General features: G+C 42.7%; 2 protein-coding genes, 1 long non-coding RNA gene and 1 pseudogene across 3 annotated transcripts; 2 read left to right on the forward strand and 2 right to left on the reverse strand.

Moving 5' to 3' along the window:
- Positions 1 to 12,025: 12,025 nt before the first annotated feature.
- On the reverse strand, positions 12,026 to 22,566 carry LOC125487837. Its single transcript, XR_007266127.1, has 3 exons — positions 22,082 to 22,566; positions 19,895 to 20,011; positions 12,026 to 12,954 (listed from the first exon to the last, which is right to left on the reverse strand). It is a non-coding gene; the product is annotated as an uncharacterized LOC125487837 (long non-coding RNA).
- A 195-nt stretch (positions 22,567 to 22,761) lies between these two features.
- Positions 22,762 to 26,425, forward strand: LOC125487836 (zinc finger protein 239-like). The gene is made up of 2 exons (XM_048620272.1): positions 22,762 to 22,976; positions 23,771 to 26,425. Exon 2 carries the CDS (start codon positions 24,124 to 24,126, stop codon positions 24,907 to 24,909), a length of 786 nt encoding a protein of 261 aa, XP_048476229.1. The 5' UTR covers positions 22,762 to 22,976; positions 23,771 to 24,123; the 3' UTR covers positions 24,910 to 26,425.
- A 6,723-nt stretch (positions 26,426 to 33,148) lies between these two features.
- LOC109919139 (probable G-protein coupled receptor 139) lies at positions 33,149 to 38,155 on the reverse strand. The gene is made up of 2 exons (XM_020519114.2): positions 38,038 to 38,155; positions 33,149 to 34,050 (listed from the first exon to the last, which is right to left on the reverse strand). Exons 1-2 carry the CDS (start codon positions 38,153 to 38,155, stop codon positions 33,149 to 33,151), a joined length of 1,020 nt encoding a protein of 339 aa, XP_020374703.2.
- Positions 38,156 to 45,872: 7,717 nt separating this feature from the next.
- On the forward strand, positions 45,873 to 48,713 carry LOC125487794 (annotated as a pseudogene).
- The last annotated feature ends 10,791 nt before the right edge of the window (positions 48,714 to 59,504 follow it).

A 59,504-nucleotide genomic window follows, 5' to 3' on the forward strand; every position in this document is an offset into this window, starting at 1 on the left:
TGGCTAGCACGAGGGGACATAGCTTTAAATTGAGGGGTGATAGATATAGGACAGATGTCAGAGGTAGTTTCTTTACTCAGAGAGTAGTAAGGGCGTGGAATGCCCTGCCTGCAAAAGTAGTAGACTCGCCAACTTTAAGGGCATTTAAATGGTCATTGGATAAACATATGGATGATAATGGAATAGTTTAGGTTAGATGGGCTTCAGATTGGTTTCACAGGTCGGCGCAACATCGAGGGCCAAAGGGCCTGTACTGCGCTGTAATGTTCTACGTTCTATGTTCTATGTTCAACCATTTCTTGATATCACATGGAGTGAACCGAATGGCTGAAGACTGGCATCTGTGTTGTTGGGGCTCTCTCACTGAGACTGATAAATTACACACTGAACGTGTCTTGCTGTAGATTATTCTGAATGCTACAGCCTTTTCATTTGCACTGATATGTTGGTCTCTCCCAACATTGAGGATGGGGTTATTTGTGGACCCTCCTCTTCCAGTGAGTTGTTTTATTGTCCACAACCATCCCCGACTGGGGTGGCAGGACTGCAGAGCTTAGATCATTGGTTTTGGGATCACTTAGCTGCTTATGCTGTTTGGCACGCATATTATGGTTTGTAGCTTCACCAGGTTATTGATTAGTAGCAAGCCCTTACTATTCATGGGCTAGTCAGGGACAGTCAGCATGGTTTAGATAATGGAATGTCAAGCTGTACAAATTTGGTTGAATTGTTTGAAAGCATGACAAAGAGATTGACGAGGATAGCGCAACGGATGTTGCCTGGTTTTAGTAAGGCAGTTGACAAGGCCGCACATGGAAGACTGATTTTAAAAAATGACCATGGGATACAGGGTAAGATGATAGATTGGGTACGAACTTGACTCAGTAACAGGAAACAAAAGTAATGGACAATGGCTGTCCTTATGAATGGAAAGCTGACAGCAAAGTGTTCCGCAGGGCTCAGTGTTGGGTTTCAAGCAGAGTTTTGGAGTGTCTTGAATATTTTTATAGTACTCCCCTGGAAGCAAAAACACTTGTATCGTTAAATATGTTGCGAGAGAGCGAGGATGTGTGGCTTTTTATCATGTGATTTCATGCCACACCATGGGTTTGGGTTCAAGAGAAAAGGAGGAGAAGGCAAAGTCAAAAACTGCTTAGGATGTAGCCCTCAAAGTAACACTATATGCAGTAATACAATTAAATAGAGCTCAGGAACAGGCATTTTAGCCCACCAAGCCTACACTAATTCCTAAGCCTTATTTGAACCCATTATATATTGCCCATACATGGTTTCAATCCCTCTGTTCACATGCTGTTCATGTGTCTATCAAGATTTTCCTTAAAAGTTCCTAATGTGCTTGCTTCCACCACCTCCATAGGCAGTGCATTCCAGGCACCCACCACCCTCTTTGTGAAAAACTTCCACCGCACTTCTCCCCTAAACTTTCGTCCTCTCACCTTGAAACTGTATCCTCTTGTAGTTGACCTTTCTAGTGTGGGAAAAGTACCTTTGACTATCCACCCTATCTATCCCTCTCAAAATTTTGTAGACCTCCATCAGGCTGCCCTTCAGCCTCCATCTTTCCAATGAAAACAATCCAAGTATATCCAACCTCTCTTCATAACAAAATCCTCCAGACCAGGCAACATCCTGGTAAACCTGAGATAGTAGGAACTGCAGATGCTGGAGAATCCGAGACAACAAGGTGCAGGGCTGGATGAACACAGCAGGCCAAGCAGCATCATAGGAGCAGAGAGGCTGCCGTTTCGGGCCTAGACCCTTCATCAGAAAAGGGGGAGGGGAAGGGGGTTTTGAAATAAATAGGGAGAGAGTGGGAGGTGCAGTTGTTTGTTGCGAACGCGACTGGGAGGTGCAGTTGTTTGTTGCGAACGCGACTGGGAGGTGCAGTTGTTTGTTCCGAACGCGACTGGGAGGTGCAGTTGTTTGTTGCGAACGCGACTGGGAGGTGCAGTTGTTTGTTCGCAACAACAGTCGCGAACCATTTCAACTCCCCCTCCCATTCCTCAGACGACATGTCCATCCTGGGCCTCCTGCAGTGCCACAACGATGCCACCCGAAGGTTGCAGGAACAGCAACTCATATTCCGCTTGGGAACCCTGCAGCCCAATGGTATCAATGTGGATTTCACAAGTTTCAAAATCTCCCCTCCCCCCACCGCATCCCAAAACCAGTCCAGCTCGTCCCTGCCTCCCTAACCTGTTCTTCCTCCCACCTATCCCCTCCTCCCACCTCAAGCCGCACCTCCATCTCCTACCGACCAGCTTTTCTGATGAAGGGTCTAGGCCCGAAACGTCAGCCTCTCTGCTCCTATGATGCTGCTTGGCCTGCTGTGTTCATCCAGCCCTGCACCTTGTTATCCTGGTAAACCTTCTCTGCACACCCTCCAAAAGCATCCAAGTCCTTCTGATAGTGTGGCAACCAGAATTGCATGTAATATTCCATATGTGGTCTAACTACAGCTGTAACATAACTTGCCAACTTTTATATTCAATGCCCTGGCCAACAAGCCTACTGTATGCCTTCTTGACCATTTTATCCACCTGTGTCGCCACCGTCACGGATCCGTGGACCTGTACACCTAGATTCCGCTGTATGTCAATACTCCTAAGTGTTCTGCCATTTCTCGTATAATTCATACCTGAATTTGATCTTCCAAAATGCATCACCTCGCATTTGTCCAGATTAAACTCCATCTGCTTTTCTCTGCCCAAATCTGCATTCTATCTATATCACTTGCAGCTTTGGAAAGAGCTGTTATGCTAATATGAGTCACTTATAAACCAGAGTGGAGGCATTGAAACATATGCACCAAGCAAGATTTGAGAGGAAGAAATGCCTTCACTTAATGTGAGGGATGCTGAAGCTGTGGTCATAACTTGAATAGGCAAAAAAAGGTCATTTTTTCACTTTAAAAGAATTACAGGACAGAGACAAAACCCAACAAGAAAGATTTACTGCCAAAATCTACAAGGATGGGGATCATGAAGAGATAACAAAGTATGAAGCTGGAGGAACACAGCAGGCCAGGCAGCATCAGAGGAGCAGGAAAGCTGACGTTTTGAGTTGGGACCCTTTTCTGAAGAAGAGAGGAGATCTGCCATTGCCATGGCCACCAGATAGTAAGTGGTGCAGGTTGAGAGGCTACATGTTCCCTAAGACAGGATCACAATTGCCATTAAATTAACTGCAAGGGAGAGAAGGAAAAAGAGACTGGAAATTAATTAATTAAACATTCAGCTGAGCCAGACAGGGGTTTAGCACCAAAACAAAATAGTATGTGCCAAGTTCAGAGCATGAAATAAAAATAAAAATGTACAAACCTGATCACAATCCCAGCTCTATCTCACTGACATAACAAGGTGTAGAAAGCAGCATCAGAGGAGCAGGAAGGCTGACATTTCGTGCCTTGACCCGAAACGTCAGCCTTCCTGCTCCTCTGATGCTGCTTGGCCTGCTGTGTTCATCCAGCTGTACACCTTGTTATCTTAGATTCTCCAGCATCTGCAGTTCCTACTATCTCTATCTCACTGACAGTTATGTTTAATAGATTCAGGACACAGGATAGTAGGCAACATCTCCCAGTGAAGTAGGTTATCAATTAAATTGTCTTAATGGGGTTGGATGTCTCTGACTTAATATTTTTTACAGTTCTCACAGGGGTCTGCTGTGTTTCAAGACCTTTGTAAAAGGTTGGCTGAACAGAGATGATGACAGCTCCCTGGAGAAGATAAGCCACTTCAGATTAATGCATGTCATCCAGGAAAATCTCTCCACTGTTCCCCCATTCTCGGCGGAGGCAATGGCCTAATGGTATTAGTGGACTGTTAATCCAGAGACCCAGATAACATTCTGGGGACCCGGGTTCAAATCCTGCCATGGCAGATGGTGGAATTTGAATTTAATAAAATATCTGGAATTAAGAATCTAATGATGACCATGAACCCATTGTCAATTGTCAGGAAAACCCATCTGTTCACCAGTGTCCTTTAGGGAAGGAAACTGCCATCCTTACCTGGTCTGGCCTACACATTACTCCAGACACAGCAATGTGGTTGACTCTGAACTGCCCTCTGAGCAATTAAGCATGGGCAATAAATGTTGCCTAGCCAGTGATGCCCTCATCCTGTTAATGAATTTTTAAAAAACTATCCCTGTGGACTGTCAGACACTCTGATACGGAGTACACAGATGTTGGGTATGAGGCACTCACGGATCAGATAATTACCCTCCCTCACCCTCATAAAATTCAGATAACTCAGAATCTGGAAGTTGCAAAATAGAGATATATTTTCAGTTAAGACAATTATGTTTAAAAATGGAAGGGAAAATTAGTGTCTTTCAACCTAATGGACTCATTGTGCACCTGTAGAGTGGCAAGCATTAAATGTGTACACATTGACATGAGTCAGAGTAATACCAAAGCACAGCTCACAGATCAATTTAAACAACCTCCACAGTTGCAGTCACTCACCAGGAACTCAATGACAGCAAGGATCAGGTAATATACTTTTACAACTCTGGAAAATGTTCCAAGTATTTTCAGTGTGAAGTTTAGTGTCTGCAGGTAACCTCACTTATTACTTCTGAGATGATAGGCTCCCATTAATTTAGTTTACACCCCGTGGAAATATCATGCGAATGTTGGGGTTGAAACATTGGTCTAATTGAATTTTCTTTTTATTTGAACAAACACATTACGACATCGGGTTAAGTCAATGTTATTGTTGAACAGACGCATTTCTGAGAGTCTGCAATTGGAAAACTCCAAATGCTGGACAATTGTGAATCATATTAATAAAATAATGATTCGAGCTTGTTCATTCTGACACCAACAGTTCCACCCCTCACTCTTATGTTGTTACAGTGATGTCCCATTACTGCCTGATAGGGTCACGAGTATTAGGTTCAATGGGGTTCTTTAAATATGATTTGAATTCACAATTGATAGAGACAAAATTACAGGATTGTGTGCCCGTATTTTGGGTTTTGTTGGATGGGTGGAGAAAGGAGCTATCAACAACGTGCTTTGCAGCAACTGTCCCAGGCTCTTGCCAAAGCAGCTTCAAAACTCACAACTTCTGCAATTTAGAAGAACAAGGGCAGCAGATACACGGGAATGCCACCCCCTGCAAGTTCCCCTCCAAACCACATACTGTCCTGATTTGGGAATATGTTGCCTTTCCCTTACTGTCACTGGGACAACATTCTAAAACTGCACTCCCACACCGCACCCTCCCCACCCCAACTCCCTCTCGTAGCTAAATGAGATGAAAGCAAATAAGGCAGCTCACTACAATCTTCTCAAGGTCAATTCGGGATGGACAACTGCTGTCTTGCCAGCATTACTCACATCTTCTTTTCTTCCAGACTAGCCCTTGCAGTCAGCACATGTCTATCCCAATCACTCTCTGTCACTTCCACTCAGCCCCCTCTCTCCTGCTCAGCCCAAATGTGTTCCACTCAGCCCTTGTCCTTTCCACTCACCTTCTGTCTCTTACACTCATTCTCTGCCTCTCTCCCACTCAGCCTCCATCTCTCCCATTCACTCTCTCACTCCTACTCTCCTCGTCTCTTCCACTCAACACACCCTCTCTCCCACTCACTCTCTTGCTCACACTTACCTCCTGTCTTTCACTCAGGCTCTGTCTCTACCACTCAGCCCCTGTCTCTCTATGACTTATATTTTTCCATCTGCTATAGAGTCAGAGTCATAGAGATCTATAGCACAGAGAAAGGCCCTTCATGTATCACATCACACCCATCAGAAACAACCACGTCAGTATTCTAAGATAACAAGGTGTAGAGCTGGATGAACACAGCAGGCCAAGCAGCATCAGAGGAGCAGGAAAGCTGATGTTTCAGGTCTGGACCCTTCTTCAGAATTTTCTCTGACGCTGCTTGGCCTGCTGTGTTCATCCAGCTCTACACCTTGTTATCTCAGATTCTCCAGCATCAGCAGTTCCTACTATCTCGATGTCAGTATTCTAGTCCCATTTTCCAGTACTTAGCCCATAGTCTTGTATGCCTTGGCTTCGCAAGTGTATATCTAAATATTTCTTAATAACATGATAGTCTCTGCCTCTGCCACCCTTACAGGCAAAGAGTTCCAGATTCCCATCACCCCCTGGGTGAAAATGTTTTTTCACACATCTCCTCTAAACCAACTGCCCCTTACCTTAATCAATGCCCCCAGTCATTGATCCCTCCATCAAGTGGAAACATTTCTTTCTGTCTTCCCTGTCTAAGTCCCTTATACTTCTACAGATCTCAATCCAGTTACCTCTCAATCTCTTCTGCTCCAAGGAAAACAACCCTAATATGATGCCTTAAGCAACCGGTGGACTTATACATCAAGGTCCCTTTCATCCTCATTGCTTCCCAGGGCCTTACCATTCATCATGTATTCCCTTGCCTTGTTTGTCCTGTCCAAGGCATCACCTCACGTTTATCTCAACAGAATTCCATTTACCGTTGATCAGATCATCTGACCAGCCTGTCTATGTGCTCTAGTCATCTTAGGTTATCCTCTTCACTTTTTACCACCTCACCAAGTTCTGTATCATCTGCAAACTTACGGAACAACCTTTCGACATTCAAGTCCGAATTGTTTATACAAACCAGAAACAGAAAGGGCCCAAATACTGATCCTACTGGACACAGACCTCCAGTTGGAAAAATACCCCAACACCATCACTCTGTGTCCTGCCAATTCTGAGTCCAATTTGCCAAATTTCCTTGGATCCCATGAGCTCTTACATTTCCTATCAGTCTCCCATGCGGGATCTTATTGCTGATTCCAAGTAGGCTACATCAAAAGCACTGCCCTCATCTACACATCTGCTCATCTCTTTGAAAAATTCAATCAAGTTGGTCAGGCATGACTTCGCTTAACAAAACCATTCTGAATGTTCTTGATTTATCCCTGCCTCTCCAAATGTAGATTAATTCCGTCCCTCAGAATTGCTTCCAATAGTTTCCCCAACACCAAAGTTAGACAGACTGGCCTGTAATGTCTTGGTTTATCCCTTGCTCCCTTCTTGAATAGCAGTAACATATTGGCTGTCTTCCAGTCCTTCGGCACCTTTTCTGTGACCAGAGAAGAATTCAAAATATTTACAAGTGCCCATGTTATTTCCTCCCTTACCTCATTGACATCATTTGACAGTGTGGGATAAATTTTATCTTGAAATTTATCTACTTTTAATCCTGCCAGACCACTCACAACCTCCTCTCTGACTATGCTAATTTCTTTAATTGTATCACGGACCTTCTCCCTGATATCTATGCCCATATCATCCCTCTCACTAGTGAACATTTGAACCCTACATAGATCCTCTGGCTGAGGCACAAATTACTACTGTGGTCAGTAATGATCTCTGGTCTTTCTCTTGTTAGCCTCTTATCCTTAATACACCTGTAAAACAACTTAGGATGTTCCTTTATTTTTACCTGACAGTATGATTTCTTCAGCTCTTCTAATTTCCATATAAGTTCCCTCTTGCACATTTTATATTTCTCTGGGGCTTCTGCTGTTTTAAGTTCAAAGTTCTTTAATAGGTGAATGGAGATTCCCCTTTTAGGTCCTCTATCTCGCTCACAACACTATTGGAGTTGCAAACACAAACAGACACAGTTAGATAATTGCATCTGGATAGACACGTACAAATGAATACACATATGAATACACTTAGTACTACCTATAAGCACAGAAATTCACACTGACATTAAGAGAGAGAGAGAGAGAGAACCACACTGAGGCACCTCACATTCACAAATCTTAATGAATAAACCCAAATACTTTCTGTTGTTTATACGTTGTGTTTTTATAAAGCTCCTTCACCCCAGATGCCTCACTCATTCTCAACACAGAATCCTTAATCCCAGCCTCCTGATAGCCTTCACTCCTGGCCTCCCCAGACCCTCACTCCCAGCCTCCTCAGAGCCTTCACTCCCAACCTCCCCAGAGCCCCCAGCCCTACGTTGGTTCTATAAATAAACACTTTAATTCCTGTCTCCTTTTCTGCCCTATCTACAGGTTAGGTGTCAGCTCACCCATACTCCCAACACTACATGGTGAAGTTCCAGCTCTCCCCCTGTGCTCTTCCTAACCCATCACTGGCTCTGTTTGATCACACTACAATGGTCGGTGCTCCACATGCTAGAATATCATCAATCGGGGTCAGGGGTAAGGGTTGGTCATGGGTGAAATGATGTTGTCTGACTTTGATGTGGTCTGACTTTTGATACTGTATTGCTAACTGTTATGAACAGTCTTTGGGAAAGATTTCCCATTTGTCATGATTACAGAGCTCAAGCCCAGTTAAACTCCTGGGTGAGATGGAGTGAACTGGTTCCTTTCGGTTATAAGCCTGCCTGCTTGAATGGTTGCAAAACGTTTAATTTAGAAGGATCCCTTTCTCCCAAACCCAAAATGACCTTAGGATTTAAAAGGCGCTAATCTTAGCAGGATTTCTTGAATCTACAAAAAGAATGAGTTTATTCATTACTAAACAGAAGAATGTGTAACATGGCATTGCGAACAAGCACAGATTAGAAATAAGACGTAAGTGAACGCAAAACAAAATTTATAACTAACGGTAATATGGATTGGGTCTGAATGCTCATGAAGGACAGGTAGTTAAATCTCATGACTCTTGCAGTGGAGATTATCAGTAGAAATGACACTGGTAGGTGCACTGTCAATTTTGAGATTCTTGGTTTTGTAAGTTAATTCCAATTCTTTTCTCCTGTTTGCTTTCAACAGTGACTGACAGGCAGCACTCATAGTGAGCAAAGGCCTTTCTTGTTTTCTAACCTGCAGCATAGGGGTGTTTAAATCACTGTTTTCAGAACTGTGACCCTTGCAGTACACACAAGTCCACACACAAGGATCTAAGGCCAGGAATGCGCACAGAGTAGTGTTGCAGCCAGTCTTTAGCTGCATTTTTCTTATACTTCTGGAAGACTAAAGCACAAAAGTTCTGCAAGAGATAGCTCTCTCACCGAAAGCTATCTCTTCCTGTTACAATTCTGCCTCTGCTTCAGGTTTCCCTGATGCTCCGCTGTTGCAAAAAAAAGACTTTGTCGGACAGAGACTGAATTTACATCGGCAGTCACCTTTTGCGGTTCAGTAGACTTCTTTTCAGAAGTTAAAATACGTGTAAAAGTTAACAATGTCCGTGGTACTTTGTGCTAGTGATCCATCACCATGACATTGCTCAATGCTGACAAAAGCACAGGTCCACATTACCTGTCCCAAACACATGACACTTGAGCATCCAAAACATTTCTCACCTCCGCCCTGACTCAGGTCCTCAGGCATGGAAACCCTCAATTAAACATCTGTCATCTCTGATCTGGGTATCCTTTGAATGGTCCAACAGCTCTCCATTCTCCTGAAATGAACATATGAACAAGGAACAGAGTAGGCCACTTGGCACTTCCAGTTTGATCTGCCATTCAATGAGATCATGGCTGATATTAACCTGAACTCTGCTCCAAGAAGACCACAATCATCCTTGTGCCAAAGAAAACTCATGCAGCATTACTCAATGACTACCACCTGGTGGCTATGACATCTATAATTATGAAGTGCTTCGAGAGGTTAGCCATGGCTCATATCAACTCTAGCCTCCAAGTCCGCCTTGATCCCTTGCAATTTGACTACTGTCACAACAGGACGATGGCTGGTGTCATCTCCATGGCGTTATACTTATCCCCGGAACATTTGGATCACAAGGATACCTACATCAAGCTTCTAATTACTAACTACAGCTCCACCTTCAACATCATTATTCCAATGAAACTAATCCCCAAACTCTGACACCTAGTTCTCTGTTCCACCCTCTGCAACTGGATCCTTGACTTCCTGACCCACAGACCACAATCAGTGAGAATAGGTAACAACACCTCCTCCATAATAATCCTCAACACCACACTCCTCAAAGCTGCATAGTCAGGCCCTTACTGTACTCCCTATACGCTCATGACTGCGCGCCCAAATTTCACTCTAACTCCATTTACACCACCATTGTAGGTGGGATCTCAAACAATGTTGATACAGAATACAGGAAAAACTGGAGTGCTTGATGACATGGTGTAAAGATAACAATCTCTCCCGCAACATCTGCAAAATGAATGAGCTGGTCATTGACTTCAGGAAGCAAGGTGAGGGCATGCCTCTGTCCACAACAATGGTGCTGAGGTGGAGATGGTTGAAAGCATCAAGTTACTAGGAGTAATGATCAACAACAATCTGTCCTGGTCCACCCATGGTTGATGTTATGGTCAAGAAAGTACAACAATGCTTCTTCTTCCTCAGGAGGCTAAGGAAATTTGGCATGTCCATAAAGATTCTTACCATTTTTTTATTGATGCATCATTTGGAAGTATTCTATCTGGATACATCACAGTTTAGTGTGGCAACTGTTCTGCCTAGATTCAAAAGAATCAACAGAGAGTTGTGCGCACAACACAGTCTATCATGTAAGCCAAGCTGCCACCTATTGATTCCATGCATAATTATTGCTGCCTTGGGAAGGCATCCAACATAACCTCTTCCATCGGGCAGAAGATACTAAAGCTTAAACACACGTACCAACAGATTCAAAAAACAGCTGTCTCCCTGCTACTATCAAACTTCTGAATGGAACTCTCAAATTTTAAATACAAATGTTGATCTCGCTCTTTGCGCACCTGCTCTGCAGCTGTAACATTGAATTCTTCGTTTGGTTCTATTACCATAAGGCACTTTGTAGGTATGATCTGCCTGTACTGCATGCAAAACAAAACTTTTCAATGTACCCAGGTACTTTTTTAACGTATTCATTTTGTGGAATGTGGGCAGCGCTGGCTAGATAGCATTTATTGCCCATCCCTAGTTGCCCATGAGAAGGTGGTGGTGAGCTGCCTTCCTGAACTGTTGCAATCCATCTGCTGTGGGTTGACCCACAATGCCATTAGGGAGGGAATTTTCAACTTTTGATCCAGCAACAGTGAAGGAACGGCAATATATTTTCAAGTCAGGATGGTGAGTGGTTTGAGGATCAACTTGACAGTGGTGGTATTCCAATATATCTGCTACTCTTGTTATTCTACATGGAAGTGGTCATGGATTTGGAAGGTGCTATGTGAGGATCTTTGGTGAATTTCTGCCAGTGCATTTTGTAGATGGTACATACTGCTGCTACTGAACGCCGGTGGTGGAGGGAGTGGATGCTTGTGGATGAAGCGCCAATCAAGCAGCTGTCAGTGCCCCGCTCAGCTACCTAAATGTAGGGTCAATATGGTAAATAATATATGAAATTGCCATCTTAAAGCTTGCACTCTGTAAAATTAACCCGTTAGCAGCAACATTACATTGATCTCATTCATATAGTTCAAATGTTTTTCAAGTATCAGTACACAACTGGCAAGGTGAATAGTTCAGATAAAATGATAAGACATCACTTTGGAAATTATTGATAAATACATTGGATGATCAATACTTACACAGGCCACAATAACTCATATAGATGGTATAAAATAGAAGAAATACTATTTTTGAGTTCCTTTATTGGCAAACAATCAAATTAATAATTGATCAAGAGGGAAGGCTTTAGCAAAGATTTTGAATGCTGAAATGCATTTAACTAGTCTCCTTTCCTGGGTTTGCAGCTCTTCTTGCTGAATCCTATTTCCGTGAGGGCACTCCTCTGCTCATGTGAAGCATTGCACTAAAGTTTGATCTCACCCATATTTCCTGCTCACTGCTTCATTCCCCAGCTGAGCTCCTGGGGTCTGGGAAAAATATATCGTATTTGCCACTGGTAACAAATGTTCAGCAGCACATAGGTCACCACTTACAGACCCATCTCAGGAGTGGGGTTGAGTTACGCCTGGGGGAAATGGATCATTGGTTAATTCACACAAGTTAATTCACCACCAAGGTTGATTTTCCAATACTCACACAAATGAAAGATAACAAGCAAGAGGATTCTAAAATATTTTATTTCTTTATCCAAGATATACTGAGGTCATTATTCGATCTAATAGTGGATTAGTTCTCGGGTTTCAACACTCAAACAATTTTCATAGTCACGTGTAATTGTTAGTTCAGCAGTGAACTTCATTTGATCTCTTATAAGCTGTTATTCCTCAGCTATCATTTCATTCCAAATATTACAATTATATGTTCAAATTTCAATAGAGCCTGCAAAATTTCAAAACGTCTGAGGTAGAATGTCCACCTTTATTCCCCTTCCTAACAGTTAATTTAGTGACAATTGTGATTCTTGTGCACAGTAAGTGTGGTCTCTCCAAATGTATCACCTACTATCTTGTGGCCATGGCAGCAGAAGAGCTGCTGGTCATTATCTTCGATCTGATACTGAGGTAGAGTCCAACTGCTTATCGGGAACTGTTCTTTTTACAATTTTCCATTAATGTGTGCAACATCCATGCCATCTTACTTCATACAGTCACAGACTGCTCTGTTTGGCTGACCATCACTTTCACCTTTGATCCATTTGTTGCCATAAGTTGAAAAGTAAATACTGCATTGAGAAAATGGTGGCTGTGGTTCTGGGAACAGTAACAGCTCTAAGCTGTTTAAAAAACATTTTTGGTATTTTATGCTAAAAAAAAATCATTGACTTCAGATTTTTCCCTGGTTTTGTTATATAGCATCCAATGTTATGGAATCAACCATTTGGACAATAATCCACTTCTTTCATCATATTATAACACCAGGCATTTCATTTGTTCTGATTATGCTGCTCAATACTTTAACTGTTAGACACATTTTGGTGAGCAGCAGAGCCCAAAAGAGACTCCAAAGTCACAGCAAAGGGAAGACTCGTCGAGATGCTGAGATGGAGAGTCGAAGGAAATCCATCATCTTATTCAAGAGGAAAAACAGAAGTTGCTGGAAAAGCTCAGCTGGTCTGTCAGCATCTGTGAAGAAAAAAAATCAGAGTTAACGTTTAGGGTCACCGGTCTGTGATATGAACTAATGATATCACACTAACTGATGTACATTAGTGTGTCATCATCTACTAATGAGTGCAAACTGGCAACTGTAAAATATGCACACTGACATCAAGAATGTGAAGGCTTTGAGAGTCAACAGACTAATAATAATCAAAGAGAGAACATACTCAACAGATACAGAAACGGAGGAATTCTGCAGTGAGTAACTACCCTCCTGAAGCCTCAAAGCCTGCCCATCATCTAAAAGGCGCAAGTTAGGCATGTGTCCCCAATTCCCTGGATTAGTGCAGCTGAATGTGGAAAATTGCCCAAGTATGTCCTGCCCACAAAAAGCAGGACAAATCCAACCCAGTCAATTACCGCCCCAACAGTCTACTCTCAATCATCAGTAAAGTGATGACAGCACTATTGAAGATACCTTCCAAGCAGCACCTGCTCGGCAATAACCTGCTTAGTGACGCCTAGTTTGGGTTCCCCCAGGGCTACTCAGCTCCTGACCTCATTACAGCCTTGGTTCAAACATAAGACAAAAAAGCTGAATTCCAGGAGGTGAGGTGACAGTGACAGCCCTTGACATCAACACTGCATTTGACCGAATGTGGCATCAAGGAGTCTGAGCAAAACTGTAATCAATCAGTATCAGAAGGCAAACTTTCTGGTTGTTAGTCATACCTGGCAGTAGAAAGATGGTTGTGGTTGTTGGAGGTCAGTCATCTCAGCTCTAGCACATCTCTGCAGGAGCTCCTCACAGCAGTGTTCTAGGCCCAACCATCTTCAGCTGCTTCATCAATGGATGAAGCAGGGTCTGCTTCAGAGGGTCAGAGGTTGGGAATGTTCGCCAATGACTGCACAATGTTCAGCTCCATTTGCGACTTCTCAGATGCTGAAACAGTCTGTGTTCAAATGCAACAAGATCTGGACAATATCCAGGCTTGAGCTGACAACTGGCAAGTAACATCTGCGCCATACAAATGCCAGATTATGTCTCATTGGTGATGGCAAATCTAACCACCATCCCTTGACATTCAATAGTGTTACCATCACTGAATCCCAGACTATCGACATCCTTGGGGTTACCATTGGCCGGAAACTCAACTGGACTCATGACAAACACAGTGGCTACAAGTGCAGGTCAGAGGCTAGAAACATTGGAGTAAGTAACTCACCTCCTTACTCCCCAAAACCTGCTCATCATCTACAAGGCAGAAATCACTCCCTCCACCACTGATGCTCAGAAAACAGCAGTGTGTACTTTCTACAAGATGCACTGCAGGAATTCACCAAAGATCCTCAGAAAGTATTTTCCAAACCTATGGCGACCTCTATCCAGAAGGACAAGGATGATATATTTCCAAGACAGGATTGAGAGTAGCTTGGAGGGGACTTGAAGGTTGTGGTGTTCTCAGTACGTGAGAACAGGGTCACACTCATGGAATTCCCTCTTTAATGGCATTGTGGGTCAACCCACAATAGGCGGGCTGCTGTGGTTCAAGAAAGTAGCTCACCACCACCACCTTCTCAAGATGAAATGGTGGCAGACAATCAATAGTGGCCAGTCACAGATGCCAAAATGTCCCACAAATGAATGAAAAAATAATTACAATTTCCTTCTGGAAAAGAAACATCCATTCCTACAATCCTATAACAGGATATTCAAACAAACCGTTAAGGTATCAATTACACAGACTTCAAATATTTCACACCTCTTAACCTTTTGGAAGTAAACACAACATCATTGGGTGGGGTGACAAGGAAGGGATCACAGGAAAAATAACTTATAACCACAACAATCAAAGTCAGAGGTTCTCTTCAGCTGTCAAAATCGATACCAAGACACTGTGAGGCATTCAGAAATGACTTAGCAGGATGATTACAAAAGTGTATGGTTTTACAATATCAGAAGAGGGACTGACAAGCTTCTCACGTTAAAAAAAAATTGTCCAGAGATCACCAGCACAAGATAGTCAGGAAGAAACCTAATTTGGGAATTCAAAAGAAACTTCTTCAGCCAGAGAGTCGTGAGAATCTAGAACACACCACCACAGGGAGTGGTTGAAGTAAATAGTATAAAGGAAATTTAAGAGGAAAGCAGGAAAGCATTTGAGAAGGAAGCAAGCAGAGGACCACATCGTACATTTAGATAACAGATGGGAGGACATTGGCTGGAGCACGAACATTGAGATAGACTGATTTAGCCAAGGAACTAGTTTCTCTTTGGATTATAGAGGATGCACAATGTGGTTCTATAAATCATGATGGAAAATCAAGGTAATCAGTTGCCATCTCTTATTCTTTGTTGGTCAGCTTGCACAAGGTATAAGCAATTGAGAATTAAACTAGAGCAGAAAATAGATTATTTTAATTTTTAAAGAAAATTGTTGAAAAATACTTCAACACTTATTTTACACAGCCATCAAAATGAGGGCAATGCAGAAAAGCGAGAAAAATTACTTCTGTTAAAATGCTACAACCCATGAATGGAACCTTTTGATATGATTCTGAGCTCTTAAGTCCTCATCGACTTGGATCACCTCCACCTGCAAATTTTCTTTCAATTCACTTCCCATCCTGATGTGAAACTATTTCACAATTGCATCAACATCACTGGACCAAAATCCTGGAACTCGCTCCCAAAGGGCAATTTGGGGGTCCCTGTACCACACAGACTGCAGCAGTTCACGAAGGCAGTTCACCACCATCTTCTCAGGGATAATTAAGGATGAGCAATAAATGATGGCCAATTCAGCATCATCTTTGTCCTATAAAATATAAATTAAACCTGATTCTCCTCCACTACCAAGATTTCCATATCATCTTGTTCTTTTCTTGGGAAATTTCAGTTCATGGAAATGAAACACTTTCATTGGAGGGATGTATCAAATGAAGCATGACTCATAAAATGAAGGGTTATGAATGTGAAAGGACTGTCAATTGAGTTAATCATGAAAAAGCCTGTCTAACAATTGGTCTCGGCCTCAGAAATGTTGACAGTCCACCTTCTCTTGAATATCCAATCTTTGTCTTTTCAGCTCACCCTTCATCTCTCTCCCACTGATCTTTGGAGGCTGCCATCTGGGCGTATCTATCTGGGTTAGCCATGGCATGCAGCTCCAAGTACTCAGCTTCTCGATACTTTGTGTTTCCATCTCCAGCTCTCATTTTCTTCATCCCCTCATGCCACAGCTACCAGAACCGGATATAAGCCTTAGTTCTGGTTTAATTGTGACCCCTTCTGATCTATATCTGATGTTTTGTAGTTCATGCTACTCCAACGGTACAGTTCATGTGTTGCACCCTGTCTGGCAGACACCATAGACATTTCTCACCACTGTCATTGGCAACACTATTCACTATGTTGAACTGCACTTAAAATCAACTCAGTTTAATGATTTTTGGCTTGCAGAAATATCAAAAAAAAGCTACGTCACTAAGGATCTGCTGTTACTTAATAGTCTCCATGAGCACATGGCATGAGGACTGTATGCCAATGTTTCAAAATTTTAGAAGTCAATAGCAACATGAGGAAGAAACAGAAAACCAGCAATATGGCATTACAAGTAGATTATTCAGTAACTTCAGCCTATTCCAGTATTCAATGAGATCTTGGCCGATCAGATCTTGGCCAATCTGTTCCTCTGTTGTGTTCAGCTGCCTTGATTCTCGGTCCTTAAATATCCTGGTCTAACAAAAATCCATCAGTCTCAAATTTCACATCATTCAATCATTGAAGATGTAATCACTATTTTATTTGTCGGAGCATGTTCCAAATCTCAAACACCCTTCCTGTTAAGAAGTATTTTCATATTTCTTTTCTGGTTGGCCCAGCTTTAATTCTAAGGTTACATCCCTTTGCGGTCGACCTGGATTTCCTACACTCTCCTACCCTACGTGGAACAGGAGCATCCATACAGGAACAGGTCAGTAATAAGACTAGTGTAGGGATACATTAGATGAAGACCCTGCAGTGAGGCTGTAAATCTCCAAGGTTACATCAATAGTTCCAAGATTTCAAAGTTCCATATCTGAAATTTTAGGACTTTTATGCCATTGATGGCAATGACGCCATTATGCATGCCATGCCTAATGATGCAACGCAGCAGCTAACAGGAAGCAGAGTACTAGGAATGAGTTTATCTGCAGGGCTGCCAATGTCAAAGTAACATTACAAAGAGTGTAAGATTCAAATACATGGCAATGACTGTCAAATGTCTAGTACATCAACAAGACATTGGTTGTTATTTTTAACTATGTTATTAGGTAAATGGTATTCAAAAATCCAATTGTCACACACAATGCCTGTCAATCTTTTTTCAATGTTCCCACTTATCTTCATAATGAATGACAATGGTATTTGTAACTCCACACACCCTCAGTTCTGCGGAGGCCCTGTCTGACTGTAAAGAATATATGGATATATTCAAAATGGGGACTGACTTACACCTACAATTGTCTTTGGACCTCTAAAGCTACTTCACCTGGAAATCTACACTTGGTGTTTAACTCTGTAATGTGTTTAGAGATTTTATCTATTACCGATCAAAGGAAAGTGCACAAATGTCAGGGATTTGAAATAAAGACATAACATAACAGACACACCTGGGTAGATCAGTCAATGAAACACGGAGAAACTCGATTTAGGTTCTCTCGTTCCTGCTCATAACAGGCAGCAAGTCTCTGTGGCTAGCTCATGTCCAAGCTCTCTCTCCAGCTCAGATGGTGTATGACTCCTGACAGTCCTCATTAAAAGTATTCGTCTGGATCTTCTTTAGCTGGCCCAGTCTTCTTCGTTGGCCATACAATGGTGCCCACTGTATTGCCATTAGCCCATGTCTGGGAGATGTTAGATGTGCCCTAACATGACATCCATGCCACTGAATCCCTGCAACACTTCCTCATTGGTGAAGCTGTCACATTACCAGTACACGCAGAGAGAAGAGAAAGGTTTGGGGGGGTGGTGGTGGTGCTTGTGGTGGTCAATATTTCATCTGAGCTGTCACAGCAGGAAAAATTTCTTATAAAATTTATCAAAACAAACAGAAGGATACAGCAGAAAGATGTCATTGGGAATGAAGTGTCATAAGTGCCTTCTTTTTAAGAAGAACTCTCATTTACAGAGTTAAACTAAGAGTGATCTTTCACTGGAATGGAGTCCTTGTAACAGACACTGCTGATAAACAACTCAATACTTTGTTTTAATACCTGTGTTCAGAGCTTTCTGTTTTCAATATACATGCAGCTTTGTTTAATTTTTTTTTTAAATAAACTTTGTTCTCTTGGTCAAAGAGAATCTGCAGCCTCACATGAAGTTTCAGTGACTAGCCACCATGTTAACCAACTGCAAAAATTAAACACATAATACATCAAGCCAGTTTCCATTCCAGAATCTGACATGTACAGTATTACCAGATGGGATCATAGGATAAGGACACCTGATGTATGGGAATACCACTGCTTGCAAGCTCCCCTCCAAGCCACATCCCATCCTGACTTAGAGCTATCTCACTGTGTCTTCATTATCACAGAGTCAAAATCCTGGAAATCCCTTCCTAACAGCGCTATGGATGTTCCTACACTGTGGATTGCAGTGGTTCAAGAAGGCAGCTCACCAACACCTTTTCAAAACCAGTTAGAGATGAGCAAGAACACTGGCCCAACTCACAATGATAATTTCCGATTAAGTAATAAGCTTTAAAAATCCCCTTCTCATACCTTAAATCTGTGCTTATTAATCCTTTCATATCTGTTAATGGGAACATCTTTTCTTTTATCTATCTGATCTAAACTGGTCACAATCTTGTACACCTCTTTCAAACCTGCCCTCAGCTTCCTTTACTCCAAACAGAACAAGCTCAGCTTCTCCAACCTTGTTGCTAAAATCCCTCACCGCTGAAATCATTCTAGTAAATCTCCCTCTGCACCATCTTAAAGACCCTCAATTCCCTCCTAAATTGTGATGACCACGACTGGATACAAGACTCAAGTTGAAGTCATACCAGTGCTTTATAAATGTGCAACATAAATTCCATGTTTTGTAGTCCATGCCTCTTTTTAGGAAGTCTATGATTCCACATGCTTTGCTAACCACTCTCTCACTCTGTCCTGCCTTCTTCAACTTTCTATACACATGAAGCTGAGCACTCTTTAGAATTGTGCCTCTAATTCCACATTGCCTCTCCCAATCCCTTCTGCCAAAATGCATCACCTCACACTTCTCAGTATTAAATTCCATCTGCCACTTGCTTGCCCATTATACTTGCTTATCTGTGTCCTGATGCAGCAAATTATTATCATCCTCGTTGCATACCATCGCTCCATGTTTGGCATCGTTGGCAAATATTAAAATGTTATGCTGCACTCCAATATTTAAGCTATTTAAATATCTCAAAAAAGCAGTGGATCTAACATGGACTATTGTAGAACACTCCTGAATACCATCTTCCAGTCTGGAAAAAAAACTGTCAAACTCGCTATTCTCTGTCCTTCAGCCATTTATTGTAATCAATTCTCTCCTATTTCATGAGCCACAATGTTTACACAAGGTCTGGACCCAGGAGGATTCAGGAAAAGGCAGGGAAGAAACACTGGAAATAAAAAAACGCAGTTCCAAGAGATAGAAACTATAAATGCAAACTATTTTTGTTGCATTTGTGGATTGCTTCAGAAAAAGGAAGGGAAAGAACACAAAAGCACTTTTGAAATAATTTCCGTTTTTTAAAAAACATCCTGCTCATTATAGATATTGAATTTGACAAATGTGTATTACAATTCTATTAGTTTATGCCAAAATGAGGAAATTGATGTCATTGTGCTCTATTTTGTGTGAAACAAAATATTGAGAAAACATTGTAAACGTGCAGAGAATACTAACAGCCCATCATGGCATTGTTATTTTAGAAGTATTTACCTCATAAAGTTCACTGTTATTCTTGTTAGCAGTGGAAGTTATTACTGTTTCAGATCTGTCGACTTTTGTCCTTGTTTGCTCCTGAAGAGGATATCAAAGTCATCTTCCATTGGTATCCTTTCAATTATTAAAGGAAAAATGTCATTTAGTATTTGATTATTATTCCATTTTTAAAAACATAGAATTCCACAGTGTGGGAGCAGGCCACGCGGTCCATGGAGTCCACACCAACCCTCCGTACAGCATCCCATGCAGACCCACCCTCCACCCTATTCCTGTAACCTTGCACAACCTATGGCCAATCTACCTAACCTGCACAGAGAATGGTGTATGTATGGAATGAGCTGTCAGAGGAAATGGTAGAGGCAGGTACAATTACAACATTTAAAAGGCGTTTGGACAGGTACATGAATGGGAAAGTTTTAGAGGGATATGGGCCAAACACAGGCAAATGGGACTAGCTCAGTTTAGGATACCTGGTCAGCATGAACAACCTGCACTGAAGGGTCCGTTTCTGTGCTGAATGACTCTATGAATCTATTGTGAATTTATCATTATGTGGCATGAGACACTACGGTACCGGGACACTAATCTCCTTGAGTACCATTCCAATAATGGTCTTGTACTGAACGGGGGGCTGTGGTGCCTTTGTTGACCAAGCATACTCTATTATCAGCTAACCAAAGGAATGGTACAACTTCCTATTTAAACAGATAATTTACGTAATCAACTTTGAAAAATGATTAGTCAACAAGTAAACTATTGTGAATGCTAGAAATCCGAAATTAAAAGAGAACATTAGATGCTGGAAATACTTAGCATGTGAAGGCCATATGTACGATGACAGAAATAACATTTCAAGTTAAAAACTTTTCATTAAAGGCAGGAAAAGTTGTGCTCTTCAGTATGTTTCGATAAGGCACTTTGCAGTCTTCTAGAAGCAACAATGATCTCAACAATTTCAGACATCTGTTCCCCTGTTTTATTTCCTCTTCTCGAAATGTTTTGTTTTTTCATGTATTTTTGTGTTCTGGTATCAGCACACCTGCTCTAGACACATCCGTTATTTTCTTTGGTTCTCCTGTTGCCTCATCTGCATTCCCTTTGGTCCTATAGGACTAACTCTTCTGTCCATTGGTCTCTCCTGTCTTCCACCCTATCATAGGCCTTCCTTTTGTCCTGATCCCACACATCCCTTCCTCAAACTCTATTATTTTTCTAACTTTTCACAATTCTTATGAAAGAACATTGCTGAGTGTTCCCATCATTCTCTGTCACAAGTAAGTAATTTGGTAAAATGTGAATGATTGGAGGATGTGGACAATGTAATCCATAATGTCTGCACCACCTACCAGGGCAACAGATTATTTAAATTCATCAAATGTTGCTGTTTAAATTGCTTATGAAGTTTATAGAGTTCCAAGTAATATACCATATTTGCAGTGATTCAACATTAACAGCACAGATTGAATAACAGCAAAAGACTTGATGTAACAAGAACAGAAATTGCTGGGGAAACACTCAGTAGGTCTAGCAGCATCTGCGAAGATAAATCAGAGTTAACATTCCGGGCCCAGTGACCCTTCCTCAGAAAACAAGTGCTGGAAAAGCTCAACAGAAATTTCTGATTTTGTTTAGGATATCCAACATCGACAGTTATTTCAGTTTTTAGTGAATGGACGGAATGAATAGAATAACCAGGAATTTAACTGAATTCTGAGAAATCCGTTTTTGGGTTTTTACAAAAGCTGTTGGTTTCCTTTTATCAACCAATGCAATAGATTCAGACACTGGTAGAATTTCTGGCCTAATCAGAGAAAGTGTCTGGTGACTATTGAGACAATGCAAGCACCTCTCTCCACGTGTCATGTCCCCAGGATTCATAAACCCTTCAATCAATATGAAAGGAACAGATTATCCGGCCAAAGAGACCTACAGCACAGAAAAGCGACCTTCAACCCATTGCATCATGTTGGTCAAAAACAACCACCTAATTATTCTAACTTTATTTTCCAGCACTGCCCATAGTCTTGTATGATTTGGCAACACAAGTGCACATCTAAATACTACTAAAAAGTTGTGAAAGCTTTTGCCTCTACAACTCATACAGCCAGTGAGTTCCAGATTCACACCAGACTCAGGGTGAAAATATTTCCTCACATCTTGGTTAAATCTTCTATCCCTTACCATAAATCTGGTTAGTGATCCTCCGCTCTTTGATTCCTCCAACCCTGGTCATTGCCACATAGATTTTCATGGGATCCAGTCAGGAGAATCACCTGCTATATTTGGGTGACCAGGTATCTGAGTTTTGCCAGGGGAGGCAGAGATGGAAATTCACAGGAGTGAAACGTCCAACGATTTTTAGCTTGCCACTTTTCCTCAAGGAAACTCGTGCATACCCTAATCCTGTCGAAGAAAGGCTCCTGACATTCCTTGTGTTCTTCTTTTTGATGAGAAATTGATTTTATATCAATCGGATAACAGAATATCGAATTTGCCTTTAAAGGTGGCGCGGTTACCCAGCATGCCGCGCGGCAATGACAGTGCCCTATTCGGAATGTGGGAGCAGAGGGACGCAGGCGCAGTGCTGGCAATCCGGAGCATGCGCAGTGTCACTTCGAAAAGGGTCGTGCAGTCACCGAAGACGGTTCGAAAGGCGAGCGGCGCGCGGCGCGCAGCGGACAAAGAGGATGCGTTTGGCGGTGTGTGCAGTCGGAAGGCCTCGGCTAAGGGTTTTTAAGGGCCTCAGTCGAAGCGGCGGGGCTTTCCCGTGTCTGCCTGGCTCGTAGTTACCGGCCTGTCGTCTTGGCGCCAGGTCGCTAGAGCCGGCCCACTAGCCGCCATCTTGGATCAGGCCGGCACCAGCAGGGGGCGCATGCGCGTTTGTGGCGGCGCTGACATCACAGGGTGGGCGGGGCCATCTTGGGAGCCAATAGGACCGACTGAATTTCACAGACTCCTAGAAACCATGCAGTGTAGAAGAGGCCCTTCGGCCCATCAAGTCTGTACCAGGTTCATAGCTTTTAATGTTATGTCTTGTCAAGGTGCTCAATCAGATAACTTCACAACCTTTAAAAAGGTATGAATCTCACCTATCCTCCCAAGCAGTGCATTCCACATCCCCACCATTCCTTCCCTTGCATCTTAAAATTATGCCCCCTTCTTCTTGACCTTTCGACTCAAGAGAATAGCTGCTGTCTGTTCATCCTGCTGATGCACCTTGTAATCTTATACACCTCTGCAGGCCTCAAGGCCTCACCTCAGCCGTCTCTGCTCTGAAAAAGCAAACTGAGCGAACACAGCATCTCTTCATAGCTAAAGCTTTGTGGTGACTTGCAGGTTAAACCACCACCTGTTGATTCTCTCAATGCTGAAAGAGCAGCCCCATGGTCCAATAGGACAATAGCAACTTTATCATTTAGCAAAAATTACTAATATGAAGCAGGAGGGATGCCCACACAAAGTCTTCTGCAGAAGAGAAAATTGGTCTTATTGAACAGAATGGGGTCTATTACATTGCTGCTTAATGACTAGTTACACTGCATCTGAGTTGCATGATAGTCTCGTGAGTTCTCATGCTAGGCTTAAGAGTGAGTGTGTATTACTGCATAGCTGCATGGATTTAACAGTACAGTAACTTAAACAGGTGAGTTCCTCCTAGGAACAGTCCTTTCTGTCATGATGGATGGAGCTTTTCTCATGATGTGAGTTAAACCATTCAACTGCCTTACACAACAGAGGGAAGGAACCTGTGTGGCACAGGATTTACATTGTTAGGGGATCAAGAACGAACCAATGTCCTATTAAAACCAGCACTGTCCTAAATTTCTACCCTGTGGTTACAATGATAACTTTTATAAACTTGCTTTCCAGGGCATTAAAACGGGATTTACAAATGAACACGTGCCAAATATGGAATGAGATCTGAAAGTCACCTGATTCATCAGGGCCTGAGTATCATTGGCCTTTTGGTGCAGAGAAAGTCTTTTTCTATTCTGCTTCCTTTTTCTGGTTTTAAACATTGTGTGGCTGGAAGAGTACCAAGACACAAGCACTTGAATGAGACTGCTCCCTTGTAATGACTGGTAAAAGCTTAAACCAGTGATGCAGCCTGAAAAAAGATCTTGCATCTGCCACAGCTGAAAGAATCTGTATGCATACTCTGTGCATGGACCCAGGTTTCAACTGATTGCCCTACCATAGAGAAACACAAGGATACTGGCATCATGGAGACACCAGAAAAAACTGGGGACGGTGGGAAGACAATATTTACCTCTTATGAGCTGGACATGTATCGACGTGGTCACAGTGGGGAGAAGCTGTTAACCTGTCCAGTGTGTGGCAAAGGATTTGCTCAGTCACCCAACCTGCTGTTACACCAGCGAGTTCACACTGGAGAGAGGCCATTCACCTGCTCTGTGTGCAGGAAGGGATTTTCACAATCTTCCAGCCTGCTGACACACCAGCGCGTTCACTCTGGGGAGAAGCCATTTACCTGCTCGGTGTGTGGGAAGGGATTCACTAATTCATCCAACTTGCTCTTACACCAGCGAGTTCACACTGGGGAGAGACCGTTCACCTGCCCCGTGTGCGGGAAGGGATTCACTCAGTCGTCCAGCCTGCTGACACACCAGCGCCTTCACACTGGGGAGAGGCCATTCACTTGCTCGATGTGTGGGAAGGGATTCACTAATTCGTCCAACCTACTGACTCACCAGCGAGTCCACACTGGGGAGAGGCCATTCACCTGCCCCATGTGTGGGAAGGGATTCACTCAGTCATCCAGCTTGATGACACACCAGCGCGTTCACACAGGGGAGAGGCCATTCTCCTGCTCTGTGTGTGGGAAGCAATTCAGAAATTCATCCAATCTGCTGACTCACCAGCGAGTTCACACTGGGGAGAAGCCATTCACCTGCCCCGTGTGTGGGAAAGGATTCACTCAATCATCCAGTCTGCTGACACATCAGCGTGTACACAATGGGCAGCGGCTGTTCAGATGCGCTGTGTGAAGGGGTTCACTCGGTCATTCAATTCTTATCTGCTGAAACATCAACTAGTTCACAAGTGACTGTAAGAGTTGGATTTGTTTGTTGCTGGTACTGTTAAACATATGTGGAATAATTAGCAATTACTCTGAAAGTTTGGATTTCTGCTGGTGTTAAGAATTCCTATGCCACGCAGCTTCTGCAGTCCTTGATGCTTTGGTTTTCTGGCTTTTAGAATTAACTGAATTATAGAATCACTTGTGGTTATGTGTTCCAAAGTTAATGGACCAGTAAATACTAGTATAAATGTTTACCTGAAACACAAAACAGGTAATACTTTATGAAGTAAATAATTATTTGAATAATGTTTCCACTCCCTAGATATTGTATGAAAAGATGCTGGAAATTGCGGATATAAATAATTCCACCTGATTGGTGTTTCTGAACATTAACCAGGAAGGTTATGGCATAATTGGGCTGAAATACAATACAAATTTTACATTTCTTTGAAATTTGACAACATGCCTATGTCTACCTTTGAAAGGGGGAATTAGATGAACAGTGGATGGAGAGAAATATCTGATGGGAGATTGGAAAAGAGTGTATATGTGTCAGTAACTGGATTTTGTAAAAGACTGTAAGGGAAGCAGTGGGATCATTAGTACTGTTGCCAGATGGGTAATTTCAATGTAATTATTAGACCTGGAATATAAAGATAATCTCTATAATGGGTGACCACAAAACTATAATCAGTTGTTGTAAAACTCCACCTGATTCATAAATGCTCTTTAGGAAAGGAAATCAGCCAATATTACCCAGTTTGGCCTACATGTGAATCCATACCCACAATGCAGCTGACTTAACTGTCCTCTGAAATTGCTCAGTGAGTTACTCAGTTCCAAGGCAATCAAAGGTGGGCAACAAATGCTGGCCCGTCAGTGCTGACCACATTCCATGAAAGGATAAAAAAATCTTGAATGTGACATTTGCAAGAAATTGCTGTAAAGTAAGTAAGAGTCATTTTATTTTCCTGAGAGCTGTCAAATCAAAGTCAAATCTATCTTGTTTAATTTTCCTGATAACTACAAGCTGTCCCCAGGTTACAAACAGGCTCCATTCTGGAGTTCACACGCAAGCTTATTTGTCCGCAAGTCAGACCACAATGTGGATGGTCACCTTCATTTCAGATGAATGGGCCAAGACCACTTATCTCACTCATAATGGTTTATTGATGGAGAGTTTTCTCCATGGTAACAAAAAGCATGAGCTTTGCAAACAATTTTTTTAGTGCCTTTTCAAGGCAAAGTTTTGAAAAACAGACTTGACAAGTAATTGCAGTGACATCTCTGATAACATATGCCAGCATTATAGGATTCCAGATGACCTGCAAGGGAGATACAGAACATGCGATTGAAAGAGCTGCATAGATATTGAGAGATTTACTTCTCTCTCTCACCATCTCTCTCTATCTGTCTCACTGTCTCACACTCTACCCATCTCTCCTGCTTTCTCTCTATCTTGCTCTCATTTTCCATCTCTCATACGCTATCTCACACTGTCTCTCCATCTCTCGTTCTCTCCATTTCTCACTGTCTGTCTGTCATCTCTCACACTCTCTCTTCATCTCTTGCTCTCTCTGTTGACTCTGTCTCACTATCCATCTCTCTCTATCTCATTCTCTCTCCATCTATCCTGTGACAGAAAGGCACAGAGAGCAAGCACAAGAGAAAGAATAGGAAATGGAGAGAGAGGGAAAGATGGAGAGAGAAAGAGACCAAAATACATCCGACGTGACACTCCGTGCCCTCAGTGACACAGACATTATCAGTGATTTGGTGGACATTGAAGGACTTGGAGATGGATCGCCAGCCAAGAAGCTCTCTCTCTCTCCATCTATCTCTCTCTCTCCATTTCTTATTCTTTCTCTCATGCTCTCTCTCTGTGCCTCTCCCTCTCTAGCTTTTGCTCCTGCTCTTTTGTTTCCATGTTGACAACAGGACAGCCCAGGCTCTGTTACCTAGCCAAGGACACTTTCCTGGCACAGGCACTGAAACTCATCCTTCCTCAACACAATAAAGGGGTGGAGTGGGAGAGGGTGGACTCAAGGAAACCAGCAGTTGGGTGAAGGACAGCCAGTGTGTACTAGCAAACGAGAAGTCATGGATTAACTTCATGGGCTTTCAGAGAATGTGATTACCTTGGATATCTGTCTCTGTTAATGGAAAATCAAAGAAGAGATTTCCTCCCACCTGTCATACTGATATAAGGTATACAGCCAATGTCTCAAGTGGCAATAAATCACTCCAGCCAGCAAATAGTTTTTTCACGTGAATGCAGCTGGCTGTGGCTTAACGCCTGTTTGGTTAAGGAGAATTTTGGCCAGAGTGCAGGCCTTTGAAGTGATCCATGCTGCTTTCATCCTAACAATTTGACAAGTTCCAAAAGACTAAAATAAACAGAATACTCTGCCACCTTCAATGTTATCTGTCCATCTCAGTTCTGAAAAAGAGTCATTACGAATTCGAAACATTAACTCTGTTTCTCCACAGATGCTGCCAGACCTGCTGAGTTTCTCCACCATACTTTGTGTTTGTTTCAGATTTACAGCATCGGTTATGTTTACCCCTTATTTTCCTGTCCAGCTGACTAACCTGGGACCAAGTAAAGATTCTGAGGTGACTGTGGCCACAGAGATCTGTTCTTTTGTTTATCTGTTTTATTTTATCCCTCTTCTGTTTATCTACTCTGGGATCAATTATCTGTTCTAACTTGTTCTGATCATATGTCTGTTAGCTTTATAACATGTCTAAACTGTTGGCTCTTAATAAAATGTCTTGAAATCACCTATGTCTTACACTTTTTGTTTTGGATATTCTGTGACCTCCAAATCAAACTTGTACAGTGGTTATCAGCAGTGGCGTTATATGGTTTGAGTAGCAGATGTATTAAATAGAAGCATGTGGAGAATTTCCTCAGCAAAGTCAGGAGTATCTGATGACTTTGGCATAATTGATGAAAAAGATTGATGGATAGTCTGAATCATAGAAACAGGCCCTTCGGCCCAACAAGTCCAGACCAGCCCTCAGAGCGTCCCACCCAGACCCGTCCCCCTACGACCCACCTAATCTACTCATCCCCTAACACTACGGGCAACTTAGCATGGCCAATCTACCTAGCCTGCACATCTTTGGACTGTGAGAGGAAACCACAGCACCCAGAGGAAACCCATGCAGACATGGGGAGAATGTGCAAATTCCACACATACAGTTGCCCGAGGGTGGGGATGAACCCATGATCCTGGTGTTGTGAGGCAGCAGTGCTAACCACTGAGTCACCGTACCACAGATGCACCTTGGAGAGAATGATATCCTGGGAGTTGTAGAAGACTGCAATGACCCCTCAGATCCTGGATAGGCTTTCTAAAGAGGTTGAAGAAGGCAAAATTAAGACCATAAGAAATAAGGGTAGGCTATTCGGCCCATCAAGCCTGCTCTGCCATTTGTTAGGATCATGGCTGATCCGACACCCCTCACCTCCACATTCCTGCCCTCTACCTGTACCATTGATTGGCGTACTGATCAAGAATCCAATTAAGTAAAAATCTCATGCTGTACTGACTGAACTAGCTGGGCATGATTGTTAAGTTTTTTGTTATTTATATGAATGATTCAGATGTGAATATTGGGGGCATGGTTAGTTAATTTGTTAGTTAGGTAACACTAACATTGGTGCTATAGTGGATACTGAAGAAGGTTATGTCAGAGTACAACAGGACCTTGATCAGATAGGCCAAAGAGTGGCAGATGGAGTTTAATTTAGATGAATGTGAAGTGTTGCATTTTTTTATAGAATTCCGACAGTGTGGAAACAGGCCCTTTGGCCCAACAAGTCCACACTGACACTCAGAGCATCTCACCCAGACCCATCGCCATATAACCCAACTAACCCTGAACACTATGAGCAATTTAGCATGGCCAATCCACCTAGCCTGCACATCTTTGGACTGTGGGAGGAAACCAGAGCACCTGGAGGAAACCCCCGCAGACACAGGGATATAGATACAGGGAGAATGTGCAAACTCCACACAGACATTCCCCTGAGGGTGGAATCAAACCCAGGTCCCTGGCACTGTGAGGCAACATTGCTAACCGCTGAGCCACCGTGCTGCCATAGGCAAATCAGGGTAGGACTATAAACTTAATGATAGAGTCCTGCATAGTTTTGCGGAGCAAAGAGACCTTGGGGTGCAGGTTCATAGTTCATTGAAGGTGGAGTTGCAGGTCGACAGGTTGGTAAAGAAGGCATTTGGCACCCTTGCCTTTATTGGTCAGTGCATTGAGTGTAGGGCTTGAGGTGTCATGTAGCGGCAGCACAGGACATTAGTTAGACCACTTTTGGAACAATGCATTCAATTCTGGTCTGCCTGTTATTGGAGAAATGTTAAATTTGAAAGGGTGCAGAAAAGACTTACAAGGATGTTGCTGGGTTTGGAGGGCTTGAGCCAGAGGGCAAGGCTGAAGGGGGTGGGGCTATTTTTCCCCAGAGCATCAGATGTTAAGAGGTAACCTTATAGATATTTATAAAATGATTGGGGGTGGGGTGGGGGAGGGGGCGGTGTGGGGGCATTGGTAGGGTGAATGGCCAAGGTCTTTTTCCCAGGGTGGGGAAGTCCAAAACTAGAAGGCATAGGTTTAAGATGAGAAATGAAAGATTTACGAAAAGGACTTAAGTGGCAACCTTTTCACACAATGGGTAGTGTGTGTGATGAATGGGCTGCCAGAGGAAGTGGTGGAGGCTGGTACAACGATAATCGGTTCTGCTACGATGCATGTTTCTTCAAAGCAAATTGGTTTTAACAGAATTGAAGAATTATAGAACGCTATTTGAAGAACACGTACTTTCCCTACCTGTATTGGCTATAACGCAATTCTGTACCCATCACTTTAAATGTCACAGTCATTGCGCGATTTTCTTATAATGCGAGATTCCATGAGAACGAACTATCGTGTTATAATAGAACTGACTGAACAATGTTTGAAAGGCATTTGGATGGGTGTATGAATAGGAAGACTTAGAGGGATCTGGGCTAAATGCTGGCAAATGGGACTAAATGAATTTAGAATATCTGTTCAGCATGGAAAGAGTTGGACTGAACGTTCTGTTTCTGTGCATTACAACTGTACGACTTTATGATTCCATGAGTTGAAGGAGGTCAAGAATTTGTTGCTGTACTTATCATATGGTGTGCCTCCCAGCTGGGTAACAAGTGCAAGGAGTTAAGGAGATAGGCAAATACGTTGCAAAAGGAAATAGTTGGCAGCAGATAATTTCTGAAATAAAAGAGAAATATGAGGGGGTGATTTTGGTGTCATTAGATTCGTAATCCAGAGGCTCAGCCGGAACTTTCATTCACAGTCAATGTTACTTCTTCAGTGACTGTCTCCACCACCACCTTACCCCATGTGGGTTCCAACTGATTCCATTCTTCATGAATCCGCCTAGAATTACAGGGATCTCTGTGACATACAAAGATATTCAGTCTGCTGTTCCTACCACATCCTGAGATCCATACTCTTGTCCTGCACTGCCACGTGCACCCTTTCAATCTCTCTCCATCAGCACCACCTCATGCTATCTCTAAGCTGTCCTGATGTCCAGTTCCATCTTATTCGTAGTCACATTTGATCATTTGAGGCCTTAACAGGATCAGTGCTTCCTCTTGCTCTCATCCAGTTTTGGAAAAATGAATCAATTTTGCTTCTAGTTTTCAACCTAAATTCATCATCATCCGGTCCATCCCTAACGCGTCCTTCCCTTCTTTGACTTCACTGTTTTTATTTCTGGTGATAGGCCATCCAATAATATCCACTATAAACCCACGGGTTACCTTGATTGCAATTCCTCACAATCTGCTTCCTGGAAGGATTCCATTTCATTCTCCAAATTTCTCCATCTCCAATACATCTGTTCATCTGTGGAATTCATTATCCTAGAGTGTGGTCGATGATATTGAATAAATTTAAGCTGGACATCAACAGATTTTTAATTAGAAATGAGTTGAAGTTTTATGGGGAGTGCATAAGAAAGTGGAGTTGATGCCAAGTCAAGATCAGCCATGATTGTATGGAATGACAGAGCTGGCTCACGGGACTAGATGGCCTATTCCTGCTCCTAGTTCTTACATTCCTGAGATGCTACCGTTCCGCAGAGTGCCTCCAACATTTCTCCATTTTCTGCAATTGAAAACTCCCCCACCATGGTTTAGCCATATCCAATCCATTTTCCACACTTCTGCCCCCAGCCCTTCCCTGCCTTCTCAGGACAATGATAAGATTACCTTAATTCTCAGTTGCCACCCCTCCACATTCAAAGTATCATCCTCCACCATTTTCCTCACCTCCATCAGGATGTCACCCAACATATCTGCCCCTCCCCTGCACAGTCAGCATTTCACAAGGACCCTGGTCGACCCTTCCATCATTCCTGACATTTCCTCAACAGCCCCTCCTATGACATTTTCCCATGCAATCACAGAAGATGTCAAACTTGCCCCTTCACTTCCTCCCTCCTCATTGTCCAAAGCCCTTACTGCATCTTCCAGATGGAGCAGCATTTCATTCAATCGAGTCTATTGCATCTGCTGCAAACAATGCAGTCTCCTTTACCTGGGCAAGACCAAACACAGAATGGGACACCGCTTTGTGACACAGCTTTGCACTGATGGTGAGGATGACACCGACCTTTCCATTTGCTTGCCACTTCAATATACTATCTTGCTCTCTAATGAACACTTCCATCATCAGCTTGTTCAAGCAGTGAAGCTTAACACAAGCTGGAGGAACCATACCTCACCTTCCACTCAGGCTCTTTACAACCATTAGAACTCAACATTGAATTTAACAGCCTTAGATAATAAACTCTGCACCTCCGCCCCCCTCCAAAACACACACACACACAGCTTTGATCTCAGTAGATCTGACTTGTTGTCTCCTGTTCAAACCTAGCATTAACACGTTATCTCATATCTGAATCCCTCCTTTTCTATGATTTGTAATCCTTTTAACTTTTGCTCTAGACACCCTCACTGTCTATCAACAGCATTAACTATTGTTTAAACACCATTGCCAGCCTCTTTCAGTTCTCAAGAAGTCATACTGGACCTAAAATGTTTACTCAGTTTCCCTCCATACATGTTGCCAGACTGTTGAGTTCCTCTGGTGCTTTCTGTAATAAATTTTCCAGCTGGTTATATCATAGAGACAAACGACTCCTTTTCATTAAAGTGCAGTGTTGTGTGTGTGTTGCACTTAAATGTGGATTTACATGACTTAAATGTTACAAACAGATTCATTTTGAAAATTTGCTTCCAAGTATTTTGATTTGTTATTCTTTCATGGAACTCTGCGTGTCACTGATAAGACCAGCCTTTTGGGAGCCTATCCTAATTGCCCCGTGAAATCAGCAGCCTGTTCAGCTATTTCAGAAGGCAGCTGAGATCCAATCCCATGTAAAAACAGAACTGAGCCATTCAGCCCATCGAATAAGTTGCTGTTGTTCTGAATTCATATAGGCCAGACCGAGTGAGGATGGTGGATTTCTCTCCCTAAAGGACATGAGTGAACCCAATAGAATTTAAGAGCAATCAACAATATCTTCATGATCACTGTTACGGAGGCTATTTTTCAGTTAAAGGTTTATTAATTTAATTTTAAAATCCACTAGCCCACCGTGGTGGGATTTCAACCCGTATTCCCAGAACATTGGAGTAGTCTGCTCGAGTCTAGGTCCAGTGACATTACCACAACTCTGTAATCACATTTGGTCAGCCTGGTTAATGGTAGCAGCTTTTCTTCCCTAGAACATGTTACAAACAATATAGGTTTTAAATCATTATTGATCCTTTTTGTTTGCCATTACTACCTTTCAATTCTTGATTTTAATTTTAAGATAGGCTTCCCCCAGCGGTATTTGCTTAATCTGGGGCTTTGGAACCAAGGCAAAATACTTCTGGTGCTGGAAATCTGAGATAAACATGGAGAATACTGAATGAACTCAGCTGGTCTAGCAGCATCCGAGAAAAACAATTAACCTTTCAGGTCCAATATGTCACTACTTCAGAACCCAAAATATTAACTCTGTTTCTATCTCCCTGGATGTGACCCAGTTCTCCAGTAATCTCAGAGTCTGTTTTGATTGATTGATTCACTGATGTTAGCACAACATTATGGCCTTCTGTCTCACAGCCTGCTACGCAGTGGCATTTTTATTTAATGAGTTGGTGAACCAGCACAAAAGGGCGTTTCGCCATGCTTTTTAACTGCTCCCTGAATTTGGTTTGCGTGACTGCATAAATGTACGTGTTCGTGCAAGAGCTCAACACCTGCAACATGTACCCTGTTTCCAGTGCGATGTAAAATGGATCTTCCAAAGTTTCGTAAGAGTATGTTTGGGTGATGCGCCAATACAGGAAAACTGCTACATGAGTGGCCCAGAGCAGCATGAAACTGCCTGAGACAGCAAACAGTAATATGATTGATTTTCTTCTGTTCTGCATCTCTGGGTCGTGTCGGTTGTCGCCGTTCCTTTGGGCCTGAAAGCCTTGACGCGCTTTGCTGGCCACCACGATATGTCTGACCGTCAGAACATTGAGGGTCAAGATCAGAAGGAATGGGACACATGGTGTTAAAATTGTATCAATCCAATCAAATGTAACCCAAGCAGCCGAATCGTAGAAGCTCAGTTTCACATCACAAAACCACGGCACGTTATTGATTACATAGAGGGGTTGGTAAGTGAAGTACCAACGAGCATTTTTTGCACAGAACAGCATGGCCACGACCCCTATCACCCCAGCAGCTGTTTTCTCTGTGCAGTATTTTCTTTTCAGCTGCTGACAACAAATGGCAACGAATCGATCAAAGGTAAACACAACTGTTAACCAGACGGAAGTGTCCAAGGCCGCATAAACCAGGACGAATTTCAAGCTGCAGAGGGGAGTGTAATCCAGGAAGCATGTTGGAAAATATAGGTCATTAATCCGATTGAAGATCACGTCAGTAATGAGAGCCAGTAGATCGGCTACTGCCATGGCCAGCAGGTACCCGGTGATCCCTTTAGTGAGACCAACGTTTCCCTGAGACAGAATCACTACGGTCACCAGATTGGCTGCAAGAAGCAGAGGAACAGAAATAGCAGCCGGTAAATGATCTTCACACATGTGAGCACGGACTTCAAGGAAATGTTATCCTGGATTGTAACCTAATCAGGTTGATGAATTCAGTGTGTAGGTGCATCTGTTTCTATTTTAGTCATAAAATGTAGAATACAGGAGCAAGAGTAGGCCGTTCAACGCTTCCCAACCGCTCCGCCATTCAATGTGATCGTGGCTAATCACCCAACTCAATAACCTGTTCTTGCTTTGACCCTCATAGCTTTTGATCCCTTTAGGCCCGAGAACTACATTTAATCCTTCTTGGTGGCAGAGAATTTCACAGGCACACCTTTCCCTGGGTGAAGAAATTCTTCCTTACCTCAGTCCTGAATGGTCTGACTCTTATCCTTAAACTGTGACTGCAAGTTCTGGACTCCTCCATCATCAGAAACATCCTTCCTGCATTTACTCTGTCCAGCCCTGTTAGAATTTTTTTAGGTTTCTATGAGATCCCACACTCCCCACCCCCAATCCCCACCAAATTCTTCTAAACTCCAGTGAATGTAATCCCAGCAGATCAAATCTCTCTTCATATATTAGCCCTGCCATCCCAGGAGTCGGTCTCATACATCTTCGATGTACTCCCTCCATAGCCAGAACATCCTTCCTTACAAAAGGAGACCCAAAGTGCACAGAATACTCCAAGACTGGTCTCACTAAGACCCTATGCAATGGAAGCAAGACATCCCTACTCCTGTACTTGAATTCTCTTGCTATGAACACCAACATATCATTTGCCTTCTTTTCTGCCTGCTGCATATGCATGCTTACTTTCAGTAACTGGTGTACAAGGACACCCAGGCCTCATTGCAGCTCTCCCTTTCCCAATCCTCAACCACATTGTACTCTACAGCTAGTAATTTTAGCCTTGATTATTATCGCAAATGAAGTGACTATCTGAAAGTTACTTGGTTTTACACCACATCAGATATCCCTGATTGATATATAGAGAGAGTGAAAACAGACACAAAGAAAGACATGGGTTTAATATCAAATTTCCAACTGGGTTTAGTGTCAAACAGAGAAGTACATTTTATTCACTTTGTCAAATGTTTGGAATGAATTAGAGAACCAGAGAAGAATGCAGGAGGATCTTCAGCTCTGAAGTCATACGGGACTCCAAATGTTAACGCTGTTTCTCTTTCCACAGATGCTGCCAGATCTGCTGAGTTTCTTCAACATTCACTATGTTTGTTTCAGATTTCCAGCATCCACAGTATTTTGTCAAGCCTGCACCCATTCTTTGTTCAATTTATGCCACACTCTTCCACCAGAGCTCAGCAATGATTTGACTTCAAATATATATTAATTTCCCTTTAGACTAAAACTAGTGATAAAAGTTTCATGGCGCTTTCAGATTATGCATTCACATAAGGGGAGTGGGGTGAACATCAACATGGAAATAACCATTGAAAACATAACCAATGTTCGAAATTACAGACATAGGTGTGGAGAGTGAATTTTGAGTGATGTATTCTGTGCATTTACAAACCCCATGCTTAAGCGCCGTTTCAAGATGATGCCGACTCTGGGTGACTCTTCACGACCTCCCTACAGCAGATCTTATACTGACATTTCTTATAACCTTTCCACTCTTCTAAACCTAAATTCTAAGTCTGTAAAGATTCCCAGACCATCACGGAAGCCAACCTCCCATCCATGGACACCATTTACACTTCTCATTGCCATGAAAAGACTGCCAACATCATCAAAGACCCCTCCTACCCTGATAATACTCCCTTCCAACCTCTTCCATCAAGCAGAAGATACAGAAGCTTGAACACACGCACCAAAAAGTTCAAGAACAGGTTCTTGCCTTCCATTATTAGATGGCTGAATGGACTCTCCAACTTCAAATAATGGTGATCTTGCTGATGTTGATCTTGCTTTGTGCACCTCCTGAGCAGTTATAACCTGAATGCCTCGCTCTGGCTAAGGACCCTATGATCTGTAAATCCTTGTTTGCTATGATCTGCCTGTACTCCTGGCAAAACCAAGCTTTTCACTGTATTTGGGTTCATGGGACTACAATAAATCAAATCAAATTTAAAAAAACAAAGTCCAGAATAATTGTCACTTGGCTAGTAATCCTGAAGAAACTCAACAGGTCTGACTGCATCTGTGAAGAGAGAAACAGAATTAACATTTCGAGGCTGGTGTGACTCTTCTTCAGAACTGAGTTTCTCCAGCAATTTCTGTTTTTGTTTTAAGTTTCCAGCATCCACATTTCTTTGTTTTATGTTAGTAAACCGGAGGCCCAGGTTAGTGCTCAGTTATAGTTCAGTCAGGCAGAACACAATTTTATTGTGTTGAGAGTCTTGCTTTCATGACGACTTGCCAGTAGCCTTCCAAAAAGATTGTGAAAGCCACTACTGGGCACCTGTAACCCAAAATGTTATCCTTGTTGATATGGACAGGATGCTTGACTCAACTCTCTGATTCAAAGAGAAACCCGCTGCTCGGGCAGGAGCTATGATATACCAAAATATAAAAGACCATAAATCAAAAAGCTGTCTCACATAAATAAAAATCAAAAGAACTGTGAATGCTGTAAATCAGGAACAAAAACAAAGTTGCTAGAAAAGCTCAGCAGGCCTGGCAGTATCTGTGAAGGAAAAAACAGAGTTAACAGTTCTGAGGAAGGGTCACCAGACCCGAAACGTTAACTCTGTTTTTTTTCCTTCACATATGCTGCCAGACCTGCTGAGCCTTTCCAATCTCTCTCACATGTTGGTGGGGAGTGGGTCGTCTGGTTAAGTTTTAGCATAAGAAAGAGACTGGAGAGGCTGCAGAGGAGATCTACCAGGATGCTGCCTGGGCTGGACAGTTTCAGTTATGAAGAGAGATTGGGCAGACTGGGTAAAAACTAAAAGAACTATGGATGCTGTAAATCAGAAACAAAAATAGAAATTGCTGGAATAATTCAGCAGGTCTGACAGCATCTGTGGAGAGAAATCAGAGTTAACATTTTGGGTCGAGTGACACTTCCTCAGAACTTTCCTCAGACCCTTACTCAGAACTCAACACAGATGCTGCCAGACCTGCTGAGCATTTCCAGTAATTTCTGATTTTGTTTTGGAAATGTTGTTTGTTTTCCTTTGAGCAGAGAAGATTGAGACGGGACATTTTTGAGACGTATAAATTATGAAGGACATAGGGTAGACAAGAAGAAAATTTTCCCCTTGATGGAAGGATCATTGAATGAGGGGCATAGATTTCAGGCAAGGGGCAGAAGGTTTACAGGAGATGTAAGGAAGATTTTTTTCACCCAGTGGATGGAATCTAGAACTCACTGCCTATAATGGTGATAGAGTCAGAAACCTTCATAACATTGAAGAAGTATTTAGATGTGCACTTGAAATGCAAAGGGGTATAGGGCAAGGACTGGCAGCATCTGTGGTGAGAGAAACAGAGCTAACAGTTTGAGTCCAGTATGACTCTTCTTAACAACTGAAGATCCCCCTCCATTGCTGTCTAGTTCTGAAGGTCAAATATTTGACAAAATGTGGAAAGAAAACATAATTCTCCGTTTGACACTCAGACCAAACAGTTGAAAGTTTGATATTAAGCCCATGTCTGCTGTCTGAAGTTTACTGCGATGGGCCATGTGCTGGAAAATGGGATTAGAGTAGTTCGGTGCTTGTCTTTGATTTGATGAACTGAACGGTCTTTCTGTGTGCTGTAGATCTCTATTGTCCCATTGGATCTGCCAACTCATTTTTTTAAGAAATTGTAATGGCAATTCAAGCCCATGTTACACAAATTCTTTGTATCTAGCAGCTAAACTTTCCTCCTAAAACAACAACAGTACATAAAGTAAATCAGAGGAACACAAGATCTTAAGATTCACTTTTGACAACAGCTAAAAGGAAGATAAATGCCTACACTCTGCAAGGCTGGTGATGGTAGTAGATGAACAGGAACTGGTTGCGGTCGATTACCTGGAATTCCAATAGCTGCGAGAGTCGGATAGTAAATAGCTCCAACCTGACTGATGGTGGATAGGTGCATCTTCTGGGAAAAACGATGGTGTCTGCTCATGGTGGAAGCCATTGCCATCGCTATTTCTGCAATGGGATCTCATGCTGAATCGTCTCCCTTTAACACACAGCAGCAAACACTCCAGAGAGCCAACTGAGAAACCGACGGAGGAAATCAATTACACATGACAAAACAAACAACACATCAAGTCCTGGGGGTATAAGAGACCATTGCATAAAGGTAGCATGACTAAATAATAGGCAAATGCTCCTGGATTTGGGTTCCAAATCTGCAACAGTACTTGATGGAATTTAAATGCAATGAGTAAATCTGGAATTAACAGCGGGGCTCCATGAAACCATGATTGATTTTCATTAAAATGCCATTGAGTTTGCAAGTGTCATTTAGGGAAGGACATGGGCCATCCTTACCATTTTGACTTACTCCAGACTCACTGCAAGGGGTTATTCTTAACTACCTTTTGAAATGGCCTGTAAGACACTCAGTTCAAGGGGCAGTTAGTGATGGGCAACAAATGATGGCCTTGCCCCATCCTATAAGTGAATAATTTTTAAATATCTTCCCTATCCAACAGAAGTATTATTTTTACAACTGCAGAATGCTGGAATGAAACTCATGTGACTTTGACTGTGTCAAAACATATTTAAAGCATTCCAAATGGCGTGAAAATTGTAAACTTGTACTTCAACAGTTGAAAGGTAATAAAAACAGAAAATGCTGAAAATCTTTGGCAGGTTTGCAACATCTCTCCAAGGGAATCAGACTGAATATTTCATGACCTTTCACCAGGAACGGCAAATGTTAAAAATGTTATAGGTTAGTTTAGTTTGGGAAACTCTGGTCAATATGGACAATTTGGACTAAAAGGTCTTTTTTCCATGCTGTATGATTCTATGGCTTATAACTACCATATAAAAGGTTAGTTTACAAGTATTTCACAGTTAGAACAGGAGTCTATTTGTTTAAATTTTTAAAATAAGTGGCTCAAGGAAAGAATGTGACAGGATTGGATAATAGCACCTGAAGGATATGTAATGTATTACTGTGACGGAGAGTGCACATTTCCTCTTAATGCACATATGAATGCGACAAATCAGGGGAAGGAAACAACACATGTCAGTCTAGATAATTAAATGATAGGGCTGCAATAGTTTCGATGGTTGTATTCCAAGCTGTTGACCTGGGGGACATTCCAAACAAGCAGGGATGCTTTTTCCTGGATAGTGTCAAGCTTACTGAGTATTGTATACCTGGTCATTTTGTGTGGCCTTCCGTAAGTGCCCTGTGTGTGCACCTGCACCACATGGACTGGAGCAGCTCAAGAAGGCTGTTTGTTACCACCTTCTCATGGGTAATTAGGGCTTGACATTGAATGTTCATCAACAGTGCCCAAATCCTGTGAAAGAATTTTAAGAAGTCACATCACCTATCACTATCCACTTTACAGACTCTCTTTTCCCCTCACAACTTGCTTTCCCATATATTCTAGTATCACTAGCAAATTTGGCTACAACACATTCAGGCCCATAATCTAGTGATGTATGTAGATTGTAAAATGTTGAGGCACCAACACTGATTCTTCAGGTAGCCCACTGGTTAGTGTTTCCAACTATAAATTGCCCTTTTATCTACAATCTCTGCTTTCTGTTTGTTAGGCATTCCTATATCCATGATATTCTTCCATCCCCTAAAACCATGAGCACTAAACTTGCGTTGTAAGCTTTTATGTAACATATTACCAAAAGTCCTTTGAAAGTTAAAATACACTACATCTACCTGTTTTTCTTTATCTACTCTGCTTGCTTAAAGATCTCTCGTACAGTTTCAAAAACCTACTTTCTACCATGAAGCCATGTTGATTCTGCTATACATTTAATACAACACTACATTAGCCACACATTTAAGGAACAATGCAGCTGCCAGAGACAGTGTCTATATAATCTAGACATTGATAGATGTAACAAAAACCTAAATTACTGGAAAAACTCAGTGGGTCTGGCAGCATCTATGGAGAGAGAAAGCAGAGTTAACATTTCGAGTCCTAGAAGAAGCGTCACTGGACGCAAAATGTTAACTATATTTTCTGTCCATAGATGCTGTAAAATCGTCTGAGTTTCTCCAGCAATTTTTGTTTTCATTTCAAGAACCTTTGTTGGACTTGTCTGAGAGTAATGGTATGCTCTGTAGTGTATTGGGTGAGATTCATCCTCAAGATTCATTGTGACCAGGTATACAACCCTCAGTAAGCTCGACACTATCCAGGATAAAGCATCCCTGCTTGTTTGGCACCCGATCCACCACCTTCAACACTCAATCCCTTGGCCATTGGTGCACAGTGGCTGCAATTTGCACCATCACTGTCATTTATTCCAAGATTGGAATTGTCAAATTCTAACTTTAAAGTGAGAGGGAGAAAGTTTAAATGAGATATGGGAGGCACATTTTTTACACAGAGCATGGTGGGTGTCTGGAACATGCTGATAGAGCAGGTGGTAGAAGCAGATATGATACCAACATTCAGAGGCATTTAGACAGACATATGAACGGGTAGGGAATAGAGGGATATGGTCCATGTGCAGTCAGATGGTATTAGTTTAGAACTCCATCATGGTTGATACAGATATGGTGGGCCAAAATGTCTGTTCCTGTGCTGTATTCATCTGTGTTCTCTGGAGAGCTTCTAATGTAAAAATAGTGTGATGTCACTGGACTAGCAATCCAGAACTCCAGGCCAATGCTGTCAGGATATGACAGATGGTGAAATTTGAATTCGGTACAAAGCTGGAATAAAGGCTTGATGGCAACCACTTTCAATCATCATAAAAAAAGACACCTTGTTCACTAATGTCCTGTAGGGAAGGAAATTTTCTGTCATTACCTGGTCTGGCCTACATGCAATCCCAGACCCACAGCAATGTAGTTGACACTTAGCTGTCTTCGGGGCCATTAGGGACTCTGTGGTGATTGGAACAAGGTCAGCTAGTTGAATATCATAGAATATGAGTTCCCTGTTAACCTGGTCCAATCGGAGAGCCCTGGCTGACAGATACAAACAGGAGTGTCAGGGGTTCTGTGCACTCTAGGAGCCAGCTCTGAGCTAGCTGGGTCAGTGTCATGTACTATGCACATGTAAATAAAGGGTGACTTGCTGACAGGATATTGTCTTTCATGGAGTTATTTCAGTGGCAATGAGAGAAAAATGCACTCCTGAAGAGATTTACTCACAACAGTCAACTTTAAGTTGGGATAAGCATTTCTGGCATCGTGCCATTATTTGGGAAGTTGACTCCTTCAATCCTGCCATTGAAAACTGGATCCACCATGTGGAAGGAAAGCAGTACTTTTCCCAGGCTGGGGCAGATGAAAAGAAACGAGTAATTCTCCTGACAGCTTGTGGACCCACAGCTTATTTGGATATTAGGAGCCTATCTTTCCCTGAGGTGCCAGATATTAAAACAATTTAAAATTTGACGGGTTGAGCTAAGGAATATTACGACTCCAAGCCTCCTCTAATTCTGAGACACTGTCAATTTCTGTCAGCAGTTCAAGAACCAGGGGGAAGTCTGTATCAGGATTTTTGACAAAACTAAGATGATTGGCAGAGGCATGTGGTTTTGATTTAAACCTAAGTAAGATGCTGAGAGACCATTTGGTATGTGGGATTGATGGTGTAACCATACAGCTGGTTACTACTAGCTGAAGACCAACTGGACTTCAAACAGACACTACAACTGGCTTTATCATTAGAAAATGCAGCAAGTGGAGCTGATAAATTACAGAACAAAAACAAAGTTGCTGGAAAAGCTCAGCAGATCTGGCAGCATCTGTGAAGGAAAAAACAGAGTTAACATTTCAGGTCCAGTGACCTTCCTCAGAATTTATGAATTACAGAGTATTCTGATGGAACTAGACACCCAACTGAGCTTGGGGAACACCATTGAGTAAAGGCAATTACATAGTCTCACTCAAAACATATCCTGAACAGAGAGACTCTAGGTAACCCACAGCAAAACACCAAAAGAAGGACATGCATCGGCCAAACAAGTTAAAATTTTCTCGAGGATCCGGGTTGGAAGACCATTATAGTTGCTGCCGGTGTGTAGACTCAAGTCAGCAAAAGAATCCCACTAGAACTGAATTGAGTAAGAGAACTCGTAGGCCAGTATCCAGGAGAGTGCACACCCAGGAAAGTGCACTTACAGCTGGTTTTGAACAGTTAAATTGTTTAGCAACATCCAAGTCAGAACCGATCAATATAAATGATCATCCAGTTCAGATGGAAATGAATACTGGCGCAGTTGTATCAGTGATTGCAGAACCACTCTTATCCTAAATTCCCTCTGGACTCCAACCCTTAAGTTTGCGTAAGACCTCAAACAGGCTGGAACCTATACTGAGGAACCTTTACAGATTAAGGGTACAACATCAGTTCCGGTCTCTTAGAGAAGCAACTGGTTCAGTTACCACTGATTGTAATAAAAGGCTTGGGGCCAAACTTGATGGGGTGAAATTTGGTGAGAAAGATTCAACTTGATTGGTTGAGCATTTTTCAATTAAAAAACGGCTGCCTGAATGAAATCCTAATTAAATACCCAGAAAATTTTCAGGTAGGTCTAGGGACTATCAAAGGGACCAAGATCACCTTACACAGTGACCAAGAAGCAATTCCACAATTCTGCAATGCCTTCCCAGTGCCTTTTGCAACAATATAGGGAGAAATCAGGAGGCTGGAAAGTGAAGGAATCAACAAACTTGTCCAATTGCAGAATGGGTAACACCGGTCATACCAATTGTGAAGCTGGATGGATTGGTTTACCATTTTGGGAACTTTAAACAAATGGTAAATCACTTTTCACTGTTGGATAAATACCCATCCCTCACTTAGAGGACTTATGTGCAAAACTGGCAGGGGGGTGCTGTCCTTTATGAAGCTGGAAAAGAGCCATGTGTACCTGCAATTGCGATTAGAAGAGGATTCCCAGAGGTATGCTACAATTAATACACCATGTGGGGTATAATCAGCCTGTGCCATTTTCTAGCAGATGATAGGGAACATTTGACAAGGTCTACCCCAGGTTGCCATTTATCTGGATGACGTGCTAACAACAGGGAAGAGCAATAAAGAACATCAGAGAATTTGGATATAGTGCTTAAAGGTTTCTCCAAGGTGGATGCATGCCTCAGGAGGGCAAAAGTCTTTCAGGCAGTCCAAATGACCTACCTGGGTTACAGAGTCAATATGACCGAGTTACACCCACTGGAAGATAAAGTGAGGCTGATCAAAGGTGCCCTGTAGCAAGCTTAGATCTTTCTTCGGGTTGATGAACTATTACAGAAAATTCATACATAACCTAGCCTCCACCCTGGCACCACTAAATCTGCTATTGAAAAAGGGGCATCCTTGGAAATGGTCTCATAACCGAGATGTGGCCTTTAGGGAAGTGAAGAAGCAGCTAACACAGTCTAAGGTGTTGACACACTATGATCCCAAGTGAGATGTGGTGCTGACATGTGATGCTTCCCCATACAGTATCAGGGTAGCGTTGGCCCTGTGGAGAGGAACGTTCAATAGCGTACACCTCCTGGACTTTGGCTGACGCCAAACGAAATATGCCCAGATAGAGAAGGAAGGTTTGGCAGTCATCTTTAGTGAGAGAAAGTTTCATCAATACCTTTACGGATGTAAATTTGTAATACCAACAGATCATAAACCCTTGCAGGGCTACTTAAAGAGGACAGGGCCATGCTGCCCATAGCTTCAGGTCGAAATCAGTGGTGGGCCCTTATTTTGAGTGTAGACAATTTCAAATTGGAACACTATCCAGGAGGCTAAATAGCAAATGTGGATACTTCAAGCCACCTCCCACTAGCCGATGTACCACTAACGGTGCCGTCGTCAGGAGAGTCCATTTTGATTTTCAACTTTTTGGACACCCTTCCAGTCCCTGCTGACAATATCATACTTTGGACACAAAAAGATCCCATCCTTGCAAAACTAAATCAGCTGGCGGTGATAGGGGAAACATTTGGTCCATCGCAAGTTGAACAGAAACCTTTCTGGTCTCAGTGAGACCAGACCACCATAGAGGACGGCAAATTATTATGGGAAATAACAGTGATTATCCCAAGCAAAGGTCATTGGCAGATACTGGCTGATCTCCACCAGGGTCATCCAGGGGTTTCAAAAATGAAGATGTTGGCGAGAAGTTATGTCTGGTGGCCAGGATTGGATGCCAATATAGTCATGTTGGTGGGCAGTGCCCAGAGTGCCAACAAGGACAAAAATTACTGTCAGCAGCTCCCCCACATTCATGGGAATGACTGTGGAAACACTGAACTAAGTTACACATTGACTATGCATAGGCTCTATGTTCTTAGCCAGTGTGGGCACCCACTCAAAGTGGTTGGCTGCGCATAGAGTTCATTTGTCAAACATAGGGACGATGATTGAAACATTGCGAGCATCTTTTGCAATACATGAAGTCCTGGAGGTGTTGATCACAGACAACGGGCCATCATTTACCAGAAGGGAATTTGAGTATTTCCTAAAGTTGATTAGCATTCAGCATGTCAGGAAGCATAAATACCATCCACCATCCAATGGTCCAGCAGAGAGAACAGTCCACACTTTGAAGGAAGGCTGAAGGAAACAGCCTACAGTTTCACTCAATACCAAACTGCCCTGATTCTTGTTTGATTATAGGAGCACCTCTCATACAACTGCAGGGATAGTTCCTGCAGAGTTGCTAATGGAGAAAAGACTCTGCACCAGGTTAAAGCTGACCTTCCTGGACCTGGTGTAGGGTGAAACCAAATCAGGAATGCCAGTATCAAACACAAGACATATCTAATCGAGAGAAGCAGTTTACTTCAGAGGATGAAGTTTTGTGTCAAAACCATGGGAATGGCCCTGCATGGGTAAAAGGCATGTTTGACTCGCAGTGATGTACAAAGTTTAGATGGGATAGGTGGTCTGAACAAGCATGTGGACCACATGAAAGCTGCATCCTCGCAAACAGGGCAGGAGCGAAACATATCCGTCCCCTCAGAACATCCAGCAAGACTGACAGAACCCATGGATTCTCCCCCTCTGCCTACCATTGAAGAAACCTCTGAAAATGAGTTGGACAAGGCAGATGTTACGCCTCAGATGACTATCTGTGTGGAGTTTGCACGGTCACCCCATATCTGTGTGGGCTTCCTCTGAGTGCTCCAGCTTCCTTCCACACTCCAAAGGTGTGCAGGTTAGGGTGGATTGGCCGTGCTAAATTGCCCCATAGTGTCTGGGGATATTCAGGCTATGTGGATTAGCCACGTGAAATGCAGGGTTGCAGAGATGAGGTAGGTCTGGGTGGAATGCTCCTTGGAGGGTTGGGGTACAATAGATGGCTAGAATGGCTGGCTTCCACACTGTAGGGATTCTATGAGTATCAGGGGTTCTGTTCACATTAGGAGTCACCTCTGAACTAGCTGGGTCAGTATCATGTATTATTCATATGTAAATAAAGGGTGACTTGGTGACAAGGTACCGGTCTTCGTGGAGTTATTCCAGTCTCCAGTGGATTTTCTGAAGACACATAAGGTGAGGTCCTACTTTGCCCCCTTTGAGGTGTGTCTGCTTCAGTTGAAGATGTTTTACCAAAACAAAACCTCGAAGTATTTCTATTTCTAGTTATAAATGAACATAAAAGATCAGCACTGCTAATTGTCTCCCTTAAGGCTGACATCAGATATAAATGTTTCAAGATCTGAATGTTCTTTCTCATACAGAGAAATGCATGGCACACCAAAAGGTCTGCTGTTTGCACTTTATTATCCTGTCCTTGCAGGAATCGGAGTTCCAGGTAATGGAGTTAATTACTATTTATTGTTCTTTTACTGCATTGCTCTGTTTCTTTACTCATTCATTTTCTACCTTTTAATTTTGCAACCTCTCCCCCTAAGCATTATTATATGTCTTCTTCAATTGCACCCTTCACCAATATCATTTCTCCCCTTTAATGGAGTCTGTTATCCCATATAGATGTACAATTTCATGGCAGATAGGATGTCATATTTCTTGAGTCTTTATTAACTTTAGACCACTTATGTGCATTTAGAATTTGCAAATCCCCAAAGCTGAACAGTAGCGCCCCCGATTTGCTCCATTGATGGTGATTAATCTGCCACTTGCTCTCAAGGAGAGGCCATTCCTTTGGAATGTGCAGTGCTGCCCGGGTCTCCTCCCGAGCACGTAAGGGGTCTGTACTGAGGCACTAACAGTAGAGATTGGCTGCATAGGGGCCCTCACTTGTCCCAAACCTGTTTAGCCGGATTGTCATTGTTCAAAACCTGCCATTTGAAAGACCCGCTCCCTGGAACTGTGGAATAACTAAACAGTAGCATTAAGATGTAAACGATCTGCTGTTGTTGCTAGCCGTCTCAGGATAACAATGCAGGACAAAGACAAGGTACCATGAATGCTTGAGGTCTAGAATTAAAACAGAAAAAGTTGGAAGAACCCCACAGAGCTGGCAGAATCTGCAGCTGTGCTTTGTTAATTTTGGCAGTATTAGTAGATCAAATTCAATTTTAGCTTTGGGAGATGGTGGCACAGTGATAATGTTACTGGACTAGTAATCCAGAGGCTCAGGCTCAGACTCCTGGTATCAAATCCCACAACAGCAGCTGGCACAACCTAAAATTCATTTCATAAAATCTGATATGAAAGCTAGTGTCAGTGATGCTGAAAATGACAATTGTTATTTTAAAAAAAACCCTCTGGTTCACTAATAGAAAATGCAGTCCAAGGAGCCTTGGGGAAATTCTGCAGTGTAGCTTGCTGATGGTACACACTACTGCTACTGAGAGCTGATGATGATGGGAGTGGATGTTTGTAGATGTGCCAGTCAAGCGGGCTGCTTTGTCCTAGACTCTGTCTAGCTTCTTAAGTGTTGTCGGAGCTGCATTCATCCAGGCAAGTGGAGAATATTCTATCACACTCCTGCCTTGTGACTTGTCGATGGTGAGCAGGCTTTGTTATAAAGCTGTAAGTTCAGGCTTCACAACAGACAAAGTCCATACCTAATGCTGAGAGCTTTTTGCAGTGCCAAGATAGTGCTGGTTTATAGAAATAACCTGTTGCCAATTGAGACTGGACAATCTGTGAATCCTCTAGATGAGGTGAATATTGGCAATTCCAGATGCCCATCACAGAAATAATGCCCTCACCACACTGTTATACAAGACTTTGTAAACCATCAATTTTCCATTTTCTCATGCTGCCTGATGATTTTTTATACAATTGAGTGTAGAGTTTTCCAAAAGTGAACATTAGATAGTAATCCTGATGAGGGTGATTAGAATTCAAAGCCAATGATTATCACTGTTTTTTATTTAATCTCTCAAAATTCCTCGAAAATAGACTTGTTTTTAAACTCCCAATCCTCGATCTATAATTGCTGACATTTGCATGATTTTTTTATTATTATTTCTTATTCTGATTGTTGTCATGATAGTACTTTACATTCTGGTGCTCTGTTATGATTCATTTATTATTATCAGTATTAATGGTTTTCTAAATGTAAAGAATCAATATTCCATTCAGCATCTGGCTATAAAGCTAGAAATTTTACATGTATTCCTATCAAATGCAATGTTATGCCCTCTCACTCACATGCACAAACATTTTATTTTATCCCCATTCGTGATTGCAGCTAACATAGTAGTGATTGTGATCCTGTATCGTGGAAGATGTGGTCTCTCTAAATGCATCACTTACTACATCGTATCCATGGCGGTGACAGACCTCCTGGTCATTTTTACAGCTGTGATATTAAATCGGATCATTGGTATTTATTTCCCATTTAGTTTCCTCTCCATCACCCCGGTCTGTAGTTTTAGCTTTGTGTTGATCTATGGGATCAGAGACTGCTCTGTTTAGGTAACTGTGGTGTCCACCTTTGACCGGTTTGTAGCCATTTGTTGCCAGAAGCTGAAAACTAGATACTGCACGGAGAAAATGGCAGCAGTGGTGATAGGAGCCGTTTGTGGTGTGAGTTGTGTGAAAAACACATTCTGGTATTTCATATATGAGCCTATATACAGAATTAGAAATACACCCTGGTTTTGCAGTATAAAGTTAGTATTTTACACCTCACCTGCGTGAGCTGCCTTTGACTGGATTAATTGCATTTCAACTCCATGTCTCCCATTCGTTCTGATTTTACTGTTCAATGCTCTGACCATCCGACACATCTTAACCGCGATAAGGACCCGAAGGAAACTCCAGGTCCGGAGCAACTTTGAGAATCAGGGTGACCCAGAGACTGAGAGCCGGAGGAAATCTATCATTTTACTCTTCTGCATCTCGGGCATCCTGATCCTGTTATGGCTATTGTTTTTTATAACCTTCCTCTATGTTCGAATTGCAAATATGAGTTATTTCTCAGGTTCCAATTACAGCGAATCTAATTTTATTCTGGAGGAAAGTGGTTTCATGCTTCAGTTGCTGAGCTCCTGCCTCAACCCTTTTATTTATGCTGGGACACAGAGTAAATTCAGAGGCGAGTTAAGGAATGGGGTGATGTACCCATTATCATTGATTGCCAAAATATTTAAAAGCCGAACATTATAAAAGCCAAGAGGATTTGGTAATGTGTCGCCCTAGTTAATTTCTCAAATGCACAACTGCCTTATCAGCTAACACAGTGTACAGTGTAAAATGCAGCCTTCCTCAACTATTGGTGCAATGGTAATGAGTCACACCAGACCAAGCAAATGGTCTGAGCACACAGGTCCAAATATTGCCATGACGGCTGAAGGGTTTTAAATAATTAAAAGTAAAATCTCAGTAATAGTCACAGAATTGTTATTATGCAGAAGGAGGCCATTTGACCCATCATGCCTGTGCTAGTTCCAATTTCCTGCCTTTTCCCTGTATCCCTTGCACACCATTTCTATCCAATTGGCCATCCAATCTCCTGCTTGAATTATTGTGATTAACACAAGAAGCAATCCAGTTCATTAATATCCTTCAAGGAAGGAAATCTTACCCAGTCTGGCCTACATATGACACCAGACTCACAGCGATGTGATTGAATGCCCTCTGAAATGGCTGAATACATTGCTTAGTTAAAGGGGCAATTAGAGACGGACAATGACTGCAGGCCTGGCTATCAATGCCCACATCCTGGGAAAGAATAAAGGGGGAACCACATATTGGATGCAGTTTTTCCTCATTACCTAAGAGAGCAAATAGTTACCAGAGAGAGAGTGCAGCAAAAGTTCACTTGGCTGATATCAGGGATAGCAAGACAGTCCTGTGTAGATACATTTGTTCAACTCTAAATTCTCTAGAGTTTAGAAGGCTATGAAAAATTCTGATTAAACGTATAAAATGGACAGACTAGATGCAGGGATGATGTTCCCCCTCAAACAAAACAAAGTCCTGAGGATGCTATAAACCTGAAATAAAATTAGATATTGCTGGAGAAACTCAACAGTTCTGGCAGCATCTGTGGAGGGAAAGCAAAGTTAACATTTTGATTTCTTCAGAACTAGAATGTTTCCCCTGGTTGGGGAGTCTAGCACCAGGGGACACAGTCTCAGTATACAGCGTAGATCATTTAGGACTGAGATAAGTAAATATTTCTTCACTTTAAGGGTAGTGAATATTGGCATTTTGACCACAGTTGGTTGTGGAGGCCGGGTCCCTGAGGTTCAAGAAAGAAATAAATAAATGGTTAGACTTTAAAGGCACTGAGAGGGGTGGGAATATAACATTGATATAAAGGATCAGCCAGGATCCTGTTGAATGGCAGAGCAGGCTCGAAGGGCTGAATGGCCTACTACTACTCCTAGTTTCAATGTCTGGGGCTAACTCTCACACAGAATGAGATATATAAATTGTGCACAGACATGAGACCGGACCTCAGAGATAGTAAGAACTGCCGATGCTGGAGTCAGAGATAACACAGTGTAGAGCTGGAGGAGCACAGCAGGCCAGGCAGCAGGAAAGTTGACATTTCGGGTCGGGACCCTTCTTCAGAAATTCTTCTGAAGAATTTTTCTGCTCCTCTGACGCTGCCTGGCCTGCTGTGCCCCTCCAGCTCCATATTGTGTTATGTATGAAACAGAACCTTTCTGCTTTGTAGGAAGTTTGTGCCTTGACGGAAGAACTAGCAAACCCACATTGTGTGGCTCAGATTAACTAATGTAACATAGATCAGGGATAGGATATGGGTTCATGCTGTCCAACGTTCGGAGCAGTATCTCACCAGCTGAGATGAAGTTATTGGATGCAGGCTAAAGTAGAAATGTCAGTCCTGTGTTTTATGAAAATTAGTTTTCCATGGGTGAGATGCACTAATTCTGAAATGTTGAGGGTAAAATTGTGGATACTACTGTTTGGTGAGAGCTATGTATTAAACTGGAATGTCCCTAGTCCTTTGCAATCAGTACGTTAAGAAATGTTTGTTGTGGGAGCTGCCTCCATCCAGGAAAATGGAGATTTATCCACCTCACTCTTGATTTATGCCTTGTTGGTTAAGTAAGTTCATTGCTCTTCTGTTTGTCTTTTGAGTACTACATCTCCATCAACTCTGAATAATCCTTGATTCTGCTGTCTAACTAGAAACTCTCTACCTGTGCCTGAAAAGTATACATTACCCACCCCACCACCACCACCACCAATGTATAAGGCAGAAAGTCCCCAAGTTGTACAAGCATCTGAGAGAAAAAGATTCTTCTCATCTTTGTCTGAAAGGGCAGGCCTTAATTTTAAAACACTAGCTCCTAGTTATGGACTCACCTACAAAAGAAAGCATCTTTTCACCTTCTGAAGACTATTCAGAATCTTATAGACTTCAATCAAGTTACCGCTCACTATTCTAAATTCCAGTGGATACAAGACCAGTCAGTTCAACATACCCCCATAAGACAACCCACACATTCCAGGTATCAATCTAGTAAACCTCGCTTGAATCACCTCCAACACATCTGGTTAGCTCAGTTGGCTGGTTTGCAATGCATAGTAATACCAACAGTTCCATTTCTGCATTGGCTGAGGTTACCATGAAGGACTGTGGGTGGCACAGTGGCTCAATGGTTAGCACAGCTGCCTCACAGTGCAGAGACTGTCTGTGTGGAGTTTGCACATTCTCCCCGTGTCTGCATGGGTTTCTGCTGGTTGTTCCAGTTTCCCCCTACAGTCCAAAGATGTGCAGGTTAAGTGGATTGGCTATGTTAAATTGTCTGTAGTGTGCAAGCTGGGTAGATTAGCCATGGTAAATGGTAAGGTTATGGAGAGAGGGTAGGGGAATGGATCTTGGTAGGATGCTGTTCAGACAGGTATTGCAGACTTGATGAGCTGAATGGCGTCTTTCTGCAGGGTAAGGATTATATGACTCTCCTTCTCAATCTCTCCTCTCACCTAAATTGTGCTAACCCTCATGTTAAAGCATCACCAGTTATCTCTCTCTCCAGTGAGACAGCTGCCCCTCTGGAATGGTGGCTCGTTTTATGAACACAGAAGCAAAATAATTGTTCATTTGATCTGCCATTTTCTTATTATCTACCACTATCTCCCCTCTCTCACTCTGTAAATGACAAATACTCATTTTGCTTACTATTTCTGTTTGTATTCAAAAATATACCTTCCTCTTAAATATTGAAAAGCATATTACACTTCAAATTGGACATTTGGAGAGTACAATTAATTTAGAAAATTTTACTCCGTTGAGCTCGTTCAACACTGAAAAGATTTGGTCCATTTGCAAAAAGTGACATTAAATAAATGTGTAACTGCCCTAAGCTTAAGTGAGTCCCTCAGCTCATAGTGTGGACCTTGGAATGTGCCAGTCTGCAACACTCCATTGAGGCACAACTCTAAGCACTGGAAGCAATACTCAGGCAAGACATGGAGTGTCTTTCACCAAGCTGATTGCCCTCCGGCTGCAGTTGACGTTTGCTGAGGTGTGTGCCTCTGGCAACGGCACAGTTCACCATATCAGAAAAGGATTGGGACAAATCAAGGCAAGCCAAAAACCATTGTACTGTATCTCTCTCCAGACCCTCTTTGCAAAGGCACATTCCATTAGGTCTTCTCACCATCACAGCTGTCTCATTGCAATGGATGCAGAGTGTCTGGGCATGCATGAACCATTGTCTTGGCTACATCTTGGTGCTTGTTGGAAGGATTGATACAGAGGCATTCTCTCAATGACTTTGGCAGTCTGTTCAGGGAATTATCCAACAGAATAAGCCGACTGCATTTTCCCAGGGTTTCAAGGATGTTATGTGATTCCTGATGCATCTGTGATCAAAAGTGTTTTTCTGCAGAAACCTCTCCAGTCAGACAGTTGTTTGAGCATGGTCCAACTACTTGGAATGCCCCGGACAGCGTGACCAGATCCATCATTCTTAAGCACCAGGGACAGAGAGAACCTCAAAATGGACACTTGGGATTTGCACAACAAGGGTCTACATACAGCTTGATAAGGGTGATGTTTAGAACACCTCTATCCAGGTACATGGTTGCCCTTTGGCAATCAAGGGCCAACATTCACTTTACGATCTCTAGTCAATTTTAAATACACATAGAAACTCTTGCTGTCTGCTTTTATATTTCTAGCTAGCTTTCTCTCATAGTATAATTTCTGCGTCCTGATTAACCTTTTCGCCATTCGCTGCAGTCTTCATCTTCTTATTAATCATTTGACCTGCCACTTATCTTTGCACAATTATGTAGCAGATTCAAAGAACTGTTACAGAGAAAAAGGAGGCTATTTGGATCATTGATCCATTAACTTCAATGGACAGAATCTGTCTTGTTTGAGATGGTCATTGCTTCACACTTGCATGACGCAAGTGCTAATTACCACCTATCAGTGGAAGCATGGATATTGTCCAAGTCTTCCCACATTTGAACATGGACTGCTTCAGTTTCTGAGGTGTCATGAATGGTGCTGAACATTGTGCAATCATCAGCGAACATCCCCACTTCTGACCTTATGTTAGAGGGAAGGTCATTAATGAAGCAGCTGAAGGTGGATGGTTCTAAGACACAACCCTGAAGAACTCCCAAAGATATATCCTAGAGCCAAGATGATTGACCTCCGACAACCAAACCATCTGCCCTTTGTTTCAGAGATAGTAGGAACTGCAGATGCTGGAGAATCTGAGATAACAAGGTGTAGAGCTGGATGAACACAGCACGCCAAGCAGCATCAGAGGAACATGAAGGCTCTTTCTGAAGAAGGGTCTAGGCCCGAAACGTCAGCCTCCCTGCTCCTCTGATGCTGCTTGGCCTGCTGTGTTCATCCAGCTCTACAACTTGTTATCTCATCTGCCCTTTGTGCCATGTGGGATTGCAACCAGCAGAAAATTTTCCCCCAATTACCATTTACAGTATGATTGAATGTAGGCTGATTAATTAGAAATTGGCCAGATTGTATTTGTGCAGGCTTTTTTTATTATGAAGAGGACAGAACTGGGCAACTTTTTGGTGTCAGCTTGAGGGCAGAGTTGTAACTGTACCTTAACAGCTTTGCTGGAGGTTTGCAGCCAGTTTTGGAGCAAACAACTTCAGCACCAATGCTGGACAAGACCCATTAACCAGCCAGTGCCTCCAGTCTTTTCTTGCTGTGATGTGGAGTGAATGTAATTGGGTGAAGACTGGCATCTGTGGTGGTGGGGACCAGCAGAGCGGGATGAAATGGGTCATCCACTCCGCACTTCTGGCTGAAGCATAATTCAAACTCCTTCACCTTGTTATTTGTTTGGTTCTCCTGTCCTTGAGGTTAGTTACCAAAATGGGGAAAGGTTGGACGTGGCTAGGCTGATATCCACTGGAGTTTAGACAAGCAAGAGGTGACTCAAATAGAACAAAAGATTTTGAGGGGCCTTGACGATGTGTACAGGATGTTTCCAACTATGGGAGAATCTAGAACTAATGACAACCATTTAAAAGTAAGGGCTTGCCTACATAAAACAGAGACTTCTTTTTTCCTCAACAGAGTGTCTTGAATCTTTGCAACTGTCTCCCTGAAAGATGGTGAAAGCACAGTCTATGAATCTTTTTTAAGGTCGCGAGAGGTAGATTCTTGATTTTTTTTTCCCCCAAAAGAACTATTTTTCTAATCAACATGTTCAGAGATATTATTACACATCTCTGGAGCAGGTGGGACTTGAACCTGTGCCTCTCAGTTCAGGGTAGGGACACTAAACTTCCGCTTTATTCTTATTTCCACACTACCACTGTGCCTCAAGAGGGCCCAGCAGCAACATTTATTTCGCTTTAATTTTCCCTTCATTTACCCATGCTTGTGTATATGCTTATTGTACAGAGGGGCAGAGAGATAAATTAGACTTCATTGTTTTTATTCCTCCTTTTTCCTCCACCACCAGGAAACCACCCATTTATTGAATATTATTGTACCCATTTATTGTGGTTTATTGTACAGTGAGACAGAAAGATAAAGATACTGTTGTGATTTTTCCCTTCTACTGCCAGGAAAACACCCATTTGGCCAATTGAAGTAAAGAATTCTTGTCAAGCAGGGGTTGGGAGATGTTATCAGGGTGGACAGGAATGTGGAGGTGATGTTCCAATCAGATCAGCCACGACCTTATTGAATAACAGGCCAGACATGAGGAGACCTGTGGCTTCTCGTTTGCATGCTTGTAATTGTCATGTTTGCTATACCACATGTAACTTATAGATCTTACTGACTGTGATTTATTTATTAAGTCATGTTTACTTTATGTTGATTTCAATTTGTGCTGAATTAAAAAGCAAAAATAAAGGAAAACTCATTCATAGCTTCTTTATTGGATTGGAGGGGCGGGAGGTTTATTCAGTGAATTTTGTCAGTTTACATTACTGTTTTCCTCACAGGCGTATTTAACACAGAGGCTGTGCCCAGCTATAAGCTTACTGACTGTGGTTGAATACAATGCTGCTGCTGTATTTCTCCCACAACACTATCTGGGTGCCCAGTTTGATCAAACTATTCTGGATCTATCTCATGGGTGGCACAGTGGCTAGTACTGTTGCCTCACAGTGCCAAGGACCCAGGTTTGATTCCACCCTCCAGTGACTGTGTGGAGTTTGCACATTCTCCTCGTTTCTGCAAGGGTCTCCTCCAAGTGCTCCAGTTTTCTCCCACAGTCCAAAGATGTGCAGGCTAGGTGGATTAGCCATGGGAAATGCAGAGTTACAGGGATAGGGTAGGGTACATCCCAATCTGACTTAGTCCCATTTGCCATTATTTGGCCCATATCCTTCCTATTCACGTACCCATCCAGATGCCTTTTAGATGCTGTAATTGTACCAGCCTCCACCACTTCTTCTGGCAGCTCATTCCATTCACACACTACCTGCTGTGTGAAAGTTGCCCCTCAGATCCCTTTTAAATCTTTCCCCTCTCACCTTAAACCTATGTCGTCTAATTTTGGACTCCCCCACCCGAAGAAAAAGACCTTGTCTATTCACCCTATTCATCTTCCTCATGATTTTATAAGCCTCTATGAGGTCACCCCTCATCCTCCGACGCTCCAGGGAAAATAGCCCCAAGCCTATTCACATCTTCCATCACAACTGACACTCTTTAAGTACAGATCATCAAACATCCTTCTGTCCGAAACCTGTAATAGTCATAGAGTCATATAGCACTGAAACAGACCATTTGGTTCAACCAGTCCATGCCGACCATAAGCCCAAACTAAACTAGTCCCACCTGCCTGCGCTCGGCCTATTTCATAAAGTCATACACCATGGAAACAGATCCTTCGGTCCAACCAATCTATGCTGACCATAATCCCAAACTAGTCCCATCTGTCTGCACTTGGCCTATATCTCTCCAAAATTTTCTGATTCATGTACTTATCTAAATGTCTTTTAAACATTGTGACGGTATCCACATCCAACCCCATCCTCTGGAAATTCATTCCACACACGAACCACTCTGTGTTAAAAAAAAAATTGCCCCCATGCCTCTTTCAAATGTTTCTCCCCTAAATATACACCACCTACTCTTGAAATTCCCCCACCCTAGGAAAAAGACACCTGACATTCCTCTAATCTATACCCTTAATTATTTTATAAATCTCTATAAGGAAATATTTTAGATTTTCTATATAATAACCTCCATAAGGTAACACACTGTTTCCTAACAGCTCACTTTCTGATGTCCTTCCCAATATAATCTTTAGTTAGAGGCCATGATTAAATTCAATTGAAATTATTACAGGGTGTAGCAGCTACAACACTGCCTCCCGAACTTATTCCTATCATGATCCCATATCAAGTCTTGGATATCATTGTCAACCCTCATGAGAACCTGTGGGAGGAAAGAGGTTGCAGAATGGACGCTGTGGAAAGAGAGGGGTGGGAGTAATGGGATTGGGGCCTCCTGTGTGAGAGTGAGGGGTTGGCATCTGTATGAATTAGGAGTTCTGGGTGGGATGTGGAGTTGGATGGAGCTATCTAATCTCGGGTTGGAGTTCTCAACCAGCACCTGAAAACACAGCTGGCCACCTTAGTGGAGGTCCTGAACCCTTCCTGGGGAAGTCCTAACATACAGGGTCTATCGCTATGACTGTTTGTGGTGAGGTGGGCAGTGGTGCTGAAGTCGGACAACAGTTGTCCTCTCCCCACAGAAACCCTGAGCCCTGAGGCAGCTCAGTGAATATGGGGCATTTCTTAATCCCATTCGCTGGCACCATTGATGCCCCATGTCCACTTCTGCTTTTCCTGCGATGATCCCAGCAATGTTATTACTGGATAAGTCAGATCCCAGCTTGAAATCTGGCTTGACAGATCATATATTGTTTTGTTTTGGTTTCTAATGAAGTGGCTTTCACAACAACAGAAGCACGCAAAGTTGCAAATTTGATATTAACAATAAGACAGATAAAACAGACGTTCATTTTGCAAATAAAGTTAAGATACAACAGAATAAATCCAAGTGATATACACATTACATAAGTTTAGAGGTTATGACATCCATGCTAAAATAAAATTTGATATAAATCTGAAAGCGCTCCTTTACAGATCCCAGAAACATACTTGCACAGGATCGAAAACTACCCCTAATAAAGAACTCACATTAGACTAGCTTCCCATGCTCCAATACCTCAATAGATTTAACTTTCCAGTCAAGAAAATCTAATTGTTTTTTTACTGGGGCTTTCATTAACCTGAATTTTAGATGTTTAATTAATTTCAATTAAACTCTTCAGGATGTTATTCAAACACTTCTGGATTGTAACTGTTAATAATTCATTGCTCACATGTAGTCTATCTTCTTCCTTTCTCTGGAGGCCTGCTTTAAACATCCAGCTTCACCCAAGCTCCTTGTCCGTATCAACCCCATACTGAAACTACCTTTGCTTTGAAGCTATGGGTGATAGACCATAGGATTTAAGATATTACAGCAAAATTAGGCCCATTGAGTCTGCTCTGCCATTTGATCATGGCTGATTTGTTTCCCAACCCCATTCTCCTACCTTCTCCCTGTAAACCCTGATCCCCCTTACTAATCCAGAACTTATCTATAATTGTCTTTAAGACACTCAATGACTTGGCCTCCACAGTCCTCTGCAGCAATGAGTTCCACAGATTCACCACCTCCTGGTCAAAGAGATTCCTCTTCATCTCAGTCCTAAAGGATGATCCCTTTCCTCTGAGGCTGTGCCCTCAGGTCCTAGTCTCTCCTATTATTGGAAACATCTTCTCCACGTCCACTCAATACAGGTCACTCAGTATTCTGTAAGTTTCAATCAGATTCCTGCCCCCAATCCCTTCCTTCATCCTTCTAAATTCTATCAGGCTCACACACGGAATCCTCAACTGCTTCCCCTGTGATAAGCTCTTTATCCCCAATCATTCTTGTAAATTCCTCTGGTCCACCTCCACCACCAGCACATCCCTCCATACATACTGTGTTTCTGTTAAGCTTAAAGATAAATAAGTCAAGAAATTTCTTACAGAAAAACTGACCACTTTGCTGATTGCAGACACTCCTAACATACACAGGAAATGGGGCGGCACAGTGGTTAGCACTGCTGCCTCACAGCGTCAGGGACCCGGGTTCAATTCCACCCTCGGGTAACTGGCTGTGTGGAGTTTGCATAATCTCCCTGTGTCTGCATGGGTTTCCTCTGGGTGCTCCGGTTTCCTCCCATAGTCCAAAGATGTGCAGTGCCATGCTAAACTGCCCGTAGTGTTCAGGGATGTGTAGCTTAGGTGGGTTATAAGGGGATGGGTCTGGGTGGGATGCTTCGAGGGTAGGTGTGGACTTGTTGGGCCGAAGGGCCTGTTTCCACACTGTAGGGATTCCATGTGAATGAACCCACCAGTTCTGAAAATTAGCTGTCCATTAAGTTGCTTTCAAAGAAATCACCACGGCTATGGAAATCTTCACAGTTAACCATTAAACTGCTTCAGACGCACAGAGCAAACTAATGCCGCTAGTTAGGAATTCAAACGTCCAAAATGAAAAATAAATGATATTAAAGGACATATGAGACACTTTAATGGGTTCACAACGAATCTCTCACCACCCACCCAAGCCAGGAGAGCGGACTACAACCACCAATTCCAATCCCCCATCCCTCTGCCTCTCCATCACCTTCTCCCTCGATCCCTCTTTCTCCCCATTCCACCCTGCTCTCTCACCTTTCCCTCTCTTACTCCCACCCTTCATTTCTCTCTACCTTTCATTCCCTCCACTTCCTCTGTTTCTATCTCCTTCTTCTTTCTCCTCTCCCCCTCTTTCCATCTCTCCCTCCTTCCTCCTCTCTCTCCTTCCCCCCCTCTCTCCCTCCCCCTCCCCTCTCCCTTTCTCTCCCTGCTCCACTTCTCCCTCCCTCTCTCTACACTACTTCCCCCTCAATCCCTATCAATCCAACTCATTCTCTACCACCTCTCCATCTCTCTATACCCTCTCCCTCTCTCCCCTTACCAATTTCTCTTCCTTTTCTCTCTTTCCCTCACCCCTCAGTCCCTCTTTACCCATTCTCCCTCAATCTCTCCTCCTGCCCCCCATCCTCTTTTCTCCTTTCCCTCTCTGCCTTCCTCAAACTTTACCCCACTCTATCCCAATCACTACCCATTCCACCCCTCCCTCCCTCCCTCCCACCTGCCTCCCTTTTTCTCTTCCTTGCCTTTCACCCCCTTCCTCCTACCCTCTCTCCCTCCACTTCCTTCTGCCATCTTTCACACTTCCTCTTTCCCTCTCCATTCCTTCCCCCTCAACTCACTCTCCCTCCCCCATTTCGCTCTCTACCCTCTCCTGCTCTCATACCCCTCTCTCACTCCCTCCCTCTCCCCACTCCCTTACCCTCTCTCCGTCTCCCCACCTACCTCTTGCACTCACCTCTCCCTCCTTCTTTCCCCCTCTGTCTCTGCCTCCTCCCTCCCCCT

The sequence above is a fragment of the Rhincodon typus genome, chromosome 45 (genome assembly GCF_021869965.1).
Source record: "Rhincodon typus isolate 14 chromosome 45, sRhiTyp1.1, whole genome shotgun sequence".
NCBI lineage: Eukaryota > Metazoa > Chordata > Chondrichthyes > Orectolobiformes > Rhincodontidae > Rhincodon > Rhincodon typus.

What these genes read in the sequence shown, in the direction of transcription:
- LOC125487836 (XM_048620272.1), top strand. Translation starts at nt 24,124, where the DNA reads ATGGAGACACCAGAAAAAACTGGGGACGGTGGGAAGACAATATTTACC.
- LOC109919139 (XM_020519114.2), bottom strand. Translation starts at nt 38,155, where the DNA reads ATGGCAATGGCTTCCACCATGAGCAGACACCATCGTTTTTCCCAGAAG. An exon ending in CGCAGCTATTGGAATTCCAG is followed by an intron (nt 34,051 to 38,037) that starts GTAATCGACCGC and finishes TGCTTCTTGCAG; the next exon opens with CCAATCTGGTGACCGTAGTG.